Source organism: Hydra viridissima, unplaced genomic scaffold (genome assembly GCF_058129835.1).
Source record: "Hydra viridissima isolate aposymbiotic clone 2 unplaced genomic scaffold, HvirCarnegie_v1 scaffold_2, whole genome shotgun sequence".
NCBI classification, from domain to species: Eukaryota; Metazoa; Cnidaria; class Hydrozoa; order Anthoathecata; family Hydridae; genus Hydra; species Hydra viridissima.
Window position 1 is genome coordinate 27,910,631 of NW_028324301.1, and position 70,805 is coordinate 27,981,435.

General features: G+C 35.0%; 4 protein-coding genes across 6 annotated transcripts; all 4 read right to left on the reverse strand.

Moving 5' to 3' along the window:
* Positions 1 to 2,097: 2,097 nt before the first annotated feature.
* LOC149892736 (uncharacterized) lies at positions 2,098 to 9,379 on the reverse strand. 2 transcript variants are annotated; one of them, XM_090080154.1, is made up of 5 exons: positions 9,307 to 9,379; positions 3,231 to 6,050; positions 2,939 to 3,004; positions 2,623 to 2,679; positions 2,098 to 2,465 (listed from the first exon to the last, which is right to left on the reverse strand). In XM_090080154.1, the coding sequence occupies exons 2-5, from the start codon at positions 6,019 to 6,021 to the stop codon at positions 2,146 to 2,148; spliced, it is 3,234 nt and encodes a 1,077-aa protein (XP_089936280.1). In that variant the 5' UTR covers positions 6,022 to 6,050; positions 9,307 to 9,379; the 3' UTR covers positions 2,098 to 2,145. The 2 variants fall into 2 exon arrangements, with proteins under 2 accessions (XP_089936280.1, XP_089936281.1); XM_090080155.1 differs by lacking the exon at positions 9,307 to 9,379 and having other exon boundaries at positions 3,231 to 7,043.
* A 10,469-nt stretch (positions 9,380 to 19,848) lies between these two features.
* Positions 19,849 to 24,755, reverse strand: LOC149892737 (uncharacterized). Its single transcript, XM_090080161.1, has 4 exons — positions 21,305 to 24,755; positions 21,006 to 21,071; positions 20,690 to 20,746; positions 19,849 to 20,532 (listed from the first exon to the last, which is right to left on the reverse strand). The coding sequence occupies exons 1-4, from the start codon at positions 24,093 to 24,095 to the stop codon at positions 20,213 to 20,215; spliced, it is 3,234 nt and encodes a 1,077-aa protein (XP_089936287.1). The 5' UTR covers positions 24,096 to 24,755; the 3' UTR covers positions 19,849 to 20,212.
* A 12,769-nt stretch (positions 24,756 to 37,524) lies between these two features.
* On the reverse strand, positions 37,525 to 44,806 carry LOC149892738 (uncharacterized). Of its 2 annotated transcripts, XM_090080156.1 has the most exons (5): positions 44,734 to 44,806; positions 38,658 to 41,477; positions 38,366 to 38,431; positions 38,050 to 38,106; positions 37,525 to 37,892 (listed from the first exon to the last, which is right to left on the reverse strand). In XM_090080156.1, exons 2-5 carry the CDS (start codon positions 41,446 to 41,448, stop codon positions 37,573 to 37,575), a joined length of 3,234 nt encoding a protein of 1,077 aa, XP_089936282.1. In that variant the 5' UTR covers positions 41,449 to 41,477; positions 44,734 to 44,806; the 3' UTR covers positions 37,525 to 37,572. The 2 variants fall into 2 exon arrangements, with proteins under 2 accessions (XP_089936282.1, XP_089936283.1); XM_090080157.1 differs by lacking the exon at positions 44,734 to 44,806 and having other exon boundaries at positions 38,658 to 42,465.
* A 10,787-nt stretch (positions 44,807 to 55,593) lies between these two features.
* LOC149892739 (uncharacterized) lies at positions 55,594 to 60,182 on the reverse strand. The gene is made up of 4 exons (XM_090080163.1): positions 56,732 to 60,182; positions 56,433 to 56,498; positions 56,117 to 56,173; positions 55,594 to 55,959 (listed from the first exon to the last, which is right to left on the reverse strand). Exons 1-4 carry the CDS (start codon positions 59,520 to 59,522, stop codon positions 55,640 to 55,642), a joined length of 3,234 nt encoding a protein of 1,077 aa, XP_089936289.1. The 5' UTR covers positions 59,523 to 60,182; the 3' UTR covers positions 55,594 to 55,639.
* Positions 60,183 to 70,805: the final 10,623 nt, after the last annotated feature.

Sequence of the window (70,805 nt, forward strand, 5' to 3'; positions counted from 1 at the left end):
TGTTAGAGAATAAAAGTGCATAAAAAGCCTCAGTACTTTGCTGTAGAAGAAGTGGATGAGTAGATACAATTTTTTAAATTTGTGTGCTATCTCTATCGAATAAGTTAGTTTTCGAGAGTTTTTTCAAAGCAAAATTAGCGTAGTGTTCCTCTTTTAAATCTAGATTATCTCAAAAATAGATTTCGAATAGTTTTTCAAAGAAAGGTTAGCGCAGCTTTCCTCTTTTAACATTAGCTTATGTAGCTTGACATCACAGAACACAAAAAGATAAAATAAAATATAAGACAAACGTAAAATGAAAAATAGATGTAGCTAAAGTTAGGCTGCATAAAAAACCAACAACATAATAATCTACTAGGCATGTTTAAATTGAATTAAATAAAATCCTTTGCGCAAAAATAGGTATGTTAGAGAGTAAAAGCGCATAAAAAGCCTCGCTACTTTGTTAAAGGTAGTTTTTGAATAGTTTTTCAAAGACAGGTTAGCGTAAATTTCCTCTTTAAAGTTTAGCTTATGTAGCTTGACATCACAAAATATAAAACTCAAAAAGACAAGATAAAATATAAGATAAACGCAAAATAAAATATAGATGAAACTAAAGTTAGGCTGCATACAAAACCAACAACATAATATTCTACTAGTTATGTTTAAATTGAATTAAATAAAATCCTTTACGCAAATATAGGTAAGTTAGAGAGTAAAAGTGCATAAAAAGCTTTACTTTGCTGAAGAAGAAGATGAATAGATGCAACTTTTTAAATTCGTGAGCTATCTCTATCGGTGTAAGGTAGTTTTTGAACAATTTTTCAAAGAAAAGTTAGCCTAGTTTTCTTCTTTTAAGTTTAAATTATGTAGCTTGACATCACAAAATACAAAACTCAAAAAGACAAGATAAAATATAAGATAAACGCAAAATAAAATATAGATGAAACTAAAGTTAGGCTGCATACAAAACCAACAACATAATATTCTACTAGAAAAGTTAGCCTAGTTTCCTTCTTTTAAGTTTAGATTATGTAGCTTGACATCACAAAACACAAAAAGGCAAGATAAAATACAAGGTAAACGTAAAATAAAATAGAAGTCAAACAAAAGTTAGGTTGCATAAATACAAAAACTGCATTGCCAAAAATAGAATTTGTTGTCTAGAAAGACCTTTTAAACTTTGTTTCTTTCGTTTTTTGACTTAGTGAATCGCGATCTGGTTTTTCTTAGGCGCGCTTGTTTCTTAGTTGTTTTTTTTGTAAAGAAACTTTATTCAGACGTTTTTTTTTACGCAACTCCTTTAACATTATTTTTAACAAAGTATTCTTTTATACGTGTTTACATTGAAATAAAACCCTTTGCGTAAATAGAGATAAATTAGAGAGCAAAAGTACATAAAAAGCCTCGCTACTTTGCAGAAGAAGAATTGGATGGCAAGATTCGTGTGCTTTCTCTTTCGTTTAAGGTACTTCTTGAATATTTTTTCAAAGAAAAGTTAGCGTAGTTTTCCCCTTTTAAGTTTAGCTTACGCAGCTTGACATCACAAAACGCAAAAACCAATAAGGCATGATAAAATACAAGATAAACGTAAAATAAAATAGAAGTGAAACAAAAGTTAGACTGCATAAAAACAAAAAAAAAAAAAAAAACATAATATACTTCTATGTATGTTTACATTGAACTAAATAAAATCCTTTGTGTAAAGATATGAAAAAATAGAGAGTAAGAGTTCATAAAAAAGCCTCGCTATTTTGCTGAAGAAGAAATGGATGTCTAGATCTTTTAAAATAAGGAACTTTTTGATTTCTTTTTCCGAAAAATGGTTGGAGCAGTTTTCCTTTTTTAAATTTCACTTATGCAGTTTAACATCACAGGAAATATTATTTTGCTTTTTAACAAACTCTTAAAAACATCAGAAGTAATTCTAAATGCAACTCTATTAAAAGTTTTCACAGAATAACAAAACGACTTCTTTTTTTTTTTTTTAAAGATAAAAAAAAGTTTGAACTATCTTTAAATAAGAAATGTGAGAACAGTTTAACAGAACTTCTTGTTTATTATGTCTTTAGCGAAACAGATAAAAATATTTGCAAAAGCATAGATAAAACAAACTACACAAAAGGCCCATCTTTATTGCCAAACTGAACAAACTTATCTAAACTACATAAATGGTTTCACGATATTGCCATATTGAACAAACTTTTCTAAACTACCCTCTTTTTGAATTTTTAGCTTCATGTTTTTAATTTTGTCTTTAATATGGCTTTGGTAGGAGTACTTTTGCAAGACATGAATGAGCTTGTCACTGCTATGATTTGCCAAGATGCCAAGGTAATCTTTGTACGAGCAACTTGAGCTTACATCTGTAAACACGTCTTGCAAGATGTATGCCAACACCAAAGCTGCACATCGTGGAAAACTTCTGGTGTTGAACCATTCGTTGTGGCCAGGGCAAGCATTCAGCTCTTCAACTATTTCATCTAAAATTTTACAAACTCAAGTCATAACACAAAGTGATTAAATCAAATATTCATTTGGTTCTGAAGTAAGACAAGATTTATTCTGTTTTTTTATTTATTTTTTTTTGTTGACCTTATTGTTTGCACTGATAGCAATAACTGGTTTTTGAAAGATTACCTAAATGGCATTGGCTAACTTCTGCTTTGTTTTCCTTTGTTCTTGGCTGAGTTGATCCTGAAATAAAATAAAACCATGTTCATTTTTCTAATTCATAAAAACCATCAACAGTTTCTAAGTGTTAGAGATGATAACAAGCTGTGCATGATTTCTAACGGTGATGTTTCTAACTTCATCATTAGAAATCGGGTAGACACAACTTTCTAAAAGTGCACTTAGCAATGATGGCTAGTTTTTGTTAACAGTTAACCATCTGAAATTGTGCAAGAAGAGGTTTGTGTTTATATATCTTTGTATAAATTAGGTTTTACATTACCGATGAGTTCTTGAGTGAAAGATGGCATTTCCAACTTGATTTTTTTTCTTCTTGGATCTTTTACTTCTAAAACATAATCAGTTTTAGTATCATTCACTTGTATAAACATTTAAGCAATCACAGAATTAGTCCTGCAACAAATACATACACACTTCTGTGTTGTTTTTTTGTTTTGTTTTGTTTTTTTTACAGCTCTAACAATAACAATAGAGCAAGGAGTTGATTTGGGCATTTTCATTTTTTGAAAGCGTGTTGAGATTTGCATAAAAATCAAAAATCAAAAAGAATTTACCTCTGGATGTAGAGGCAAGACTTTGGCTAAATAGGCTACCAACAGATTGAACAGCATAAGGTGAGAGCTGCTTTGCAAGAACAGTACCAGCCTGTTGGACAGGAACAGCTGAAACTGGATCAGATGAAAGAAACAAACTGGGTTTGGCCAATGTTTGCTGAAAAGCAACAAGGCTAGGAGTCAGAGGAACAGAAAAGACCTCTTTTGAAGGACAGAAAGCGACTTGCTGAGAAGGAGAAGCAGAAACAGGTTTGGCAACCACTTGCTCATTAAAGTAAACTGGAGAAAGTTTTGCATGGTGTTCAATAAAATCCGGTTCATCAGGAAATAATGTTAATGCAAGAGGAGAACAAGCTGTGCCAACAGGAACAGCTAGAGTCTGATCTACATCCATACAAACAGCTTGTTCGTTAGGAACTAGTTGTGCAAGAGCAGGGGATAGTTCAAGAACTGGACCAGCGATTGTTTGTTCAGATGGAACAGACGAAACAGGAGTTGAGGTAGGTTCACACAAGAAATCTACGGCATGGTCGTTGCTATCCTCTAAAGGAACATTGTTTTCTACAGCTGGAGAAAACGGAACCACTGTGGTACAGCTGAAAGTAGCAGCACATTCTTCAGAGTCAGAACCGGAGTCTAAATCTTCCTCAAAGATGTCCTCAACCTCATGAAAACCGTACTCCTCTGCATTAGTTTGGAGCCAGTCCATCACATCCTTCTCCTTCTTTGGTGGTCTCTCAGACTTTTCAACAGTCAAAGACTCTATGACTCCGAAGGACTGTCCGATGCCCAGGGCAAAGCGCAACTCCTCTGCAGCGTTCCACTGGGACACATAAAAGCTATCCATTGTGTTCCTGCTGTGCTTCATGTAGAGTGTAGCAAACCGCTCGCGATCTTCTTTGCTGTTGTTGGCAAAGTAAGTGGCTATCGAACCGCGAATGCAAGTGGGAGTAAGACGCTTCATGGGAATGTTTACTTGGCTTTTTCTGAAGCAGGACGTCAGGCAAGAGGAGATAGCAGAGGAACCCATCTGGTAAACAGGCACTCTAGTTGCACCGAGTGTCACACATTCGTCTTTGTTGGGTCTCATCGATGGAAAAAGGGGCCTGTAGCAGTCGCTCAACTCCAAAACAGTCTTGGTGTCTGCAGCCATGTAGTGAGAGTCGTTGACAAGAAGGTCTCTGTATCTCAGCAAATAAATATCGATCAACACTTTCAAGTCGTTCGGCACTAGAATGTTTTTGGCTCCGTACTTGTATGCTGTTTTGTAGCGCTCTTGCACAATGCAATATCCACACTCACTCTTCTCAGCAGCCATGTAGTCTCTAATGTTTAAAAGAGCAATGTTAGATTTTCTTAAACTGTTAATTACAGTGACAGAGAGCAGAAGATGGTTTCGTAGAGACACAGCATTGTCTCTAGTCGGTGTAAGAGACGGCTTTCTAATCGATTCCACTAACTGTCTTACGTATGCAGACTTGCCATATTCGTTCAGCAAACTGACATTGATGATGTTGATGCATTTTTTGCTTTTCACAAGGCTCCTCCTCAAAGAACGAAAGGGCCTCAGCACTTTTTGTAACTCCTCCACCTTGCAGCGCAAACGTCGGATGGCCTCATGAGAAAGTCCGAAATAGACATTCCTGGCTTCACTGAAACGAAACAGGAGACAAAGGTAGACAAGGCGGTTGTACAACGTGTGACAAGACATGGCTTTTGTTTGGTCAAGTTCACTCAGCTTGGAATTGAGCTGAATGTTTTTAAAGTGCATGGAAAAGTATCTATCCTCCAAAACGTTGGAATTGGTGAGAGCGTTCGGGTGCAGCGTCAGCGTGCTGTCACAACATGTCAATATTTCAACAACTGCATTTTTGTAGATCTTTGCTTGTGACAAAGTGTTGTTGTTGGCTACCACAAGCCACTTTTCAAAATCTCTGAAGAGCTCATCTGCTGACTGGTAATAAAAGTGAAAAGCATCTTTGTCCAGCTGAAACAAGAGTCTCTTATCTTCTGTCAAGACGGAGGAGTTGGAAACCAAGTGCTTTAAGGAATTAAAATCAGAGTCTAGGACGGATTCGGTGTTCAGCTCTTTGTTTTCTACAGAGGTGCAGTGGTTTGCAGAAGGAGCCTCGGACGAACCAGCAACTGATGAGGGCAAGCTTAAAAGAGGATCAGAGGAAAGAACCGGAGAAGAAAAAGAGGAGGAAGGCCCAGGAGCAGAGGATGCAGAGCCTGATGCAGACGCTTGTTCAGCTACTGGCTTAATACCAAAGAAGGCAGGTCGAATAAATTGAGGGACATAGAGCTTGTCGTTGTCGTATCGCTTTGCCTCTGCAATCTTTTGTTTGATCGTCTTGGAATCGTAGAAATGAGTCTCTTTCAAGTGTATGTCCAGTCGGTCGTAATACTTCCAACATTGCAAACAGGGGTAAGGTTTTGGACAGCCGGACTTGCGTTCGAGACGAGCATGCTGAAACTTCCTGACCATTGCAGAGTAAAAGATGGAAGCTTCATCCAAAGTCCAAGAATGATCTTTTTTAGTCAAGTGTCTTTTAATGCTTGTGGAGGAATGTTTGCACAAAGGCATCGGACAGCTAACAGCGTACCTCTTCTTGGTACCATAGAAAGGTACAACCCTGTTTACGGAGCCACACGCTGCAACTAATGCGGCCCTGACTTTGTTTTTGAGCTTTAAGTCTCTCTGTTCTTGTGACTGCCTTCTTTTCTTTTTTTTCGCTTTAGAGTTCGGAGAAGGGGCAACAACAGTGTTGTTTTCTTGTGAAGAAGACATGTTCAGGTGTTTGTTTGCAACGGTTTATGCTAAAAAAAAGAAGACAGTTAGTGAGAGTGTTTTTCTTCTGCCTGCATCCTGGAATCCTGGAATGTTTACAACTGCAGGGAAGAGCTGTGTTTTTTCGAATCCTCTGCAAAAGAGAAAAAAGAAAGAAAAGAGAGCAACAAGAAGAAACAAAGTTTCCACTAGCAAATGAAAAAGAATGAGAGCAACTAGCATTACATGCATGGTGGCAGCAGTGATTGCTATTATGAGAAGGAGAATGAGAAAAAAAAAAAAAAAAAAGAAACAAATAAATAAAGAGATGGAGTTTGAGAGGATCTCGCAACCATATGACTCAAAGAAAGAAACTGTGTTGAAAAAAGGCAAGAGAGGGCAAATAGAACTTGCTAACAAGGACAAATGACAGACATAACTACAACAGTAACAACTCTCATTGCAAGCATAATAACAACAGCATCAGCATCACTGACTCAGAGAGTGTTGACATAACAAAAAAGAAAACAAAAGTACAAGCCAAGTGGGGGAACATTAACAAACACTCATTGCAACTATAACAACAACAACAACAACAGCAACAGCATCACTGACTCAGAGGGTATTGATAAAAAAAAACAAGCAAAACAAAAACAAACAAAAAAACAAATAAAAAAACAAAACAAGCAAATTGGGTGAACAGTAACAACTCTCATTGCAAGCATAATAACAACAACAGCATCAGCATCAGCATCACTGACTCAGAGAGTGTTGACAAAATAAAATAGACAATAAGCAAGCAAAGTGGGTGAACAGTAACAACTCTCACTGCAAGCATAATAACAACAACAGCATCAGCATCAGCATCACTGACTCAGAGAGTGTTGATAAAATAAAACAGATTATAAACAAACAAAGTGGGTGAACAGTAACAGCTCTCATTGAAAGCATAATAACAACAACAGCATCACTAACTCAGAGGATATATAAAAAAACAAACAAACAAACAAACAAAACAAAAACAAAAAAAAAACAAGCAAAGTGGCTGAACAGTAACAGCTAACAGCTATCATTGCAAGTAAAATAACAACAACAGCATCAGCAACATCATCACTGACTCAGAGAGTGGTGATAAAATAAAACAGATTAAAAAACAAGCAAAGTGGCTAAACAGTAACAACTATAAATACAAGTAAAATGACAAAAGCAGCAACAGCATCACTAACTCGCAGGGTGTTGATAAAAAAAAAAGCAACAAACAAATAAAGCAAGCAAAGTGGGTGAACATTAACACTCATTGCAACTATAATAACACCAACAGCAACAGCATCAGTGACTCAAAGGGTGTTGATAAACAAAAACAAAGGCACAAACAAAACAAGCAGAGTGGGTGAACATTAACAACACTTATTGCAAGCATAATAACAACAACAGCATCAGCATCACTGACTCAGAGAGTGTTGATAAAATAAAATAGATTATAAACATGCCAAGTTTGTGAACATTAACAAACACTCATTGCAACTATAACAACGACTACAGCAACAGCATCACTTACTCAGAGAGTGTTGAGAAAAAAAACAACAAAAAAAACAAAAACAAAACAAAACAGAAAACAGAAGTACAAGCCAAGGGGGGGAACATTAACAAACACTCATTGCAACTATAACAACAACAACAGCAACAGCATCACTTACTCAGAGGATATTGATAAAAAAAACAAACAAACAAACAAACAAAACAAGCAAAGTGGCTGAACAGTAACAGCTATCATTGCAAGTAAAATAACAACAACAGCATCAGCAACATCATCACTGACTCAGAGAGTGGTGATAAAATAAAACAGATTAAAAAACAAGCAAAGTGGCTGAACAGTAACAACTATAAATACAAGTAAAATGACAAAAGCAGCAACAGCATCACTAACTCGCAGGGTGTTGATAAAAAAAAAAGCAACAAACAAATAAAGCAAGCAAAGTGGGTGAACATTAACACTCATTGCAACTATAATAACACCAACAGCAACAGCATCAGTGACTCAAAGGGTGTTGATAAACAAAAACAAAAGCACAAACAAAACAAGCAAAGTGGGTGAACATTAACAACACTTATTGCAAGCACAATAACAACAACAGCATCAGCATCACTGACTCAGAGAGTGTTGATAAAACAAAATAGATTATAAACAAGCCAAGTTGGTGAACATTAACAAACACTCATTGCAACTGTAATAAGAACAACAGCAACAGCATCACTGACACAAAGGGTGTTGATAAACAAAAACAAAAACACAAGCAAAGTGGGTGAACATTAACAACACTCATTGCAACTATAACAACAACAACAGCAACAGCATCACTGGCTCAAAGGGTGTTGATAAAATAAAGAAATAAAAACAAAACAAGCAAAGTGGGTGAACAGTAACAACTCCCATTGCAAGCATAATAACGACAACAGCAACAGCAACACCATCACTGACTCAGAGAGTGTTGATAAAATAAAATAGATTATAAACAAGCCAAGTTGGTGAACATTAACAAACACTCATTGCAACTATAACAACGACTACAGCAACAGCATCACTTACTCAGAGAGTGTTGAGAAAAAAAAAACAAAAACAAAAAAAAAACAAAACAAAACAGAAAACAAAAGTACAAGCCAAGTGGGGGAACATTAACAAACACTCATTGCAACTGTAACAACAACAACAGCAACAGCATCACTTACTCAGAGAGTGTTTATAAATAAAACAAAAAACAAAAACAAGAAACAAAAATACAAGCCAAGTGGGTGATTACTAACAGCGCTAACAGCAGCAACAACAGTGTCTTTAGAAACAACAAACAAGTACAACAGCAACAACTGCTTTTACAGAGTATAACAATAACAACAACATGGCACTAACAACAACAAAAGGGTTGGAATAAAAACCTGTAGGCAAAAGGAGAGCTGCATTCAGACAAGATCGATTACAAAGAGGCTCTTCTTTAGGACAGAGGAGAAACTGCTTTTGAGGGACAGAGGGACTTTTGTTGTTGTGGTTGTTGTTGTTGTTGTGCAGAAACCAACAAACTTTTATTGAACCGAATATAACCGAATATAACCGAAAGTCTTGTTTGCTTCTGTTTTGTGCCATCAAGAAGGGAAAACAAAACATCACAAAACAAACGAAGCAAACGAAACAAACAAACAAACAAACGAACGAAACAAACAAAAAAAAAAAAAAATTAAAAAAATTAACAAACAAACAAACAAACAAACAAGCAAACAAACAAAAACAAATAAGAAAAACAGAAAACGCAGTACCGAAACCTCGCCATTTTTTATCCTTCCTCAAGCTTTCTCTGGGCGCCAAAGACCGAGAAAGTTGAGCAAACGTGACGTTGAGGGGGGGGAGGGGGGTACTTAAGGACAGCAGACCGACCAATGGCACGCTTAGGAGAGACCCACGTGAATGCTACATTTTCTTTCTATGTACGCTGAATCCGCTCAAAGTCTGGAATTTCCAGCATTCACGTGTCATCACTCCAGCCACCAGATTGGCCCACACTTTGCACACTTTCAAGACTAGAAACTCACTTGTGCTCAATTTGAGCAAAAAAAAAAAAAAACTAAGTCTCGCATGGCGACAACTTTTCCAAAAGCAAACAAAGGCAAACGAAGGCAAACGAAGAAAAAACAAAAACAAATAAACAAAAACAAAACCGAATAGGGAGAGAGAGAGTGAGTCGACTCATTTCTTTCGACTGCCTTAAACGAGAAGTCTAAAACGTTTAAAAGTTGAAAACTAAGTTTTTTAAATGAACTGCACCGAAAAAACTTTACGACAGTTTAGCTGGTTAAAAACGCAGAGGAAAATATTTTATAAAATTTAAGCGTTCTAAAGATGTCCATTTTTGTTTTTGTTTTTTTTTATTTTGGTTTGTTTCTGGCTTGTTTCTTTCTTTAAATTCTAGCGATCGAGCATATTTGAACGGTTTCATCAACCTGTCGGCGCACGTGCTCGAGAGCTAGAACTTTGATTGCTTTTGTTGTTGAGAATTGAGAATGTCCGAGCAGGTTTTTTTATCGATTTCATCGCTTGTGGCGAGGCAAAAATCAAAACGCTTTTTGGACGAAAGAAAAGAGATTAAAAGGAAAAAAGAGAAGAAAAAAAAAACAAAAAAATAGGTTATGTGTTATGAACATTTATTTTCTCACGCGATGACGTCTAGTTTTGTTAGAGTAATTAAAATATGGTATCAAGTTTGTAATTTCTATCTTATTTTTAGTTACGGATAATTGCCAATTATGTCACGTTTAGTATACACAACGCTGTTTTCTTAATAGCAATATGATACAAACAAGTTATAAAAAAAAAAGCGTTCGCTCGATCTTCCTTAGTCAGTTGAACAAAAAGAAATTTTCACAACATATGATTGATTTGGTTGTCCTAGCAAGCTGTTTTAGCAAACGGCTAGAGGTTGCAACTGTTGTTCATTGAAAACGAAAAATCTAGCGTCAGCAACAAATTTTTGAATACATAATGTACGCAAAAGTGGCACTAACAAATGAAAATGTAAAAAAACTGTTTACCTTGATGCCAGACTCGCAGAGATGTTGTCGCTCGTTGCTATCGACTGCGAACAGCTTTGTTGTTTTTCGAAGTGCCTCTTCATTCTACTTATAGCCGAAGTTTTGGCTTCGAAAAAAAATACGAACGTCGTTAAGCTCAACGAGCTGCTTTAATTGTTGTTCGTGCGAAAACGAAATGCTTAAAACGGATAAAAGTGTTGGCGTAATTACACTTTTCGACCGCGATGCAGTTTGTCAACTCTAGCGTACTTTTTTGGCTCGTGGAGCAAAAGCCTCATGATAATAGCAAAGGCTTAAAATGTCTTAACATGTCAGCAAAGGCTTAATATGCTTAATAAACTGTGGTTAAGTTTTTGCGGTGCAGTTCATTTACAACTTAATTTGCAACTTGCTGGCACAAGCAAACGTTTATGACTTCTCGTTTAAGACAGTTGAGCGAAATCAGTCGACTCACTCATTCTCCCTTTTCTGTTTTGTTTTTGTTTTGTTTTTTTGTTTTTGTTTTTGTTTTTGTTTGTTTTTTTTTTTTCTTTGTTTGTCTTTTGTTTAAAATGTAAAAAACTCGAAAGGAAAGTTGTTGCTTTGTTTGCTTATTGAAAGTTTTCGCCAGTTGCAAGACTTAGTTTTGTTTTTGTTTACTTATTAAAATATCGAGGAAAATATTTGAGGACATCGCATTCTAATGGTGCCTTTATAACAACATCTAACGATTTAACGTTTAATGTTGTGCTCAAAAAAAAAATTCCTTTTATATCTCTCAATGGTCTCCAACGATAAAACTGCCGACCAATCGCAACGATTAAACAGCCAACCAATGGCAGCTCAATGGTCTCCAAACAAGAGACTGCCGACCAATGGCAGCTCAGTGGTTTGAGAAGTGAGATCATTCGATTTCCTTTTATTATCTCCAGTTTGAACTAGTGCTTGGCTTGTGGTGCAGAAACTAAAACTTCCCGTTTTTGTATTTTGTTTTGAATTTCTTTGCTTTGAGCTTTTTAATCGATCGATAGCTTTAGGAGAAAAGAAGAAACCCCTCTGACGAAGTCTTGGCTTTTTTAAAAACGCTCAAATTTTGGCAAACAAATCTCATACGAAACGCTACTTTGATGTCAAGCTTTCGTTACTCCCTACTCCCTTCTAGCGGAGGGCGGCAAAAAGGTGTTGCATCCTAGAGCTAAAAGTGAGGAGGGAAGCAAGTTTTTTTTTCGTTTTGTTTGCTTTTTTATGTTTTTTGTTTTTTTGAGGGGGGAGAGTTAGAGGGTAAGGGGGTTAGGATTAGAGGGGGTTGGGGTTACGGTTTGGAAACCTGGGGACGAGGATATCAAGCAGGAGTTTAGTGTTAAGGTTAAAGGGCCCACGAGGGGCGTCCTTCAATTGTAAAATGCCTTTAGACGCACGTGTCTAGTCGTCTCGTTGCATCGACCTAGAGGAGTTTTCTGATAGATCTTGCGCTTTGGGCTCAGTTAATCGGTCTGTATCCATTGTAAACACGGTGTCTGCCGTTAGAAAATCGTTAACCAGGCGTTTGTGAGCTTTAACAACCATCCCTTTGAGTTTAAAACGAACGTTTCTTCAAAAGCCACTCGAGATGGAGGTACTCACGGAGGTTTGTTACGGTAACAACCCTGTGGTTTGCCATCTTCTTTCTTTCCGCAGCGTCGCAAACGCATCGGCCGGTCTCTTAGGTGACGAAAAAACGTCTGATCTCTCGACTGGAATGCTTAACGTACTAAGATTAGTAAAGTTAGTACTAAGAGTTGCATCTGGCCGCCGTAATTTTCTTCGATGATGTCTTGAAAATTTCGTGACGTCGTTTTCAAACCTCTAGGGTCGATTTTAACCTTCGACCTTAAAGTCGATTTTAGCCTTCGGTGTGGCTCTGTACAACTTTTGCGGTGAAAAAGCTTGCGCGGAGTCTACAGTTGTATTTAGCCGACAGACGCTGGCAACGCAGAAACAGAATGACTCTTGGGCGGCGCAAACCGAGCGTTCAGCAAATTTCTAGCATTTTACGTCAAAGCGGACAATCTGCACGACAAATAAAGCTAACTTTCTCGTTGCAACAGTTAGTCACTGGATCGTTGGACGAGTGTGTACAGCTGTTTTGCGTCGAAAGCCGACCGGTGGTCGGATGCGACTCTTCTTTTCATTCGAAAATCAGAACCTGGCCATCAGTCGTGTATCACCATCGAATGCTTAATGTAGTGATTTCTCGAAACGACAAAAGCTTGTAAAACAAACAGCTTCGCTGTACTGTTGCCTAATATGTTAACGGATGGCCAGGAACAACCTTGGTCTGTAATGAATGAGTTCGTTTTTCCATTCGAGGCACTAATTACTGCAGTTTTAAAAGTCACCTAAAGTATAAGCTCATCTCTCCATTCAAGAAAAACAAGCATCAGAGTTTCGGAAAGTTTGCATGCACGACACCACCATCGATGATACTTAAACAAACAGAAAATGAATTGCAAAACAGAACCACTGAATTGCAAAACATAACAACGGACAGCTTGTAAAATGCATGGTGATGAGCTTCTTCAATCCAATCAAGGAACCAAGCATCACAGTTTCGGCAATGGTGCATGTGCAAATCAGCAAACTGTGATACTTAATCAAACAACTTCACTGTTTTGCTTAGTTTAAGAACGGATGGCTAAGAACAACCTCGTTAGTGAGTATGAAGTCATCTCTTCATTCCAGGAATTAATAATCAGAGTTTTAGAAGTCTCTTACGTGCGATACTACTATCAACGGTACTTAATCAAACAGCCTCTCAGAATGGCCTAGTTTGAGAACGGAAGGCTAGGAACAACCTTAGTAGTGAGTCATCAGTTCAACTTTTCATTCAAGGAATTAAGCATCTAAAATCTGAAAAATAAAAAGAAGAGCTCTTTGTTAGAAGTTCTTATTTTTATTTTTCCTCAACTTCTATTTCTTTTCTTTTTTTACTTTTTTTTTTTTAATGATAGTTTTTCTTTTTTTTTATCTATTTTGTTCGTTTAAATTAATACAACAGGCGTTTTAGGTCGTTTCTGTAACATTATTTAACACTTTAAATTGTAATAAATATTTGAACAGAAGAAAATCCCTTTCGTAACGTTAAAATGTCATAAGAACATTTCATCTTTACCAAATACGCTTGTAAAAATAGTTTCACTTTTAAAGTTTGTTGTATATGTCTTTTAATTTAGTGAATCGCAATTTGGATTTTCTTAGGCGCACATCTACTTTAGTTGCTTTTTCTTAAAGAAAGGTCACCAGAGTTTTCTTACACAGCCCCTGCAGCATAATCTTTAACAAAATACTCTTTTGAAAAGTTTTACATTGAAATAAACAAAAGCCATTTGCGTAAGTAGAGATAACTTAGAGAATAAAAAGTGCATAAACGCCTCGCTACTTTGATGAAGAAGAAACGGATGACTAAATGCAACTTTTTAATTTCGTGTGCTATCTCTTTCGATTAAGGTACTTTTTGAATATTTTTTCAAAGAAATGTTAGCGTAGTTTTCCTTTTTTAAATTTAAATCATGTTTAAAGGTAGTTTTTGAATGTTTTTTCAAAGAAATGTTAGCGTAGTTTTCATCTATTAAATTTAAATCATGTTTAAAGGTAGTTTTCGAATATTTTTTCAAAGAATTGTTAGCGTAGTTTTCCTCTTTTAGATCTAGCTTATGTTTAAGGTAGTTTTTGAGTATTTTTTCAAAGAAAAGTTAGCGTAGTTTTCCTCTTTTAGATCTAGCTTATGTTTAAGGTAGTTTTTAAATATTTTTTTAAAGAAAAGTTAGCATAGTTTTCCTCTTTTGGATATAGCTTATGTTTAAGGTAGTTTTTAAATATTTTTTTTAAAGAAAAGTTAGCGTAGTTTTCCTCCTTTAGATCTAGCTTATAATTCAGGTAGTTTTTGAATATTTTTTCAAATAAAAATTAGCAAAGTATAGTTTATTTAGCATGACATCACAAAATACTAAACTCAAAAAGGCAAGATAAAGTATAAGATAAACGTAAAATAAGATATAGATGAAACAAATGTTAGGCTGCATAAAATCAAAAACTGCATTGCCTATCATAAACACAAATGTCTAGTGAGAGCTTTTAAAGTTCGTTCTTTTCGTCTTTTAATTTGGTGAATCGCGATTTGAATTTTCTAAGGCGCACATGTCTTTCAGTTGCTTTTTTCTTAAGGAAAGGTCGCCAGAGTTTTTTTACGCAGCTCCTGCAGCATAATCTTTAACAAAATACTCTTTTGTATATCATTACATAGAAATAAACAAAAACCATATGCGTAAACAGAGATAAATTAGAACGCAAAAGTGCATAAAAAGCCTCGCTACTTTGCTATAGAAGAAGTGGATGACTGTAAATTCGTGCACTACCTCAATGGATTAAGGTATTTTTCGAAAGTTTTTTAAAAGCATAAATAGCGTAGTCTTCCTCTTTTAAATCTAGCTTATGTCTAAGGCAGTTTTTGAATAGATTTTCAAAGAAAGGTTAGCGTACTTTTCCACTTTTAAGTTTAGCTTATGTAGCTTGACAAAACAACACACAAAAAGACAAGATAAAGTATCAGATAAACGTAAAATAAAATATAAATGAAACTAAAGTTAGGCTGCATAAAAAACAAACAACTTAATAATCTACTAGACATGTTTAAGTTGAATTAAGTAAAGTCCTTTGCGCAAATTTGGGTAAATAAGAGAGTAAAAATCCATAAAAAGAAGAAGTGGATGAGTAGATACAATTTTTTAAATTTGTGTGCTATCTCTATTGAATAAGGTAGTTTTCGAGAGTTTTTTCAAAGCAAAATTAGCGTAGTGTTCCTCTTTTAAATCTAGATTATCTCAAAAATAGATTTCGAATAGTTTTTCAAAGAAAGGTTAGCGCAGCTTTCCTCTTTTAACATTAGCTTATGTAGCTTGACATCACAGAACACAAAAAGATAAAATAAAATATAAGACAAACGTAAAATGAAAAATAGATGTAGCTAAAGTTAGGCAGCATAAAAAACCAACAACATAATAATCTACTAGGCATGTTTAAATTGAATTAAATAAAATCCTTTGCGCAAAAATAGGTATGTTAGAGAGTAAAAGCGCATAGAAAGCCTCGCTACTTTGCTGTGAAAGAAGTGGATGACTAGATACAACTTTTTAAAATCCTGTGCTATCTCTATCGATTAAGGTAGTTTTCGAAAGATTTTTCAAAGCAAAAATAGCGTAGTCTTTCTCTTTTAAATCTAGATTATGTCTAAGGTAGTTTTTGAACAGCTTTTCAAAGAAAGGTTAGCGTAGCTTTCCTCTTTTAAGTTTAGCTTATGTAGCTTGACATCACAAAACACAAAATTCAAAAAGACAAAATAAAATATAAGATAAACGTAAAATAAAATATAGATGAAGCTAAAGTTAGACTGCATAAAAAAACAACAACGTAATAACCTACTAGAATCTAATAAAACCCTATGCACAAATGTAGGTATGTTAGAGAGTAAAAGTGCATAAAAAGCCTCGCTACTTTGTTTAAGGTAGTTTTTGAATAGTTTTTCAAAGAAAGCTTAGCGTAGTTTTCCTCTTTAAAGTTTGGCTTATGTAGCTTGACATCACAAAACACAAAACACTAAAAGGAAAGGTAATATAAAAGTTAATCGTAAAATAAAATGTAGGTGAAATAAATGTTAGGCTGCATAAAAGAAAAAAAAAATCGTAACATAATAATCTTCTATATATGTTTGGATTGAATTAAATGAATTCCTTTGCGTAAATATAAGCAAACTAGTGAGAAAAAGTGCATAAAGAGCCTCGCTACTTTGCTGCAGAAGTAGTGGATGACTATATGCAATTTTTTAAAATCGTGTGCTATCTCTATCGATTAAGGTAGTTTTCGAAAGTTTTTTCAAAGTAAAAATAGTGTAGTTTTCCTCTTTTAAATCTAGCTTTTGTCTAGGGTAGTTTATGAATAGATTTTCAAAGAAAGGTTAGCGTAGCATTCCACTTTTAAGTTTAGCTTAAGTTGCTTGGCATCACAAAACTCAAAACTCAAAAAGAAAAGATAAAATATATGATAAACCTAAAACATAATATAGATGAAACTAAAGTTAGGCTGCATAAAAAACCAACAACATAATAATCTACTAGGCATGTTTAAATTGAATTAAATAAAATCCTTTGCGCAAATGTAGGTATGTTAGAGAGTAAAAGTGCATGAAAAGCCTCGCTACTTTGTTTAAGGTAGTTTTTGAATAGTTTTTCAAAGAAAGCTTAGCGTAGTTTTCCTCTTTAAAGTTTGGCTTATGTAGCTTGACATCACAAAACACAAAACACTAAAAGGAAAGGTAATATAAAAGTTAATCGTAAAATAAAATGTAGGTGAAATAAATGTTAGGCTGCATAAAAGAAAAAAAAAATCGTAACATAATAATCTTCTATATATGTTTGGATTGAATTAAATGAATTCCTTTGCGTAAATATAAGCAAACTAGTGAGAAAAAGTGCATAAAGAGCCTCGCTACTTTGCTGCAGAAGTAGTGGATGACTATATGCAATTTTTTAAAATCGTGTGCTATCTCTATCGATTAAGGTAGTTTTCGAAAGTTTTTTCAAAGTAAAAATAGTGTAGTTTTCCTCTTTTAAATCTAGCTTTTGTCTAGGGTAGTTTATGAATAGATTTTCAAAGAAAGGTTAGCGTAGCATTCCACTTTTAAGTTTAGCTTAAGTTGCTTGGCATCACAAAACTCAAAACTCAAAAAGAAAAGATAAAATATATGATAAACCTAAAACATAATATAGATGAAACTAAAGTTAGGCTGCATAAAAAACCAACAACATAATAATCTACTAGGCATGTTTAAATTGAATTAAATAAAATCCTTTGCGCAAATGTAGGTATGTTAGAGAGTAAAAGTGCATGAAAAGCCTCGCTACTTTGTTAAAGGTAGTTTTTGAATAGTTTTTCAAAGCAAGTTTAGCGTAGTTTTCCTCTTTTATGTTTAGACTATGTAGCTTGACATCACAGAACACAAAGCTCAAAAAGGCAAGATAAAATATAAGTTAATCGTAAAATATAGATGTAACAAAGTTTAGACTGCATAAAAAACCAACAACATAATAATCTACTAGGCATGTTTAAGTTGAATTAAATAATGTCCTTTGCGCAAATATAGGAAAGTTAGAGTAAAAATCCATAAAAAGCCTCGATACTTTGCTGAAGAAGAAGATGACTATATGCAACTTTTTAAAATTGTGAGCTATCTATATCGATTTAGGTCCTTTTTGAGTACTTTTTCAAAGAAAAGTTAGCGCAGTTTTCCCCTTTTAAGATTAGATTATGAAGCTTGACATAACAAAACACAAAACTAACAAAGGCAAGATAAAATATAAGGTAAACGCAATATAATGTATAGATGAAACTAAAGTTAGGCTGCATAAAACAAACGGGTAACAATACTCTTCTATGTATGTTTACATTGAGTTAAATAAAATCCTTTGCGCAAATATAGGTATGTTAGAGAATAAAAGTGCATAAAAAGCCTCAGTACTTTGCTGTAGAAGAAGTGGATGAGTAGATACAATTTTTTAAATTTGTGTGCTATCTCTATCGAATAAGTTAGTTTTCGAGAGTTTTTTCAAAGCAAAATTAGCGTAGTGTTCCTCTTTTAAATCTAGATTATCTCAAAAATAGATTTCGAATAGTTTTTCAAAGAAAGGTTAGCGCAGCTTTCCTCTTTTAACATTAGCTTATGTAGCTTGACATCACAGAACACAAAAAGATAAAATAAAATATAAGACAAACGTAAAATGAAAAATAGATGTAGCTAAAGTTAGGCAGCATAAAAAACCAACAACATAATAATCTACTAGGCATGTTTAAATTGAATTAAATAAAATCCTTTGCGCAAAAATAGGTATGTTAGAGAGTAAAAGCGCATAAAAAGCCTCGCTACTTTGTTAAAGGTAGTTTTTGAATAGTTTTTCAAAGACAGGTTAGCGTAAATTTCCTCTTTAAAGTTTAGCTTATGTAGCTTGACATCACAAAATATAAAACTCAAAAAGACAAGATAAAATATAAGATAAACGCAAAATAAAATATAGATGAAACTAAAGTTAGGCTGCATACAAAACCAACAACATAATATTCTACTAGTTATGTTTAAATTGAATTAAATAAAATCCTTTACGCAAATATAGGTAAGTTAGAGAGTAAAAGTGCATAAAAAGCTTTACTTTGCTGAAGAAGAAGATGAATAGATGCAACTTTTTAAATTCGTGAGCTATCTCTATCGGTGTAAGGTAGTTTTTGAACAATTTTTCAAAGAAAAGTTAGCCTAGTTTTCTTCTTTTAAGTTTAAATTATGTAGCTTGACATCACAAAATACAAAACTCAAAAAGACAAGATAAAATATAAGATAAACGCAAAATAAAATATAGATGAAACTAAAGTTAGGCTGCATACAAAACCAACAACATAATATTCTACTAGAAAAGTTAGCCTAGTTTCCTTCTTTTAAGTTTAGATTATGTAGCTTGACATCACAAAACACAAAAAGGCAAGATAAAATACAAGGTAAACGTAAAATAAAATAGAAGTCAAACAAAAGTTAGGTTGCATAAATACAAAAACTGCATTGCCAAAAATAGAATTTGTTGTCTAGAAAGACCTTTTAAACTTTGTTTCTTTCGTTTTTTGACTTAGTGAATCGCGATCTGGTTTTTCTTAGGCGCGCTTGTTTCTTAGTTGTTTTTTTTGTAAAGAAACTTTATTCAGACGTTTTTTTTTACGCAACTCCTTTAACATTATTTTTAACAAAGTATTCTTTTATACGTGTTTACATTGAAATAAAACCCTTTGCGTAAATAGAGATAAATTAGAGAGCAAAAGTACATAAAAAGCCTCGCTACTTTGCAGAAGAAGAATTGGATGGCAAGATTCGTGTGCTTTCTCTTTCGTTTAAGGTACTTCTTGAATATTTTTTCAAAGAAAAGTTAGCGTAGTTTTCCCCTTTTAAGTTTAGCTTACGCAGCTTGACATCACAAAACGCAAAAACCAATAAGGCATGATAAAATACAAGATAAACGTAAAATAAAATAGAAGTGAAACAAAAGTTAGACTGCATAAAAACAAAAAAAAAAAAAAAAACATAATATACTTCTATGTATGTTTACATTGAACTAAATAAAATCCTTTGTGTAAAGATATGAAAAAATAGAGAGTAAGAGTTCATAAAAAAGCCTCGCTATTTTGCTGAAGAAGAAATGGATGTCTAGATCTTTTAAAATAAGGAACTTTTTGATTTCTTTTTCCGAAAAATGGTTGGAGCAGTTTTCCTTTTTTAAATTTCACTTATGCAGTTTAACATCACAGGAAATATTATTTTGCTTTTTAACAAACTCTTAAAAACATCAGAAGTAATTCTAAATGCAACTCTATTAAAAGTTTTCACAGAATAACAAAACGACTTCTTTTTTTTTTTTTTAAAGATAAAAAAAAGTTTGAACTATCTTTAAATAAGAAATGTGAGAACAGTTTAACAGAACTTCTTGTTTATTATGTCTTTAGCGAAACAGATAAAAATATTTGCAAAAGCATAGATAAAACAAACTACACAAAAGGCCCATCTTTATTGCCAAACTGAACAAACTTATCTAAACTACATAAATGGTTTCACGATATTGCCATATTGAACAAACTTTTCTAAACTACCCTCTTTTTGAATTTTTAGCTTCATGTTTTTAATTTTGTCTTTAATATGGCTTTGGTAGGAGTACTTTTGCAAGACATGAATGAGCTTGTCACTGCTATGATTTGCCAAGATGCCAAGGTAATCTTTGTACGAGCAACTTGAGCTTACATCTGTAAACACGTCTTGCAAGATGTATGCCAACACCAAAGCTGCACATCGTGGAAAACTTCTGGTGTTGAACCATTCGTTGTGGCCAGGGCAAGCATTCAGCTCTTCAACTATTTCATCTAAAATTTTACAAACTCAAGTCATAACACAAAGTGATTAAATCAAATATTCATTTGGTTCTGAAGTAAGACAAGATTTATTCTGTTTTTTTATTTATTTTTTTTTGTTGACCTTATTGTTTGCACTGATAGCAATAACTGGTTTTTGAAAGATTACCTAAATGGCATTGGCTAACTTCTGCTTTGTTTTCCTTTGTTCTTGGCTGAGTTGATCCTGAAATAAAATAAAACCATGTTCATTTTTCTAATTCATAAAAACCATCAACAGTTTCTAAGTGTTAGAGATGATAACAAGCTGTGCATGATTTCTAACGGTGATGTTTCTAACTTCATCATTAGAAATCGGGTAGACACAACTTTCTAAAAGTGCACTTAGCAATGATGGCTAGTTTTTGTTAACAGTTAACCATCTGAAATTGTGCAAGAAGAGGTTTGTGTTTATATATCTTTGTATAAATTAGGTTTTACATTACCGATGAGTTCTTGAGTGAAAGATGGCATTTCCAACTTGATTTTTTTTCTTCTTGGATCTTTTACTTCTAAAACATAATCAGTTTTAGTATCATTCACTTGTATAAACATTTAAGCAATCACAGAATTAGTCCTGCAACAAATACATACACACTTCTGTGTTGTTTTTTTGTTTTGTTTTGTTTTTTTTACAGCTCTAACAATAACAATAGAGCAAGGAGTTGATTTGGGCATTTTCATTTTTTGAAAGCGTGTTGAGATTTGCATAAAAATCAAAAATCAAAAATCAAAAAGAATTTACCTCTGGATGTAGAGGCAAGACTTTGGCTAAATAGGCTACCAACAGATTGAACAGCATAAGGTGAGAGCTGCTTTGCAAGAACAGTACCAGCCTGTTGGACAGGAACAGCTGAAACTGGATCAGATGAAAGAAACAAACTGGGTTTGGCCAATGTTTGCTGAAAAGCAACAAGGCTAGGAGTCAGAGGAACAGAAAAGACCTCTTTTGAAGGACAGAAAGCGACTTGCTGAGAAGGAGAAGCAGAAACAGGTTTGGCAACCACTTGCTCATTAAAGTAAACTGGAGAAAGTTTTGCATGGTGTTCAATAAAATCCGGTTCATCAGGAAATAATGTTAATGCAAGAGGAGAACAAGCTGTGCCAACAGGAACAGCTAGAGTCTGATCTACATCCATACAAACAGCTTGTTCGTTAGGAACTAGTTGTGCAAGAGCAGGGGATAGTTCAAGAACTGGACCAGCGATTGTTTGTTCAGATGGAACAGACGAAACAGGAGTTGAGGTAGGTTCACACAAGAAATCTACGGCATGGTCGTTGCTATCCTCTAAAGGAACATTGTTTTCTACAGCTGGAGAAAACGGAACCACTGTGGTACAGCTGAAAGTAGCAGCACATTCTTCAGAGTCAGAACCGGAGTCTAAATCTTCCTCAAAGATGTCCTCAACCTCATGAAAACCGTACTCCTCTGCATTAGTTTGGAGCCAGTCCATCACATCCTTCTCCTTCTTTGGTGGTCTCTCAGACTTTTCAACAGTCAAAGACTCTATGACTCCGAAGGACTGTCCGATGCCCAGGGCAAAGCGCAACTCCTCTGCAGCGTTCCACTGGGACACATAAAAGCTATCCATTGTGTTCCTGCTGTGCTTCATGTAGAGTGTAGCAAACCGCTCGCGATCTTCTTTGCTGTTGTTGGCAAAGTAAGTGGCTATCGAACCGCGAATGCAAGTGGGAGTAAGACGCTTCATGGGAATGTTTACTTGGCTTTTTCTGAAGCAGGACGTCAGGCAAGAGGAGATAGCAGAGGAACCCATCTGGTAAACAGGCACTCTAGTTGCACCGAGTGTCACACATTCGTCTTTGTTGGGTCTCATCGATGGAAAAAGGGGCCTGTAGCAGTCGCTCAACTCCAAAACAGTCTTGGTGTCTGCAGCCATGTAGTGAGAGTCGTTGACAAGAAGGTCTCTGTATCTCAGCAAATAAATATCGATCAACACTTTCAAGTCGTTCGGCACTAGAATGTTTTTGGCTCCGTACTTGTATGCTGTTTTGTAGCGCTCTTGCACAATGCAATATCCACACTCACTCTTCTCAGCAGCCATGTAGTCTCTAATGTTTAAAAGAGCAATGTTAGATTTTCTTAAACTGTTAATTACAGTGACAGAGAGCAGAAGATGGTTTCGTAGAGACACAGCATTGTCTCTAGTCGGTGTAAGAGACGGCTTTCTAATCGATTCCACTAACTGTCTTACGTATGCAGACTTGCCATATTCGTTCAGCAAACTGACATTGATGATGTTGATGCATTTTTTGCTTTTCACAAGGCTCCTCCTCAAAGAACGAAAGGGCCTCAGCACTTTTTGTAACTCCTCCACCTTGCAGCGCAAACGTCGGATGGCCTCATGAGAAAGTCCGAAATAGACATTCCTGGCTTCACTGAAACGAAACAGGAGACAAAGGTAGACGAGGCGGTTGTACAACGTGTGACAAGACATGGCTTTTGTTTGGTCAAGTTCACTCAGCTTGGAATTGAGCTGAATGTTTTTAAAGTGCATGGAAAAGTATCTATCCTCCAAAACGTTGGAATTGGTGAGAGCGTTCGGGTGCAGCGTCAGCGTGCTGTCACAACATGTCAATATTTCAACAACTGCATTTTTGTAGATCTTTGCTTGTGACAAAGTGTTGTTGTTGGCTACCACAAGCCACTTTTCAAAATCTCTGAAGAGCTCATCTGCTGACTGGTAATAAAAGTGAAAAGCATCTTTGTCCAGCTGAAACAAGAGTCTCTTATCTTCTGTCAAGACGGAGGAGTTGGAAACCAAGTGCTTTAAGGAATTAAAATCAGAGTCTAGGACGGATTCGGTGTTCAGCTCTTTGTTTTCTACAGAGGTGCAGTGGTTTGCAGAAGGAGCCTCGGACGAACCAGCAACTGATGAGGGCAAGCTTAAAAGAGGATCAGAGGAAAGAACCGGAGAAGAAAAAGAGGAGGAAGGCCCAGGAGCAGAGGATGCAGAGCCTGATGCAGACGCTTGTTCAGCTACTGGCTTAATACCAAAGAAGGCAGGTCGAATAAATTGAGGGACATAGAGCTTGTCGTTGTCGTATCGCTTTGCCTCTGCAATCTTTTGTTTGATCGTCTTGGAATCGTAGAAATGAGTCTCTTTCAAGTGTATGTCCAGTCGGTCGTAATACTTCCAACATTGCAAACAGGGGTAAGGTTTTGGACAGCCGGACTTGCGTTCGAGACGAGCATGCTGAAACTTCCTGACCATTGCAGAGTAAAAGATGGAAGCTTCATCCAAAGTCCAAGAATGATCTTTTTTAGTCAAGTGTCTTTTAATGCTTGTGGAGGAATGTTTGCACAAAGGCATCGGACAGCTAACAGCGTACCTCTTCTTGGTACCATAGAAAGGTACAACCCTGTTTACGGAGCCACACGCTGCAACTAATGCGGCCCTGACTTTGTTTTTGAGCTTTAAGTCTCTCTGTTCTTGTGACTGCCTTCTTTTCTTTTTTTTCGCTTTAGAGTTCGGAGAAGGGGCAACAACAGTGTTGTTTTCTTGTGAAGAAGACATGTTCAGGTGTTTGTTTGCAACGGTTTATGCTAAAAAAAAGAAGACAGTTAGTGAGAGTGTTTTTCTTCTGCCTGCATCCTGGAATCCTGGAATGTTTACAACTGCAGGGAAGAGCTGTGTTTTTTCGAATCCTCTGCAAAAGAGAAAAAAGAAAGAAAAGAGAGCAACAAGAAGAAACAAAGTTTCCACTAGCAAATGAAAAAGAATGAGAGCAACTAGCATTACATGCATGGTGGCAGCAGTGATTGCTATTATGAGAAGGAGAATGAGAAAAAAAAAAAAAAAAAAGAAACAAATAAATAAAGAGATGGAGTTTGAGAGGATCTCGCAACCATATGACTCAAAGAAAGAAACTGTGTTGAAAAAAGGCAAGAGAGGGCAAATAGAACTTGCTAACAAGGACAAATGACAGACATAACTACAACAGTAACAACTCTCATTGCAAGCATAATAACAACAGCATCAGCATCACTGACTCAGAGAGTGTTGACATAACAAAAAAGAAAACAAAAGTACAAGCCAAGTGGGGGAACATTAACAAACACTCATTGCAACTATAACAACAACAACAACAACAGCAACAGCATCACTGACTCAGAGGGTATTGATAAAAAAAAACAAGCAAAACAAAAACAAACAAAAAAACAAATAAAAAAACAAAACAAGCAAATTGGGTGAACAGTAACAACTCTCATTGCAAGCATAATAACAACAACAGCATCAGCATCAGCATCACTGACTCAGAGAGTGTTGACAAAATAAAATAGACAATAAGCAAGCAAAGTGGGTGAACAGTAACAACTCTCACTGCAAGCATAATAACAACAACAGCATCAGCATCAGCATCACTGACTCAGAGAGTGTTGATAAAATAAAACAGATTATAAACAAACAAAGTGGGTGAACAGTAACAGCTCTCATTGAAAGCATAATAACAACAACAGCATCACTAACTCAGAGGATATATAAAAAAACAAACAAACAAACAAAACAAAAACAAAAAAAAAACAAGCAAAGTGGCTGAACAGTAACAGCTATCATTGCAAGTAAAATAACAACAACAGCATCAGCAACATCATCACTGACTCAGAGAGTGGTGATAAAATAAAACAGATTAAAAAACAAGCAAAGTGGCTAAACAGTAACAACTATAAATACAAGTAAAATGACAAAAGCAGCAACAGCATCACTAACTCGCAGGGTGTTGATAAAAAAAAAAGCAACAAACAAATAAAGCAAGCAAAGTGGGTGAACATTAACACTCATTGCAACTATAATAACACCAACAGCAACAGCATCAGTGACTCAAAGGGTGTTGATAAACAAAAACAAAGGCACAAACAAAACAAGCAGAGTGGGTGAACATTAACAACACTTATTGCAAGCATAATAACAACAACAGCATCAGCATCACTGACTCAGAGAGTGTTGATAAAATAAAATAGATTATAAACATGCCAAGTTTGTGAACATTAACAAACACTCATTGCAACTATAACAACGACTACAGCAACAGCATCACTTACTCAGAGAGTGTTGAGAAAAAAAACAACAAAAAAAACAAAAACAAAACAAAACAGAAAACAGAAGTACAAGCCAAGGGGGGGAACATTAACAAACACTCATTGCAACTATAACAACAACAACAGCAACAGCATCACTTACTCAGAGGATATTGATAAAAAAAACAAACAAACAAACAAACAAAACAAGCAAAGTGGCTGAACAGTAACAGCTATCATTGCAAGTAAAATAACAACAACAGCATCAGCAACATCATCACTGACTCAGAGAGTGGTGATAAAATAAAACAGATTAAAAAACAAGCAAAGTGGCTGAACAGTAACAACTATAAATACAAGTAAAATGACAAAAGCAGCAACAGCATCACTAACTCGCAGGGTGTTGATAAAAAAAAAAGCAACAAACAAATAAAGCAAGCAAAGTGGGTGAACATTAACACTCATTGCAACTATAATAACACCAACAGCAACAGCATCAGTGACTCAAAGGGTGTTGATAAACAAAAACAAAAGCACAAACAAAACAAGCAAAGTGGGTGAACATTAACAACACTTATTGCAAGCACAATAACAACAACAGCATCAGCATCACTGACTCAGAGAGTGTTGATAAAACAAAATAGATTATAAACAAGCCAAGTTGGTGAACATTAACAAACACTCATTGCAACTGTAATAAGAACAACAGCAACAGCATCACTGACACAAAGGGTGTTGATAAACAAAAACAAAAACACAAGCAAAGTGGGTGAACATTAACAACACTCATTGCAACTATAACAACAACAACAGCAACAGCATCACTGGCTCAAAGGGTGTTGATAAAATAAAGAAATAAAAACAAAACAAGCAAAGTGGGTGAACAGTAACAACTCCCATTGCAAGCATAATAACGACAACAGCAACAGCAACACCATCACTGACTCAGAGAGTGTTGATAAAATAAAATAGATTATAAACAAGCCAAGTTGGTGAACATTAACAAACACTCATTGCAACTATAACAACGACTACAGCAACAGCATCACTTACTCAGAGAGTGTTGAGAAAAAAAAAACAAAAACAAAAAAAAAACAAAACAAAACAGAAAACAAAAGTACAAGCCAAGTGGGGGAACATTAACAAACACTCATTGCAACTGTAACAACAACAACAGCAACAGCATCACTTACTCAGAGAGTGTTTATAAATAAAACAAAAAACAAAAACAAGAAACAAAAATACAAGCCAAGTGGGTGATTACTAACAGCGCTAACAGCAGCAACAACAGTGTCTTTAGAAACAACAAACAAGTACAACAGCAACAACTGCTTTTACAGAGTATAACAATAACAACAACATGGCACTAACAACAACAAAAGGGTTGGAATAAAAACCTGTAGGCAAAAGGAGAGCTGCATTCAGACAAGATCGATTACAAAGAGGCTCTTCTTTAGGACAGAGGAGAAACTGCTTTTGAGGGACAGAGGGACTTTTGTTGTTGTGGTTGTTGTTGTTGTTGTGCAGAAACCAACAAACTTTTATTGAACCGAATATAACCGAATATAACCGAAAGTCTTGTTTGCTTCTGTTTTGTGCCATCAAGAAGGGAAAACAAAACATCACAAAACAAACGAAGCAAACGAAACAAACAAACAAACAAACGAACGAAACAAACAAAAAAAAAAAAAAATTAAAAAAATTAACAAACAAACAAACAAACAAACAAGCAAACAAACAAAAACAAATAAGAAAAACAGAAAACGCAGTACCGAAACCTCGCCATTTTTTATCCTTCCTCAAGCTTTCTCTGGGCGCCAAAGACCGAGAAAGTTGAGCAAACGTGACGTTGAGGGGGGGGAGGGGGGTACTTAAGGACAGCAGACCGACCAATGGCACGCTTAGGAGAGACCCACGTGAATGCTACATTTTCTTTCTATGTACGCTGAATCCGCTCAAAGTCTGGAATTTCCAGCATTCACGTGTCATCACTCCAGCCACCAGATTGGCCCACACTTTGCACACTTTCAAGACTAGAAACTCACTTGTGCTCAATTTGAGCAAAAAAAAAAAAAAACTAAGTCTCGCATGGCGACAACTTTTCCAAAAGCAAACAAAGGCAAACGAAGGCAAACGAAGAAAAAACAAAAACAAATAAACAAAAACAAAACCGAATAGGGAGAGAGAGAGTGAGTCGACTCATTTCTTTCGACTGCCTTAAACGAGAAGTCTAAAACGTTTAAAAGTTGAAAACTAAGTTTTTTAAATGAACTGCACCGAAAAAACTTTACGACAGTTTAGCTGGTTAAAAACGCAGAGGAAAATATTTTATAAAATTTAAGCGTTCTAAAGATGTCCATTTTTGTTTTTGTTTTTTTTTATTTTGGTTTGTTTCTGGCTTGTTTCTTTCTTTAAATTCTAGCGATCGAGCATATTTGAACGGTTTCATCAACCTGTCGGCGCACGTGCTCGAGAGCTAGAACTTTGATTGCTTTTGTTGTTGAGAATTGAGAATGTCCGAGCAGGTTTTTTTATCGATTTCATCGCTTGTGGCGAGGCAAAAATCAAAACGCTTTTTGGACGAAAGAAAAGAGATTAAAAGGAAAAAAGAGAAGAAAAAAAAAACAAAAAAATAGGTTATGTGTTATGAACATTTATTTTCTCACGCGATGACGTCTAGTTTTGTTAGAGTAATTAAAATATGGTATCAAGTTTGTAATTTCTATCTTATTTTTAGTTACGGATAATTGCCAATTATGTCACGTTTAGTATACACAACGCTGTTTTCTTAATAGCAATATGATACAAACAAGTTATAAAAAAAAAAGCGTTCGCTCGATCTTCCTTAGTCAGTTGAACAAAAAGAAATTTTCACAACATATGATTGATTTGGTTGTCCTAGCAAGCTGTTTTAGCAAACGGCTAGAGGTTGCAACTGTTGTTCATTGAAAACGAAAAATCTAGCGTCAGCAACAAATTTTTGAATACATAATGTACGCAAAAGTGGCACTAACAAATGAAAATGTAAAAAAACTGTTTACCTTGATGCCAGACTCGCAGAGATGTTGTCGCTCGTTGCTATCGACTGCGAACAGCTTTGTTGTTTTTCGAAGTGCCTCTTCATTCTACTTATAGCCGAAGTTTTGGCTTCGAAAAAAAATACGAACGTCGTTAAGCTCAACGAGCTGCTTTAATTGTTGTTCGTGCGAAAACGAAATGCTTAAAACGGATAAAAGTGTTGGCGTAATTACACTTTTCGACCGCGATGCAGTTTGTCAACTCTAGCGTACTTTTTTGGCTCGTGGAGCAAAAGCCTCATGATAATAGCAAAGGCTTAAAATGTCTTAACATGTCAGCAAAGGCTTAATATGCTTAATAAACTGTGGTTAAGTTTTTGCGGTGCAGTTCATTTACAACTTAATTTGCAACTTGCTGGCACAAGCAAACGTTTATGACTTCTCGTTTAAGACAGTTGAGCGAAATCAGTCGACTCACTCATTCTCCCTTTTCTGTTTTGTTTTTGTTTTGTTTTTTTGTTTTTGTTTTTGTTTTTGTTTGTTTTTTTTTTTTCTTTGTTTGTCTTTTGTTTAAAATGTAAAAAACTCGAAAGGAAAGTTGTTGCTTTGTTTGCTTATTGAAAGTTTTCGCCAGTTGCAAGACTTAGTTTTGTTTTTGTTTACTTATTAAAATATCGAGGAAAATATTTGAGGACATCGCATTCTAATGGTGCCTTTATAACAACATCTAACGATTTAACGTTTAATGTTGTGCTCAAAAAAAAAATTCCTTTTATATCTCTCAATGGTCTCCAACGATAAAACTGCCGACCAATCGCAACGATTAAACAGCCAACCAATGGCAGCTCAATGGTCTCCAAACAAGAGACTGCCGACCAATGGCAGCTCAGTGGTTTGAGAAGTGAGATCATTCGATTTCCTTTTATTATCTCCAGTTTGAACTAGTGCTTGGCTTGTGGTGCAGAAACTAAAACTTCCCGTTTTTGTATTTTGTTTTGAATTTCTTTGCTTTGAGCTTTTTAATCGATCGATAGCTTTAGGAGAAAAGAAGAAACCCCTCTGACGAAGTCTTGGCTTTTTTAAAAACGCTCAAATTTTGGCAAACAAATCTCATACGAAACGCTACTTTGATGTCAAGCTTTCGTTACTCCCTACTCCCTTCTAGCGGAGGGCGGCAAAAAGGTGTTGCATCCTAGAGCTAAAAGTGAGGAGGGAAGCAAGTTTTTTTTTCGTTTTGTTTGCTTTTTTATGTTTTTTGTTTTTTTGAGGGGGGAGAGTTAGAGGGTAAGGGGGTTAGGATTAGAGGGGGTTGGGGTTACGGTTTGGAAACCTGGGGACGAGGATATCAAGCAGGAGTTTAGTGTTAAGGTTAAAGGGCCCACGAGGGGCGTCCTTCAATTGTAAAATGCCTTTAGACGCACGTGTCTAGTCGTCTCGTTGCATCGACCTAGAGGAGTTTTCTGATAGATCTTGCGCTTTGGGCTCAGTTAATCGGTCTGTATCCATTGTAAACACGGTGTCTGCCGTTAGAAAATCGTTAACCAGGCGTTAGTGAGCTTTAACAACCATCCCTTTGAGTTTAAAACGAACGTTTCTTCAAAAGCCACTCGAGATGGAGGTACTCACGGAGGTTTGTTACGGTAACAACCCTGTGGTTTGCCATCTTCTTTCTTTCCGCAGCGTCGCAAACGCATCGGCCGGTCTCTTAGGTGACGAAAAAACGTCTGATCTCTCGACTGGAATGCTTAACGTACTAAGATTAGTAGAGTTAGTACTAAGAGTTGCATCTGGCCGCCGTAATTTTCTTCGATGATGTCTTGAAAATTTCGTGACGTCGTTTTCAAACCTCTAGGGTCGATTTTAACCTTCGACCTTAAAGTCGATTTTAGCCTTCGGTGTGGCTCTGTACAACTTTTGCGGTGAAAAAGCTTGCGCGGAGTCTACAGTTGTATTTAGCCGACAGACGCTGGCAACGCAGAAACAGAATGACTCTTGGGCGGCGCAAACCGAGCGTTCAGCAAATTTCTAGCATTTTACGTCAAAGCGGACAATCTGCACGACAAATAAAGCTAACTTTCTCGTTGCAACAGTTAGTCACTGGATCGTTGGACGAGTGTGTACAGCTGTTTTGCGTCGAAAGCCGACCGGTGGTCGGATGCGACTCTTCTTTTCATTCGAAAATCAGAACCTGGCCATCAGTCGTGTATCACCATCGAATGCTTAATGTAGTGATTTCTCGAAACGACAAAAGCTTGTAAAACAAACAGCTTCGCTGTACTGTTGCCTAATATGTTAACGGATGGCCAGGAACAACCTTGGTCTGTAATGAATGAGTTCGTTTTTCCATTCGAGGCACTAATTACTGCAGTTTTAAAAGTCACCTAAAGTATAAGCTCATCTCTCCATTCAAGAAAAACAAGCATCAGAGTTTCGGAAAGTTTGCATGCACGACACCACCATCGATGATACTTAAACAAACAGAAAATGAATTGCAAAACAGAACCACTGAATTGCAAAACATAACAACGGACAGCTTGTAAAATGCATGGTGATGAGCTTCTTCAATCCAATCAAGGAACCAAGCATCACAGTTTCGGCAATGGTGCATGTGCAAATCAGCAAACTGTGATACTTAATCAAACAACTTCACTGTTTTGCTTAGTTTAAGAACGGATGGCTAAGAACAACCTCGTTAGTGAGTATGAAGTCATCTCTTCATTCCAGGAATTAATAATCAGAGTTTTAGAAGTCTCTTACGTGCGATACTACTATCAACGGTACTTAATCAAACAGCCTCTCAGAATGGCCTAGTTTGAGAACGGAAGGCTAGGAACAACCTTAGTAGTGAGTCATCAGTTCAACTTTTCATTCAAGGAATTAAGCATCTAAAATCTGAAAAATAAAAAGAAGAGCTCTTTGTTAGAAGTTCTTATTTTTATTTTTCCTCAACTTCTATTTCTTTTCTTTTTTTACTTTTTTTTTTTTAATGATAGTTTTTCTTTTTTTTTATCTATTTTGTTCGTTTAAATTAATACAACAGGCGTTTTAGGTCGTTTCTGTAACATTATTTAACACTTTAAATTGTAATAAATATTTGAACAGAAGAAAATCCCTTTCGTAACGTTAAAATGTCATAAGAACATTTCATCTTTACCAAATACGCTTGTAAAAATAGTTTCACTTTTAAAGTTTGTTGTATATGTCTTTTAATTTAGTGAATCGCAATTTGGATTTTCTTAGGCGCACATCTACTTTAGTTGCTTTTTCTTAAAGAAAGGTCACCAGAGTTTTCTTACACAGCCCCTGCAGCATAATCTTTAACAAAATACTCTTTTGAAAAGTTTTACATTGAAATAAACAAAAGCCATTTGCGTAAGTAGAGATAACTTAGAGAATAAAAAGTGCATAAACGCCTCGCTACTTTGATGAAGAAGAAACGGATGACTAAATGCAACTTTTTAATTTCGTGTGCTATCTCTTTCGATTAAGGTACTTTTTGAATATTTTTTCAAAGAAATGTTAGCGTAGTTTTCCTTTTTTAAATTTAAATCATGTTTAAAGGTAGTTTTTGAATGTTTTTTCAAAGAAATGTTAGCGTAGTTTTCATCTATTAAATTTAAATCATGTTTAAAGGTAGTTTTCGAATATTTTTTCAAAGAATTGTTAGCGTAGTTTTCCTCTTTTAGATCTAGCTTATGTTTAAGGTAGTTTTTGAGTATTTTTTCAAAGAAAAGTTAGCGTAGTTTTCCTCTTTTAGATCTAGCTTATGTTTAAGGTAGTTTTTAAATATTTTTTTAAAGAAAAGTTAGCATAGTTTTCCTCTTTTGGATATAGCTTATGTTTAAGGTAGTTTTTAAATATTTTTTTTAAAGAAAAGTTAGCGTAGTTTTCCTCCTTTAGATCTAGCTTATAATTCAGGTAGTTTTTGAATATTTTTTCAAATAAAAATTAGCAAAGTATAGTTTATTTAGCATGACATCACAAAATACTAAACTCAAAAAGGCAAGATAAAGTATAAGATAAACGTAAAATAAGATATAGATGAAACAAATGTTAGGCTGCATAAAATCAAAAACTGCATTGCCTATCATAAACACAAATGTCTAGTGAGAGCTTTTAAAGTTCGTTCTTTTCGTCTTTTAATTTGGTGAATCGCGATTTGAATTTTCTAAGGCGCACATGTCTTTCAGTTGCTTTTTTCTTAAGGAAAGGTCGCCAGAGTTTTTTTACGCAGCTCCTGCAGCATAATCTTTAACAAAATACTCTTTTGTATATCATTACATAGAAATAAACAAAAACCATATGCGTAAACAGAGATAAATTAGAACGCAAAAGTGCATAAAAAGCCTCGCTACTTTGCTATAGAAGAAGTGGATGACTGTAAATTCGTGCACTACCTCAATGGATTAAGGTATTTTTCGAAAGTTTTTTAAAAGCATAAATAGCGTAGTCTTCCTCTTTTAAATCTAGCTTATGTCTAAGGCAGTTTTTGAATAGATTTTCAAAGAAAGGTTAGCGTACTTTTCCACTTTTAAGTTTAGCTTATGTAGCTTGACAAAACAACACACAAAAAGACAAGATAAAGTATCAGATAAACGTAAAATAAAATATAAATGAAACTAAAGTTAGGCTGCATAAAAAACAAACAACTTAATAATCTACTAGACATGTTTAAGTTGAATTAAGTAAAGTCCTTTGCGCAAATTTGGGTAAATAAGAGAGTAAAAATCCATAAAAAGAAGAAGTGGATGAGTAGATACAATTTTTTAAATTTGTGTGCTATCTCTATTGAATAAGGTAGTTTTCGAGAGTTTTTTCAAAGCAAAATTAGCGTAGTGTTCCTCTTTTAAATCTAGATTATCTCAAAAATAGATTTCGAATAGTTTTTCAAAGAAAGGTTAGCGCAGCTTTCCTCTTTTAACATTAGCTTATGTAGCTTGACATCACAGAACACAAAAAGATAAAATAAAATATAAGACAAACGTAAAATGAAAAATAGATGTAGCTAAAGTTAGGCAGCATAAAAAACCAACAACATAATAATCTACTAGGCATGTTTAAATTGAATTAAATAAAATCCTTTGCGCAAAAATAGGTATGTTAGAGAGTAAAAGCGCATAGAAAGCCTCGCTACTTTGCTGTGAAAGAAGTGGATGACTAGATACAACTTTTTAAAATCCTGTGCTATCTCTATCGATTAAGGTAGTTTTCGAAAGATTTTTCAAAGCAAAAATAGCGTAGTCTTTCTCTTTTAAATCTAGATTATGTCTAAGGTAGTTTTTGAACAGCTTTTCAAAGAAAGGTTAGCGTAGCTTTCCTCTTTTAAGTTTAGCTTATGTAGCTTGACATCACAAAACACAAAATTCAAAAAGACAAAATAAAATATAAGATAAACGTAAAATAAAATATAGATGAAGCTAAAGTTAGACTGCATAAAAAAACAACAACGTAATAACCTACTAGAATCTAATAAAACCCTATGCACAAATGTAGGTATGTTAGAGAGTAAAAGTGCATAAAAAGCCTCGCTACTTTGTTTAAGGTAGTTTTTGAATAGTTTTTCAAAGAAAGCTTAGCGTAGTTTTCCTCTTTAAAGTTTGGCTTATGTAGCTTGACATCACAAAACACAAAACACTAAAAGGAAAGGTAATATAAAAGTTAATCGTAAAATAAAATGTAGGTGAAATAAATGTTAGGCTGCATAAAAGAAAAAAAAAATCGTAACATAATAATCTTCTATATATGTTTGGATTGAATTAAATGAATTCCTTTGCGTAAATATAAGCAAACTAGTGAGAAAAAGTGCATAAAGAGCCTCGCTACTTTGCTGCAGAAGTAGTGGATGACTATATGCAATTTTTTAAAATCGTGTGCTATCTCTATCGATTAAGGTAGTTTTCGAAAGTTTTTTCAAAGTAAAAATAGTGTAGTTTTCCTCTTTTAAATCTAGCTTTTGTCTAGGGTAGTTTATGAATAGATTTTCAAAGAAAGGTTAGCGTAGCATTCCACTTTTAAGTTTAGCTTAAGTTGCTTGGCATCACAAAACTCAAAACTCAAAAAGAAAAGATAAAATATATGATAAACCTAAAACATAATATAGATGAAACTAAAGTTAGGCTGCATAAAAAACCAACAACATAATAATCTACTAGGCATGTTTAAATTGAATTAAATAAAATCCTTTGCGCAAATGTAGGTATGTTAGAGAGTAAAAGTGCATGAAAAGCCTCGCTACTTTGTTAAAGGTAGTTTTTGAATAGTTTTTCAAAGCAAGTTTAGCGTAGTTTTCCTCTTTTATGTTTAGACTATGTAGCTTGACATCACAGAACACAAAGCTCAAAAAGGCAAGATAAAATATAAGTTAATCGTAAAATATAGATGTAACAAAGTTTAGACTGCATAAAAAACCAACAACATAATAATCTACTAGGCATGTTTAAGTTGAATTAAATAATGTCCTTTGCGCAAATATAGGAAAGTTAGAGTAAAAATCCATAAAAAGCCTCGATACTTTGCTGAAGAAGAAGATGACTATATGCAACTTTTTAAAATTGTGAGCTATCTATATCGATTTAGGTCCTTTTTGAGTACTTTTTCAAAGAAAAGTTAGCGCAGTTTTCCCCTTTTAAGATTAGATTATGAAGCTTGACATAACAAAACACAAAACTAACAAAGGCAAGATAAAATATAAGGTAAACGCAATATAATGTATAGATGAAACTAAAGTTAGGCTGCATAAAACAAACGGGTAACAATACTCTTCTATGTATGTTTACATTGAGTTAAATAAAATCCTTTGCGCAAATATAGGTATGTTAGAGAATAAAAGTGCATAAAAAGCCTCAGTACTTTGCTGTAGAAGAAGTGGATGAGTAGATACAATTTTTTAAATTTGTGTGCTATCTCTATCGAATAAGTTAGTTTTCGAGAGTTTTTTCAAAGCAAAATTAGCGTAGTGTTCCTCTTTTAAATCTAGATTATCTCAAAAATAGATTTCGAATAGTTTTTCAAAGAAAGGTTAGCGCAGCTTTCCTCTTTTAACATTAGCTTATGTAGCTTGACATCACAGAACACAAAAAGATAAAATAAAATATAAGACAAACGTAAAATGAAAAATAGATGTAGCTAAAGTTAGGCTGCATAAAAAACCAACAACATAATAATCTACTAGGCATGTTTAAATTGAATTAAATAAAATCCTTTGCGCAAAAATAGGTATGTTAGAGAGTAAAAGCGCATAAAAAGCCTCGCTACTTTGTTAAAGGTAGTTTTTGAATAGTTTTTCAAAGACAGGTTAGCGTAAATTTCCTCTTTAAAGTTTAGCTTATGTAGCTTGACATCACAAAATATAAAACTCAAAAAGACAAGATAAAATATAAGATAAACGCAAAATAAAATATAGATGAAACTAAAGTTAGGCTGCATACAAAACCAACAACATAATATTCTACTAGTTATGTTTAAATTGAATTAAATAAAATCCTTTACGCAAATATAGGTAAGTTAGAGAGTAAAAGTGCATAAAAAGCTTTACTTTGCTGAAGAAGAAGATGAATAGATGCAACTTTTTAAATTCGTGAGCTATCTCTATCGGTGTAAGGTAGTTTTTGAACAATTTTTCAAAGAAAAGTTAGCCTAGTTTTCTTCTTTTAAGTTTAAATTATGTAGCTTGACATCACAAAATACAAAACTCAAAAAGACAAGATAAAATATAAGATAAACGCAAAATAAAATATAGATGAAACTAAAGTTAGGCTGCATACAAAACCAACAACATAATATTCTACTAGAAAAGTTAGCCTAGTTTCCTTCTTTTAAGTTTAGATTATGTAGCTTGACATCACAAAACACAAAAAGGCAAGATAAAATACAAGGTAAACGTAAAATAAAATAGAAGTCAAACAAAAGTTAGGTTGCATAAATACAAAAACTGCATTGCCAAAAATAGAATTTGTTGTCTAGAAAGACCTTTTAAACTTTGTTTCTTTCGTTTTTTGACTTAGTGAATCGCGATCTGGTTTTTCTTAGGCGCGCTTGTTTCTTAGTTGTTTTTTTTGTAAAGAAACTTTATTCAGACGTTTTTTTTTACGCAACTCCTTTAACATTATTTTTAACAAAGTATTCTTTTATACGTGTTTACATTGAAATAAAACCCTTTGCGTAAATAGAGATAAATTAGAGAGCAAAAGTACATAAAAAGCCTCGCTACTTTGCAGAAGAAGAATTGGATGGCAAGATTCGTGTGCTTTCTCTTTCGTTTAAGGTACTTCTTGAATATTTTTTCAAAGAAAAGTTAGCGTAGTTTTCCCCTTTTAAGTTTAGCTTACGCAGCTTGACATCACAAAACGCAAAAACCAATAAGGCATGATAAAATACAAGATAAACGTAAAATAAAATAGAAGTGAAACAAAAGTTAGACTGCATAAAAACAAAAAAAAAAAAAAAAACATAATATACTTCTATGTATGTTTACATTGAACTAAATAAAATCCTTTGTGTAAAGATATGAAAAAATAGAGAGTAAGAGTTCATAAAAAAGCCTCGCTATTTTGCTGAAGAAGAAATGGATGTCTAGATCTTTTAAAATAAGGAACTTTTTGATTTCTTTTTCCGAAAAATGGTTGGAGCAGTTTTCCTTTTTTAAATTTCACTTATGCAGTTTAACATCACAGGAAATATTATTTTGCTTTTTAACAAACTCTTAAAAACATCAGAAGTAATTCTAAATGCAACTCTATTAAAAGTTTTCACAGAATAACAAAACGACTTCTTTTTTTTTTTTTTAAAGATAAAAAAAAGTTTGAACTATCTTTAAATAAGAAATGTGAGAACAGTTTAACAGAACTTCTTGTTTATTATGTCTTTAGCGAAACAGATAAAAATATTTGCAAAAGCATAGATAAAACAAACTACACAAAAGGCCCATCTTTATTGCCAAACTGAACAAACTTATCTAAACTACATAAATGGTTTCACGATATTGCCATATTGAACAAACTTTTCTAAACTACCCTCTTTTTGAATTTTTAGCTTCATGTTTTTAATTTTGTCTTTAATATGGCTTTGGTAGGAGTACTTTTGCAAGACATGAATGAGCTTGTCACTGCTATGATTTGCCAAGATGCCAAGGTAATCTTTGTACGAGCAACTTGAGCTTACATCTGTAAACACGTCTTGCAAGATGTATGCCAACACCAAAGCTGCACATCGTGGAAAACTTCTGGTGTTGAACCATTCGTTGTGGCCAGGGCAAGCATTCAGCTCTTCAACTATTTCATCTAAAATTTTACAAACTCAAGTCATAACACAAAGTGATTAAATCAAATATTCATTTGGTTCTGAAGTAAGACAAGATTTATTCTGTTTTTTTATTTATTTTTTTTTGTTGACCTTATTGTTTGCACTGATAGCAATAACTGGTTTTTGAAAGATTACCTAAATGGCATTGGCTAACTTCTGCTTTGTTTTCCTTTGTTCTTGGCTGAGTTGATCCTGAAATAAAATAAAACCATGTTCATTTTTCTAATTCATAAAAACCATCAACAGTTTCTAAGTGTTAGAGATGATAACAAGCTGTGCATGATTTCTAACGGTGATGTTTCTAACTTCATCATTAGAAATCGGGTAGACACAACTTTCTAAAAGTGCACTTAGCAATGATGGCTAGTTTTTGTTAACAGTTAACCATCTGAAATTGTGCAAGAAGAGGTTTGTGTTTATATATCTTTGTATAAATTAGGTTTTACATTACCGATGAGTTCTTGAGTGAAAGATGGCATTTCCAACTTGATTTTTTTTCTTCTTGGATCTTTTACTTCTAAAACATAATCAGTTTTAGTATCATTCACTTGTATAAACATTTAAGCAATCACAGAATTAGTCCTGCAACAAATACATACACACTTCTGTGTTGTTTTTTTGTTTTGTTTTGTTTTTTTTACAGCTCTAACAATAACAATAGAGCAAGGAGTTGATTTGGGCATTTTCATTTTTTGAAAGCGTGTTGAGATTTGCATAAAAATCAAAAATCAAAAAGAATTTACCTCTGGATGTAGAGGCAAGACTTTGGCTAAATAGGCTACCAACAGATTGAACAGCATAAGGTGAGAGCTGCTTTGCAAGAACAGTACCAGCCTGTTGGACAGGAACAGCTGAAACTGGATCAGATGAAAGAAACAAACTGGGTTTGGCCAATGTTTGCTGAAAAGCAACAAGGCTAGGAGTCAGAGGAACAGAAAAGACCTCTTTTGAAGGACAGAAAGCGACTTGCTGAGAAGGAGAAGCAGAAACAGGTTTGGCAACCACTTGCTCATTAAAGTAAACTGGAGAAAGTTTTGCATGGTGTTCAATAAAATCCGGTTCATCAGGAAATAATGTTAATGCAAGAGGAGAACAAGCTGTGCCAACAGGAACAGCTAGAGTCTGATCTACATCCATACAAACAGCTTGTTCGTTAGGAACTAGTTGTGCAAGAGCAGGGGATAGTTCAAGAACTGGACCAGCGATTGTTTGTTCAGATGGAACAGACGAAACAGGAGTTGAGGTAGGTTCACACAAGAAATCTACGGCATGGTCGTTGCTATCCTCTAAAGGAACATTGTTTTCTACAGCTGGAGAAAACGGAACCACTGTGGTACAGCTGAAAGTAGCAGCACATTCTTCAGAGTCAGAACCGGAGTCTAAATCTTCCTCAAAGATGTCCTCAACCTCATGAAAACCGTACTCCTCTGCATTAGTTTGGAGCCAGTCCATCACATCCTTCTCCTTCTTTGGTGGTCTCTCAGACTTTTCAACAGTCAAAGACTCTATGACTCCGAAGGACTGTCCGATGCCCAGGGCAAAGCGCAACTCCTCTGCAGCGTTCCACTGGGACACATAAAAGCTATCCATTGTGTTCCTGCTGTGCTTCATGTAGAGTGTAGCAAACCGCTCGCGATCTTCTTTGCTGTTGTTGGCAAAGTAAGTGGCTATCGAACCGCGAATGCAAGTGGGAGTAAGACGCTTCATGGGAATGTTTACTTGGCTTTTTCTGAAGCAGGACGTCAGGCAAGAGGAGATAGCAGAGGAACCCATCTGGTAAACAGGCACTCTAGTTGCACCGAGTGTCACACATTCGTCTTTGTTGGGTCTCATCGATGGAAAAAGGGGCCTGTAGCAGTCGCTCAACTCCAAAACAGTCTTGGTGTCTGCAGCCATGTAGTGAGAGTCGTTGACAAGAAGGTCTCTGTATCTCAGCAAATAAATATCGATCAACACTTTCAAGTCGTTCGGCACTAGAATGTTTTTGGCTCCGTACTTGTATGCTGTTTTGTAGCGCTCTTGCACAATGCAATATCCACACTCACTCTTCTCAGCAGCCATGTAGTCTCTAATGTTTAAAAGAGCAATGTTAGATTTTCTTAAACTGTTAATTACAGTGACAGAGAGCAGAAGATGGTTTCGTAGAGACACAGCATTGTCTCTAGTCGGTGTAAGAGACGGCTTTCTAATCGATTCCACTAACTGTCTTACGTATGCAGACTTGCCATATTCGTTCAGCAAACTGACATTGATGATGTTGATGCATTTTTTGCTTTTCACAAGGCTCCTCCTCAAAGAACGAAAGGGCCTCAGCACTTTTTGTAACTCCTCCACCTTGCAGCGCAAACGTCGGATGGCCTCATGAGAAAGTCCGAAATAGACATTCCTGGCTTCACTGAAACGAAACAGGAGACAAAGGTAGACAAGGCGGTTGTACAACGTGTGACAAGACATGGCTTTTGTTTGGTCAAGTTCACTCAGCTTGGAATTGAGCTGAATGTTTTTAAAGTGCATGGAAAAGTATCTATCCTCCAAAACGTTGGAATTGGTGAGAGCGTTCGGGTGCAGCGTCAGCGTGCTGTCACAACATGTCAATATTTCAACAACTGCATTTTTGTAGATCTTTGCTTGTGACAAAGTGTTGTTGTTGGCTACCACAAGCCACTTTTCAAAATCTCTGAAGAGCTCATCTGCTGACTGGTAATAAAAGTGAAAAGCATCTTTGTCCAGCTGAAACAAGAGTCTCTTATCTTCTGTCAAGACGGAGGAGTTGGAAACCAAGTGCTTTAAGGAATTAAAATCAGAGTCTAGGACGGATTCGGTGTTCAGCTCTTTGTTTTCTACAGAGGTGCAGTGGTTTGCAGAAGGAGCCTCGGACGAACCAGCAACTGATGAGGGCAAGCTTAAAAGAGGATCAGAGGAAAGAACCGGAGAAGAAAAAGAGGAGGAAGGCCCAGGAGCAGAGGATGCAGAGCCTGATGCAGACGCTTGTTCAGCTACTGGCTTAATACCAAAGAAGGCAGGTCGAATAAATTGAGGGACATAGAGCTTGTCGTTGTCGTATCGCTTTGCCTCTGCAATCTTTTGTTTGATCGTCTTGGAATCGTAGAAATGAGTCTCTTTCAAGTGTATGTCCAGTCGGTCGTAATACTTCCAACATTGCAAACAGGGGTAAGGTTTTGGACAGCCGGACTTGCGTTCGAGACGAGCATGCTGAAACTTCCTGACCATTGCAGAGTAAAAGATGGAAGCTTCATCCAAAGTCCAAGAATGATCTTTTTTAGTCAAGTGTCTTTTAATGCTTGTGGAGGAATGTTTGCACAAAGGCATCGGACAGCTAACAGCGTACCTCTTCTTGGTACCATAGAAAGGTACAACCCTGTTTACGGAGCCACACGCTGCAACTAATGCGGCCCTGACTTTGTTTTTGAGCTTTAAGTCTCTCTGTTCTTGTGACTGCCTTCTTTTCTTTTTTTTCGCTTTAGAGTTCGGAGAAGGGGCAACAACAGTGTTGTTTTCTTGTGAAGAAGACATGTTCAGGTGTTTGTTTGCAACGGTTTATGCTAAAAAAAAGAAGACAGTTAGTGAGAGTGTTTTTCTTCTGCCTGCATCCTGGAATCCTGGAATGTTTACAACTGCAGGGAAGAGCTGTGTTTTTTCGAATCCTCTGCAAAAGAGAAAAAAGAAAGAAAAGAGAGCAACAAGAAGAAACAAAGTTTCCACTAGCAAATGAAAAAGAATGAGAGCAACTAGCATTACATGCATGGTGGCAGCAGTGATTGCTATTATGAGAAGGAGAATGAGAAAAAAAAAAAAAAAAAAGAAACAAATAAATAAAGAGATGGAGTTTGAGAGGATCTCGCAACCATATGACTCAAAGAAAGAAACTGTGTTGAAAAAAGGCAAGAGAGGGCAAATAGAACTTGCTAACAAGGACAAATGACAGACATAACTACAACAGTAACAACTCTCATTGCAAGCATAATAACAACAGCATCAGCATCACTGACTCAGAGAGTGTTGACATAACAAAAAAGAAAACAAAAGTACAAGCCAAGTGGGGGAACATTAACAAACACTCATTGCAACTATAACAACAACAACAACAACAGCAACAGCATCACTGACTCAGAGGGTATTGATAAAAAAAAACAAGCAAAACAAAAACAAACAAAAAAACAAATAAAAAAACAAAACAAGCAAATTGGGTGAACAGTAACAACTCTCATTGCAAGCATAATAACAACAACAGCATCAGCATCAGCATCACTGACTCAGAGAGTGTTGACAAAATAAAATAGACAATAAGCAAGCAAAGTGGGTGAACAGTAACAACTCTCACTGCAAGCATAATAACAACAACAGCATCAGCATCAGCATCACTGACTCAGAGAGTGTTGATAAAATAAAACAGATTATAAACAAACAAAGTGGGTGAACAGTAACAGCTCTCATTGAAAGCATAATAACAACAACAGCATCACTAACTCAGAGGATATATAAAAAAACAAACAAACAAACAAACAAAACAAAAACAAAAAAAAAACAAGCAAAGTGGCTGAACAGTAACAGCTAACAGCTATCATTGCAAGTAAAATAACAACAACAGCATCAGCAACATCATCACTGACTCAGAGAGTGGTGATAAAATAAAACAGATTAAAAAACAAGCAAAGTGGCTAAACAGTAACAACTATAAATACAAGTAAAATGACAAAAGCAGCAACAGCATCACTAACTCGCAGGGTGTTGATAAAAAAAAAAGCAACAAACAAATAAAGCAAGCAAAGTGGGTGAACATTAACACTCATTGCAACTATAATAACACCAACAGCAACAGCATCAGTGACTCAAAGGGTGTTGATAAACAAAAACAAAGGCACAAACAAAACAAGCAGAGTGGGTGAACATTAACAACACTTATTGCAAGCATAATAACAACAACAGCATCAGCATCACTGACTCAGAGAGTGTTGATAAAATAAAATAGATTATAAACATGCCAAGTTTGTGAACATTAACAAACACTCATTGCAACTATAACAACGACTACAGCAACAGCATCACTTACTCAGAGAGTGTTGAGAAAAAAAACAACAAAAAAAACAAAAACAAAACAAAACAGAAAACAGAAGTACAAGCCAAGGGGGGGAACATTAACAAACACTCATTGCAACTATAACAACAACAACAGCAACAGCATCACTTACTCAGAGGATATTGATAAAAAAAACAAACAAACAAACAAACAAAACAAGCAAAGTGGCTGAACAGTAACAGCTATCATTGCAAGTAAAATAACAACAACAGCATCAGCAACATCATCACTGACTCAGAGAGTGGTGATAAAATAAAACAGATTAAAAAACAAGCAAAGTGGCTGAACAGTAACAACTATAAATACAAGTAAAATGACAAAAGCAGCAACAGCATCACTAACTCGCAGGGTGTTGATAAAAAAAAAAGCAACAAACAAATAAAGCAAGCAAAGTGGGTGAACATTAACACTCATTGCAACTATAATAACACCAACAGCAACAGCATCAGTGACTCAAAGGGTGTTGATAAACAAAAACAAAAGCACAAACAAAACAAGCAAAGTGGGTGAACATTAACAACACTTATTGCAAGCACAATAACAACAACAGCATCAGCATCACTGACTCAGAGAGTGTTGATAAAACAAAATAGATTATAAACAAGCCAAGTTGGTGAACATTAACAAACACTCATTGCAACTGTAATAAGAACAACAGCAACAGCATCACTGACACAAAGGGTGTTGATAAACAAAAACAAAAACACAAGCAAAGTGGGTGAACATTAACAACACTCATTGCAACTATAACAACAACAACAGCAACAGCATCACTGGCTCAAAGGGTGTTGATAAAATAAAGAAATAAAAACAAAACAAGCAAAGTGGGTGAACAGTAACAACTCCCATTGCAAGCATAATAACGACAACAGCAACAGCAACACCATCACTGACTCAGAGAGTGTTGATAAAATAAAATAGATTATAAACAAGCCAAGTTGGTGAACATTAACAAACACTCATTGCAACTATAACAACGACTACAGCAACAGCATCACTTACTCAGAGAGTGTTGAGAAAAAAAAAACAAAAACAAAAAAAAAACAAAACAAAACAGAAAACAAAAGTACAAGCCAAGTGGGGGAACATTAACAAACACTCATTGCAACTGTAACAACAACAACAGCAACAGCATCACTTACTCAGAGAGTGTTTATAAATAAAACAAAAAACAAAAACAAGAAACAAAAATACAAGCCAAGTGGGTGATTACTAACAGCGCTAACAGCAGCAACAACAGTGTCTTTAGAAACAACAAACAAGTACAACAGCAACAACTGCTTTTACAGAGTATAACAATAACAACAACATGGCACTAACAACAACAAAAGGGTTGGAATAAAAACCTGTAGGCAAAAGGAGAGCTGCATTCAGACAAGATCGATTACAAAGAGGCTCTTCTTTAGGACAGAGGAGAAACTGCTTTTGAGGGACAGAGGGACTTTTGTTGTTGTGGTTGTTGTTGTTGTTGTGCAGAAACCAACAAACTTTTATTGAACCGAATATAACCGAATATAACCGAAAGTCTTGTTTGCTTCTGTTTTGTGCCATCAAGAAGGGAAAACAAAACATCACAAAACAAACGAAGCAAACGAAACAAACAAACAAACAAACGAACGAAACAAACAAAAAAAAAAAAAAATTAAAAAAATTAACAAACAAACAAACAAACAAACAAGCAAACAAACAAAAACAAATAAGAAAAACAGAAAACGCAGTACCGAAACCTCGCCATTTTTTATCCTTCCTCAAGCTTTCTCTGGGCGCCAAAGACCGAGAAAGTTGAGCAAACGTGACGTTGAGGGGGGGGAGGGGGGTACTTAAGGACAGCAGACCGACCAATGGCACGCTTAGGAGAGACCCACGTGAATGCTACATTTTCTTTCTATGTACGCTGAATCCGCTCAAAGTCTGGAATTTCCAGCATTCACGTGTCATCACTCCAGCCACCAGATTGGCCCACACTTTGCACACTTTCAAGACTAGAAACTCACTTGTGCTCAATTTGAGCAAAAAAAAAAAAAAACTAAGTCTCGCATGGCGACAACTTTTCCAAAAGCAAACAAAGGCAAACGAAGGCAAACGAAGAAAAAACAAAAACAAATAAACAAAAACAAAACCGAATAGGGAGAGAGAGAGTGAGTCGACTCATTTCTTTCGACTGCCTTAAACGAGAAGTCTAAAACGTTTAAAAGTTGAAAACTAAGTTTTTTAAATGAACTGCACCGAAAAAACTTTACGACAGTTTAGCTGGTTAAAAACGCAGAGGAAAATATTTTATAAAATTTAAGCGTTCTAAAGATGTCCATTTTTGTTTTTGTTTTTTTTTATTTTGGTTTGTTTCTGGCTTGTTTCTTTCTTTAAATTCTAGCGATCGAGCATATTTGAACGGTTTCATCAACCTGTCGGCGCACGTGCTCGAGAGCTAGAACTTTGATTGCTTTTGTTGTTGAGAATTGAGAATGTCCGAGCAGGTTTTTTTATCGATTTCATCGCTTGTGGCGAGGCAAAAATCAAAACGCTTTTTGGACGAAAGAAAAGAGATTAAAAGGAAAAAAGAGAAGAAAAAAAAAACAAAAAAATAGGTTATGTGTTATGAACATTTATTTTCTCACGCGATGACGTCTAGTTTTGTTAGAGTAATTAAAATATGGTATCAAGTTTGTAATTTCTATCTTATTTTTAGTTACGGATAATTGCCAATTATGTCACGTTTAGTATACACAACGCTGTTTTCTTAATAGCAATATGATACAAACAAGTTATAAAAAAAAAAGCGTTCGCTCGATCTTCCTTAGTCAGTTGAACAAAAAGAAATTTTCACAACATATGATTGATTTGGTTGTCCTAGCAAGCTGTTTTAGCAAACGGCTAGAGGTTGCAACTGTTGTTCATTGAAAACGAAAAATCTAGCGTCAGCAACAAATTTTTGAATACATAATGTACGCAAAAGTGGCACTAACAAATGAAAATGTAAAAAAACTGTTTACCTTGATGCCAGACTCGCAGAGATGTTGTCGCTCGTTGCTATCGACTGCGAACAGCTTTGTTGTTTTTCGAAGTGCCTCTTCATTCTACTTATAGCCGAAGTTTTGGCTTCGAAAAAAAATACGAACGTCGTTAAGCTCAACGAGCTGCTTTAATTGTTGTTCGTGCGAAAACGAAATGCTTAAAACGGATAAAAGTGTTGGCGTAATTACACTTTTCGACCGCGATGCAGTTTGTCAACTCTAGCGTACTTTTTTGGCTCGTGGAGCAAAAGCCTCATGATAATAGCAAAGGCTTAAAATGTCTTAACATGTCAGCAAAGGCTTAATATGCTTAATAAACTGTGGTTAAGTTTTTGCGGTGCAGTTCATTTACAACTTAATTTGCAACTTGCTGGCACAAGCAAACGTTTATGACTTCTCGTTTAAGACAGTTGAGCGAAATCAGTCGACTCACTCATTCTCCCTTTTCTGTTTTGTTTTTGTTTTGTTTTTTTGTTTTTGTTTTTGTTTTTGTTTGTTTTTTTTTTTTCTTTGTTTGTCTTTTGTTTAAAATGTAAAAAACTCGAAAGGAAAGTTGTTGCTTTGTTTGCTTATTGAAAGTTTTCGCCAGTTGCAAGACTTAGTTTTGTTTTTGTTTACTTATTAAAATATCGAGGAAAATATTTGAGGACATCGCATTCTAATGGTGCCTTTATAACAACATCTAACGATTTAACGTTTAATGTTGTGCTCAAAAAAAAAATTCCTTTTATATCTCTCAATGGTCTCCAACGATAAAACTGCCGACCAATCGCAACGATTAAACAGCCAACCAATGGCAGCTCAATGGTCTCCAAACAAGAGACTGCCGACCAATGGCAGCTCAGTGGTTTGAGAAGTGAGATCATTCGATTTCCTTTTATTATCTCCAGTTTGAACTAGTGCTTGGCTTGTGGTGCAGAAACTAAAACTTCCCGTTTTTGTATTTTGTTTTGAATTTCTTTGCTTTGAGCTTTTTAATCGATCGATAGCTTTAGGAGAAAAGAAGAAACCCCTCTGACGAAGTCTTGGCTTTTTTAAAAACGCTCAAATTTTGGCAAACAAATCTCATACGAAACGCTACTTTGATGTCAAGCTTTCGTTACTCCCTACTCCCTTCTAGCGGAGGGCGGCAAAAAGGTGTTGCATCCTAGAGCTAAAAGTGAGGAGGGAAGCAAGTTTTTTTTTCGTTTTGTTTGCTTTTTTATGTTTTTTGTTTTTTTGAGGGGGGAGAGTTAGAGGGTAAGGGGGTTAGGATTAGAGGGGGTTGGGGTTACGGTTTGGAAACCTGGGGACGAGGATATCAAGCAGGAGTTTAGTGTTAAGGTTAAAGGGCCCACGAGGGGCGTCCTTCAATTGTAAAATGCCTTTAGACGCACGTGTCTAGTCGTCTCGTTGCATCGACCTAGAGGAGTTTTCTGATAGATCTTGCGCTTTGGGCTCAGTTAATCGGTCTGTATCCATTGTAAACACGGTGTCTGCCGTTAGAAAATCGTTAACCAGGCGTTTGTGAGCTTTAACAACCATCCCTTTGAGTTTAAAACGAACGTTTCTTCAAAAGCCACTCGAGATGGAGGTACTCACGGAGGTTTGTTACGGTAACAACCCTGTGGTTTGCCATCTTCTTTCTTTCCGCAGCGTCGCAAACGCATCGGCCGGTCTCTTAGGTGACGAAAAAACGTCTGATCTCTCGACTGGAATGCTTAACGTACTAAGATTAGTAAAGTTAGTACTAAGAGTTGCATCTGGCCGCCGTAATTTTCTTCGATGATGTCTTGAAAATTTCGTGACGTCGTTTTCAAACCTCTAGGGTCGATTTTAACCTTCGACCTTAAAGTCGATTTTAGCCTTCGGTGTGGCTCTGTACAACTTTTGCGGTGAAAAAGCTTGCGCGGAGTCTACAGTTGTATTTAGCCGACAGACGCTGGCAACGCAGAAACAGAATGACTCTTGGGCGGCGCAAACCGAGCGTTCAGCAAATTTCTAGCATTTTACGTCAAAGCGGACAATCTGCACGACAAATAAAGCTAACTTTCTCGTTGCAACAGTTAGTCACTGGATCGTTGGACGAGTGTGTACAGCTGTTTTGCGTCGAAAGCCGACCGGTGGTCGGATGCGACTCTTCTTTTCATTCGAAAATCAGAACCTGGCCATCAGTCGTGTATCACCATCGAATGCTTAATGTAGTGATTTCTCGAAACGACAAAAGCTTGTAAAACAAACAGCTTCGCTGTACTGTTGCCTAATATGTTAACGGATGGCCAGGAACAACCTTGGTCTGTAATGAATGAGTTCGTTTTTCCATTCGAGGCACTAATTACTGCAGTTTTAAAAGTCACCTAAAGTATAAGCTCATCTCTCCATTCAAGAAAAACAAGCATCAGAGTTTCGGAAAGTTTGCATGCACGACACCACCATCGATGATACTTAAACAAACAGAAAATGAATTGCAAAACAGAACCACTGAATTGCAAAACATAACAACGGACAGCTTGTAAAATGCATGGTGATGAGCTTCTTCAATCCAATCAAGGAACCAAGCATCACAGTTTCGGCAATGGTGCATGTGCAAATCAGCAAACTGTGATACTTAATCAAACAACTTCACTGTTTTGCTTAGTTTAAGAACGGATGGCTAAGAACAACCTCGTTAGTGAGTATGAAGTCATCTCTTCATTCCAGGAATTAATAATCAGAGTTTTAGAAGTCTCTTACGTGCGATACTACTATCAACGGTACTTAATCAAACAGCCTCTCAGAATGGCCTAGTTTGAGAACGGAAGGCTAGGAACAACCTTAGTAGTGAGTCATCAGTTCAACTTTTCATTCAAGGAATTAAGCATCTAAAATCTGAAAAATAAAAAGAAGAGCTCTTTGTTAGAAGTTCTTATTTTTATTTTTCCTCAACTTCTATTTCTTTTCTTTTTTTACTTTTTTTTTTTTAATGATAGTTTTTCTTTTTTTTTATCTATTTTGTTCGTTTAAATTAATACAACAGGCGTTTTAGGTCGTTTCTGTAACATTATTTAACACTTTAAATTGTAATAAATATTTGAACAGAAGAAAATCCCTTTCGTAACGTTAAAATGTCATAAGAACATTTCATCTTTACCAAATACGCTTGTAAAAATAGTTTCACTTTTAAAGTTTGTTGTATATGTCTTTTAATTTAGTGAATCGCAATTTGGATTTTCTTAGGCGCACATCTACTTTAGTTGCTTTTTCTTAAAGAAAGGTCACCAGAGTTTTCTTACACAGCCCCTGCAGCATAATCTTTAACAAAATACTCTTTTGAAAAGTTTTACATTGAAATAAACAAAAGCCATTTGCGTAAGTAGAGATAACTTAGAGAATAAAAAGTGCATAAACGCCTCGCTACTTTGATGAAGAAGAAACGGATGACTAAATGCAACTTTTTAATTTCGTGTGCTATCTCTTTCGATTAAGGTACTTTTTGAATATTTTTTCAAAGAAATGTTAGCGTAGTTTTCCTTTTTTAAATTTAAATCATGTTTAAAGGTAGTTTTTGAATGTTTTTTCAAAGAAATGTTAGCGTAGTTTTCATCTATTAAATTTAAATCATGTTTAAAGGTAGTTTTCGAATATTTTTTCAAAGAATTGTTAGCGTAGTTTTCCTCTTTTAGATCTAGCTTATGTTTAAGGTAGTTTTTGAGTATTTTTTCAAAGAAAAGTTAGCGTAGTTTTCCTCTTTTAGATCTAGCTTATGTTTAAGGTAGTTTTTAAATATTTTTTTAAAGAAAAGTTAGCATAGTTTTCCTCTTTTGGATATAGCTTATGTTTAAGGTAGTTTTTAAATATTTTTTTTAAAGAAAAGTTAGCGTAGTTTTCCTCCTTTAGATCTAGCTTATAATTCAGGTAGTTTTTGAATATTTTTTCAAATAAAAATTAGCAAAGTATAGTTTATTTAGCATGACATCACAAAATACTAAACTCAAAAAGGCAAGATAAAGTATAAGATAAACGTAAAATAAGATATAGATGAAACAAATGTTAGGCTGCATAAAATCAAAAACTGCATTGCCTATCATAAACACAAATGTCTAGTGAGAGCTTTTAAAGTTCGTTCTTTTCGTCTTTTAATTTGGTGAATCGCGATTTGAATTTTCTAAGGCGCACATGTCTTTCAGTTGCTTTTTTCTTAAGGAAAGGTCGCCAGAGTTTTTTTACGCAGCTCCTGCAGCATAATCTTTAACAAAATACTCTTTTGTATATCATTACATAGAAATAAACAAAAACCATATGCGTAAACAGAGATAAATTAGAACGCAAAAGTGCATAAAAAGCCTCGCTACTTTGCTATAGAAGAAGTGGATGACTGTAAATTCGTGCACTACCTCAATGGATTAAGGTATTTTTCGAAAGTTTTTTAAAAGCATAAATAGCGTAGTCTTCCTCTTTTAAATCTAGCTTATGTCTAAGGCAGTTTTTGAATAGATTTTCAAAGAAAGGTTAGCGTACTTTTCCACTTTTAAGTTTAGCTTATGTAGCTTGACAAAACAACACACAAAAAGACAAGATAAAGTATCAGATAAACGTAAAATAAAATATAAATGAAACTAAAGTTAGGCTGCATAAAAAACAAACAACTTAATAATCTACTAGACATGTTTAAGTTGAATTAAGTAAAGTCCTTTGCGCAAATTTGGGTAAATAAGAGAGTAAAAATCCATAAAAAGAAGAAGTGGATGAGTAGATACAATTTTTTAAATTTGTGTGCTATCTCTATTGAATAAGGTAGTTTTCGAGAGTTTTTTCAAAGCAAAATTAGCGTAGTGTTCCTCTTTTAAATCTAGATTATCTCAAAAATAGATTTCGAATAGTTTTTCAAAGAAAGGTTAGCGCAGCTTTCCTCTTTTAACATTAGCTTATGTAGCTTGACATCACAGAACACAAAAAGATAAAATAAAATATAAGACAAACGTAAAATGAAAAATAGATGTAGCTAAAGTTAGGCAGCATAAAAAACCAACAACATAATAATCTACTAGGCATGTTTAAATTGAATTAAATAAAATCCTTTGCGCAAAAATAGGTATGTTAGAGAGTAAAAGCGCATAGAAAGCCTCGCTACTTTGCTGTGAAAGAAGTGGATGACTAGATACAACTTTTTAAAATCCTGTGCTATCTCTATCGATTAAGGTAGTTTTCGAAAGATTTTTCAAAGCAAAAATAGCGTAGTCTTTCTCTTTTAAATCTAGATTATGTCTAAGGTAGTTTTTGAACAGCTTTTCAAAGAAAGGTTAGCGTAGCTTTCCTCTTTTAAGTTTAGCTTATGTAGCTTGACATCACAAAACACAAAATTCAAAAAGACAAAATAAAATATAAGATAAACGTAAAATAAAATATAGATGAAGCTAAAGTTAGACTGCATAAAAAAACAACAACGTAATAACCTACTAGAATCTAATAAAACCCTATGCACAAATGTAGGTATGTTAGAGAGTAAAAGTGCATAAAAAGCCTCGCTACTTTGTTTAAGGTAGTTTTTGAATAGTTTTTCAAAGAAAGCTTAGCGTAGTTTTCCTCTTTAAAGTTTGGCTTATGTAGCTTGACATCACAAAACACAAAACACTAAAAGGAAAGGTAATATAAAAGTTAATCGTAAAATAAAATGTAGGTGAAATAAATGTTAGGCTGCATAAAAGAAAAAAAAAATCGTAACATAATAATCTTCTATATATGTTTGGATTGAATTAAATGAATTCCTTTGCGTAAATATAAGCAAACTAGTGAGAAAAAGTGCATAAAGAGCCTCGCTACTTTGCTGCAGAAGTAGTGGATGACTATATGCAATTTTTTAAAATCGTGTGCTATCTCTATCGATTAAGGTAGTTTTCGAAAGTTTTTTCAAAGTAAAAATAGTGTAGTTTTCCTCTTTTAAATCTAGCTTTTGTCTAGGGTAGTTTATGAATAGATTTTCAAAGAAAGGTTAGCGTAGCATTCCACTTTTAAGTTTAGCTTAAGTTGCTTGGCATCACAAAACTCAAAACTCAAAAAGAAAAGATAAAATATATGATAAACCTAAAACATAATATAGATGAAACTAAAGTTAGGCTGCATAAAAAACCAACAACATAATAATCTACTAGGCATGTTTAAATTGAATTAAATAAAATCCTTTGCGCAAATGTAGGTATGTTAGAGAGTAAAAGTGCATGAAAAGCCTCGCTACTTTGTTTAAGGTAGTTTTTGAATAGTTTTTCAAAGAAAGCTTAGCGTAGTTTTCCTCTTTAAAGTTTGGCTTATGTAGCTTGACATCACAAAACACAAAACACTAAAAGGAAAGGTAATATAAAAGTTAATCGTAAAATAAAATGTAGGTGAAATAAATGTTAGGCTGCATAAAAGAAAAAAAAAATCGTAACATAATAATCTTCTATATATGTTTGGATTGAATTAAATGAATTCCTTTGCGTAAATATAAGCAAACTAGTGAGAAAAAGTGCATAAAGAGCCTCGCTACTTTGCTGCAGAAGTAGTGGATGACTATATGCAATTTTTTAAAATCGTGTGCTATCTCTATCGATTAAGGTAGTTTTCGAAAGTTTTTTCAAAGTAAAAATAGTGTAGTTTTCCTCTTTTAAATCTAGCTTTTGTCTAGGGTAGTTTATGAATAGATTTTCAAAGAAAGGTTAGCGTAGCATTCCACTTTTAAGTTTAGCTTAAGTTGCTTGGCATCACAAAACTCAAAACTCAAAAAGAAAAGATAAAATATATGATAAACCTAAAACATAATATAGATGAAACTAAAGTTAGGCTGCATAAAAAACCAACAACATAATAATCTACTAGGCATGTTTAAATTGAATTAAATAAAATCCTTTGCGCAAATGTAGGTATGTTAGAGAGTAAAAGTGCATGAAAAGCCTCGCTACTTTGTTAAAGGTAGTTTTTGAATAGTTTTTCAAAGCAAGTTTAGCGTAGTTTTCCTCTTTTATGTTTAGACTATGTAGCTTGACATCACAGAACACAAAGCTCAAAAAGGCAAGATAAAATATAAGTTAATCGTAAAATATAGATGTAACAAAGTTTAGACTGCATAAAAAACCAACAACATAATAATCTACTAGGCATGTTTAAGTTGAATTAAATAATGTCCTTTGCGCAAATATAGGAAAGTTAGAGTAAAAATCCATAAAAAGCCTCGATACTTTGCTGAAGAAGAAGATGACTATATGCAACTTTTTAAAATTGTGAGCTATCTATATCGATTTAGGTCCTTTTTGAGTACTTTTTCAAAGAAAAGTTAGCGCAGTTTTCCCCTTTTAAGATTAGATTATGAAGCTTGACATAACAAAACACAAAACTAACAAAGGCAAGATAAAATATAAGGTAAACGCAATATAATGTATAGATGAAACTAAAGTTAGGCTGCATAAAACAAACGGGTAACAATACTCTTCTATGTATGTTTACATTGAGTTAAATAAAATCCTTTGCGCAAATATAGGTATGTTAGAGAATAAAAGTGCATAAAAAGCCTCAGTACTTTGCTGTAGAAGAAGTGGATGAGTAGATACAATTTTTTAAATTTGTGTGCTATCTCTATCGAATAAGTTAGTTTTCGAGAGTTTTTTCAAAGCAAAATTAGCGTAGTGTTCCTCTTTTAAATCTAGATTATCTCAAAAATAGATTTCGAATAGTTTTTCAAAGAAAGGTTAGCGCAGCTTTCCTCTTTTAACATTAGCTTATGTAGCTTGACATCACAGAACACAAAAAGATAAAATAAAATATAAGACAAACGTAAAATGAAAAATAGATGTAGCTAAAGTTAGGCAGCATAAAAAACCAACAACATAATAATCTACTAGGCATGTTTAAATTGAATTAAATAAAATCCTTTGCGCAAAAATAGGTATGTTAGAGAGTAAAAGCGCATAAAAAGCCTCGCTACTTTGTTAAAGGTAGTTTTTGAATAGTTTTTCAAAGACAGGTTAGCGTAAATTTCCTCTTTAAAGTTTAGCTTATGTAGCTTGACATCACAAAATATAAAACTCAAAAAGACAAGATAAAATATAAGATAAACGCAAAATAAAATATAGATGAAACTAAAGTTAGGCTGCATACAAAACCAACAACATAATATTCTACTAGTTATGTTTAAATTGAATTAAATAAAATCCTTTACGCAAATATAGGTAAGTTAGAGAGTAAAAGTGCATAAAAAGCTTTACTTTGCTGAAGAAGAAGATGAATAGATGCAACTTTTTAAATTCGTGAGCTATCTCTATCGGTGTAAGGTAGTTTTTGAACAATTTTTCAAAGAAAAGTTAGCCTAGTTTTCTTCTTTTAAGTTTAAATTATGTAGCTTGACATCACAAAATACAAAACTCAAAAAGACAAGATAAAATATAAGATAAACGCAAAATAAAATATAGATGAAACTAAAGTTAGGCTGCATACAAAACCAACAACATAATATTCTACTAGAAAAGTTAGCCTAGTTTCCTTCTTTTAAGTTTAGATTATGTAGCTTGACATCACAAAACACAAAAAGGCAAGATAAAATACAAGGTAAACGTAAAATAAAATAGAAGTCAAACAAAAGTTAGGTTGCATAAATACAAAAACTGCATTGCCAAAAATAGAATTTGTTGTCTAGAAAGACCTTTTAAACTTTGTTTCTTTCGTTTTTTGACTTAGTGAATCGCGATCTGGTTTTTCTTAGGCGCGCTTGTTTCTTAGTTGTTTTTTTTGTAAAGAAACTTTATTCAGACGTTTTTTTTTACGCAACTCCTTTAACATTATTTTTAACAAAGTATTCTTTTATACGTGTTTACATTGAAATAAAACCCTTTGCGTAAATAGAGATAAATTAGAGAGCAAAAGTACATAAAAAGCCTCGCTACTTTGCAGAAGAAGAATTGGATGGCAAGATTCGTGTGCTTTCTCTTTCGTTTAAGGTACTTCTTGAATATTTTTTCAAAGAAAAGTTAGCGTAGTTTTCCCCTTTTAAGTTTAGCTTACGCAGCTTGACATCACAAAACGCAAAAACCAATAAGGCATGATAAAATACAAGATAAACGTAAAATAAAATAGAAGTGAAACAAAAGTTAGACTGCATAAAAACAAAAAAAAAAAAAAAAACATAATATACTTCTATGTATGTTTACATTGAACTAAATAAAATCCTTTGTGTAAAGATATGAAAAAATAGAGAGTAAGAGTTCATAAAAAAGCCTCGCTATTTTGCTGAAGAAGAAATGGATGTCTAGATCTTTTAAAATAAGGAACTTTTTGATTTCTTTTTCCGAAAAATGGTTGGAGCAGTTTTCCTTTTTTAAATTTCACTTATGCAGTTTAACATCACAGGAAATATTATTTTGCTTTTTAACAAACTCTTAAAAACATCAGAAGTAATTCTAAATGCAACTCTATTAAAAGTTTTCACAGAATAACAAAACGACTTCTTTTTTTTTTTTTTAAAGATAAAAAAAAGTTTGAACTATCTTTAAATAAGAAATGTGAGAACAGTTTAACAGAACTTCTTGTTTATTATGTCTTTAGCGAAACAGATAAAAATATTTGCAAAAGCATAGATAAAACAAACTACACAAAAGGCCCATCTTTATTGCCAAACTGAACAAACTTATCTAAACTACATAAATGGTTTCACGATATTGCCATATTGAACAAACTTTTCTAAACTACCCTCTTTTTGAATTTTTAGCTTCATGTTTTTAATTTTGTCTTTAATATGGCTTTGGTAGGAGTACTTTTGCAAGACATGAATGAGCTTGTCACTGCTATGATTTGCCAAGATGCCAAGGTAATCTTTGTACGAGCAACTTGAGCTTACATCTGTAAACACGTCTTGCAAGATGTATGCCAACACCAAAGCTGCACATCGTGGAAAACTTCTGGTGTTGAACCATTCGTTGTGGCCAGGGCAAGCATTCAGCTCTTCAACTATTTCATCTAAAATTTTACAAACTCAAGTCATAACACAAAGTGATTAAATCAAATATTCATTTGGTTCTGAAGTAAGACAAGATTTATTCTGTTTTTTTATTTATTTTTTTTTGTTGACCTTATTGTTTGCACTGATAGCAATAACTGGTTTTTGAAAGATTACCTAAATGGCATTGGCTAACTTCTGCTTTGTTTTCCTTTGTTCTTGGCTGAGTTGATCCTGAAATAAAATAAAACCATGTTCATTTTTCTAATTCATAAAAACCATCAACAGTTTCTAAGTGTTAGAGATGATAACAAGCTGTGCATGATTTCTAACGGTGATGTTTCTAACTTCATCATTAGAAATCGGGTAGACACAACTTTCTAAAAGTGCACTTAGCAATGATGGCTAGTTTTTGTTAACAGTTAACCATCTGAAATTGTGCAAGAAGAGGTTTGTGTTTATATATCTTTGTATAAATTAGGTTTTACATTACCGATGAGTTCTTGAGTGAAAGATGGCATTTCCAACTTGATTTTTTTTCTTCTTGGATCTTTTACTTCTAAAACATAATCAGTTTTAGTATCATTCACTTGTATAAACATTTAAGCAATCACAGAATTAGTCCTGCAACAAATACATACACACTTCTGTGTTGTTTTTTTGTTTTGTTTTGTTTTTTTTACAGCTCTAACAATAACAATAGAGCAAGGAGTTGATTTGGGCATTTTCATTTTTTGAAAGCGTGTTGAGATTTGCATAAAAATCAAAAATCAAAAATCAAAAAGAATTTACCTCTGGATGTAGAGGCAAGACTTTGGCTAAATAGGCTACCAACAGATTGAACAGCATAAGGTGAGAGCTGCTTTGCAAGAACAGTACCAGCCTGTTGGACAGGAACAGCTGAAACTGGATCAGATGAAAGAAACAAACTGGGTTTGGCCAATGTTTGCTGAAAAGCAACAAGGCTAGGAGTCAGAGGAACAGAAAAGACCTCTTTTGAAGGACAGAAAGCGACTTGCTGAGAAGGAGAAGCAGAAACAGGTTTGGCAACCACTTGCTCATTAAAGTAAACTGGAGAAAGTTTTGCATGGTGTTCAATAAAATCCGGTTCATCAGGAAATAATGTTAATGCAAGAGGAGAACAAGCTGTGCCAACAGGAACAGCTAGAGTCTGATCTACATCCATACAAACAGCTTGTTCGTTAGGAACTAGTTGTGCAAGAGCAGGGGATAGTTCAAGAACTGGACCAGCGATTGTTTGTTCAGATGGAACAGACGAAACAGGAGTTGAGGTAGGTTCACACAAGAAATCTACGGCATGGTCGTTGCTATCCTCTAAAGGAACATTGTTTTCTACAGCTGGAGAAAACGGAACCACTGTGGTACAGCTGAAAGTAGCAGCACATTCTTCAGAGTCAGAACCGGAGTCTAAATCTTCCTCAAAGATGTCCTCAACCTCATGAAAACCGTACTCCTCTGCATTAGTTTGGAGCCAGTCCATCACATCCTTCTCCTTCTTTGGTGGTCTCTCAGACTTTTCAACAGTCAAAGACTCTATGACTCCGAAGGACTGTCCGATGCCCAGGGCAAAGCGCAACTCCTCTGCAGCGTTCCACTGGGACACATAAAAGCTATCCATTGTGTTCCTGCTGTGCTTCATGTAGAGTGTAGCAAACCGCTCGCGATCTTCTTTGCTGTTGTTGGCAAAGTAAGTGGCTATCGAACCGCGAATGCAAGTGGGAGTAAGACGCTTCATGGGAATGTTTACTTGGCTTTTTCTGAAGCAGGACGTCAGGCAAGAGGAGATAGCAGAGGAACCCATCTGGTAAACAGGCACTCTAGTTGCACCGAGTGTCACACATTCGTCTTTGTTGGGTCTCATCGATGGAAAAAGGGGCCTGTAGCAGTCGCTCAACTCCAAAACAGTCTTGGTGTCTGCAGCCATGTAGTGAGAGTCGTTGACAAGAAGGTCTCTGTATCTCAGCAAATAAATATCGATCAACACTTTCAAGTCGTTCGGCACTAGAATGTTTTTGGCTCCGTACTTGTATGCTGTTTTGTAGCGCTCTTGCACAATGCAATATCCACACTCACTCTTCTCAGCAGCCATGTAGTCTCTAATGTTTAAAAGAGCAATGTTAGATTTTCTTAAACTGTTAATTACAGTGACAGAGAGCAGAAGATGGTTTCGTAGAGACACAGCATTGTCTCTAGTCGGTGTAAGAGACGGCTTTCTAATCGATTCCACTAACTGTCTTACGTATGCAGACTTGCCATATTCGTTCAGCAAACTGACATTGATGATGTTGATGCATTTTTTGCTTTTCACAAGGCTCCTCCTCAAAGAACGAAAGGGCCTCAGCACTTTTTGTAACTCCTCCACCTTGCAGCGCAAACGTCGGATGGCCTCATGAGAAAGTCCGAAATAGACATTCCTGGCTTCACTGAAACGAAACAGGAGACAAAGGTAGACGAGGCGGTTGTACAACGTGTGACAAGACATGGCTTTTGTTTGGTCAAGTTCACTCAGCTTGGAATTGAGCTGAATGTTTTTAAAGTGCATGGAAAAGTATCTATCCTCCAAAACGTTGGAATTGGTGAGAGCGTTCGGGTGCAGCGTCAGCGTGCTGTCACAACATGTCAATATTTCAACAACTGCATTTTTGTAGATCTTTGCTTGTGACAAAGTGTTGTTGTTGGCTACCACAAGCCACTTTTCAAAATCTCTGAAGAGCTCATCTGCTGACTGGTAATAAAAGTGAAAAGCATCTTTGTCCAGCTGAAACAAGAGTCTCTTATCTTCTGTCAAGACGGAGGAGTTGGAAACCAAGTGCTTTAAGGAATTAAAATCAGAGTCTAGGACGGATTCGGTGTTCAGCTCTTTGTTTTCTACAGAGGTGCAGTGGTTTGCAGAAGGAGCCTCGGACGAACCAGCAACTGATGAGGGCAAGCTTAAAAGAGGATCAGAGGAAAGAACCGGAGAAGAAAAAGAGGAGGAAGGCCCAGGAGCAGAGGATGCAGAGCCTGATGCAGACGCTTGTTCAGCTACTGGCTTAATACCAAAGAAGGCAGGTCGAATAAATTGAGGGACATAGAGCTTGTCGTTGTCGTATCGCTTTGCCTCTGCAATCTTTTGTTTGATCGTCTTGGAATCGTAGAAATGAGTCTCTTTCAAGTGTATGTCCAGTCGGTCGTAATACTTCCAACATTGCAAACAGGGGTAAGGTTTTGGACAGCCGGACTTGCGTTCGAGACGAGCATGCTGAAACTTCCTGACCATTGCAGAGTAAAAGATGGAAGCTTCATCCAAAGTCCAAGAATGATCTTTTTTAGTCAAGTGTCTTTTAATGCTTGTGGAGGAATGTTTGCACAAAGGCATCGGACAGCTAACAGCGTACCTCTTCTTGGTACCATAGAAAGGTACAACCCTGTTTACGGAGCCACACGCTGCAACTAATGCGGCCCTGACTTTGTTTTTGAGCTTTAAGTCTCTCTGTTCTTGTGACTGCCTTCTTTTCTTTTTTTTCGCTTTAGAGTTCGGAGAAGGGGCAACAACAGTGTTGTTTTCTTGTGAAGAAGACATGTTCAGGTGTTTGTTTGCAACGGTTTATGCTAAAAAAAAGAAGACAGTTAGTGAGAGTGTTTTTCTTCTGCCTGCATCCTGGAATCCTGGAATGTTTACAACTGCAGGGAAGAGCTGTGTTTTTTCGAATCCTCTGCAAAAGAGAAAAAAGAAAGAAAAGAGAGCAACAAGAAGAAACAAAGTTTCCACTAGCAAATGAAAAAGAATGAGAGCAACTAGCATTACATGCATGGTGGCAGCAGTGATTGCTATTATGAGAAGGAGAATGAGAAAAAAAAAAAAAAAAAAGAAACAAATAAATAAAGAGATGGAGTTTGAGAGGATCTCGCAACCATATGACTCAAAGAAAGAAACTGTGTTGAAAAAAGGCAAGAGAGGGCAAATAGAACTTGCTAACAAGGACAAATGACAGACATAACTACAACAGTAACAACTCTCATTGCAAGCATAATAACAACAGCATCAGCATCACTGACTCAGAGAGTGTTGACATAACAAAAAAGAAAACAAAAGTACAAGCCAAGTGGGGGAACATTAACAAACACTCATTGCAACTATAACAACAACAACAACAACAGCAACAGCATCACTGACTCAGAGGGTATTGATAAAAAAAAACAAGCAAAACAAAAACAAACAAAAAAACAAATAAAAAAACAAAACAAGCAAATTGGGTGAACAGTAACAACTCTCATTGCAAGCATAATAACAACAACAGCATCAGCATCAGCATCACTGACTCAGAGAGTGTTGACAAAATAAAATAGACAATAAGCAAGCAAAGTGGGTGAACAGTAACAACTCTCACTGCAAGCATAATAACAACAACAGCATCAGCATCAGCATCACTGACTCAGAGAGTGTTGATAAAATAAAACAGATTATAAACAAACAAAGTGGGTGAACAGTAACAGCTCTCATTGAAAGCATAATAACAACAACAGCATCACTAACTCAGAGGATATATAAAAAAACAAACAAACAAACAAAACAAAAACAAAAAAAAAACAAGCAAAGTGGCTGAACAGTAACAGCTATCATTGCAAGTAAAATAACAACAACAGCATCAGCAACATCATCACTGACTCAGAGAGTGGTGATAAAATAAAACAGATTAAAAAACAAGCAAAGTGGCTAAACAGTAACAACTATAAATACAAGTAAAATGACAAAAGCAGCAACAGCATCACTAACTCGCAGGGTGTTGATAAAAAAAAAAGCAACAAACAAATAAAGCAAGCAAAGTGGGTGAACATTAACACTCATTGCAACTATAATAACACCAACAGCAACAGCATCAGTGACTCAAAGGGTGTTGATAAACAAAAACAAAGGCACAAACAAAACAAGCAGAGTGGGTGAACATTAACAACACTTATTGCAAGCATAATAACAACAACAGCATCAGCATCACTGACTCAGAGAGTGTTGATAAAATAAAATAGATTATAAACATGCCAAGTTTGTGAACATTAACAAACACTCATTGCAACTATAACAACGACTACAGCAACAGCATCACTTACTCAGAGAGTGTTGAGAAAAAAAACAACAAAAAAAACAAAAACAAAACAAAACAGAAAACAGAAGTACAAGCCAAGGGGGGGAACATTAACAAACACTCATTGCAACTATAACAACAACAACAGCAACAGCATCACTTACTCAGAGGATATTGATAAAAAAAACAAACAAACAAACAAACAAAACAAGCAAAGTGGCTGAACAGTAACAGCTATCATTGCAAGTAAAATAACAACAACAGCATCAGCAACATCATCACTGACTCAGAGAGTGGTGATAAAATAAAACAGATTAAAAAACAAGCAAAGTGGCTGAACAGTAACAACTATAAATACAAGTAAAATGACAAAAGCAGCAACAGCATCACTAACTCGCAGGGTGTTGATAAAAAAAAAAGCAACAAACAAATAAAGCAAGCAAAGTGGGTGAACATTAACACTCATTGCAACTATAATAACACCAACAGCAACAGCATCAGTGACTCAAAGGGTGTTGATAAACAAAAACAAAAGCACAAACAAAACAAGCAAAGTGGGTGAACATTAACAACACTTATTGCAAGCACAATAACAACAACAGCATCAGCATCACTGACTCAGAGAGTGTTGATAAAACAAAATAGATTATAAACAAGCCAAGTTGGTGAACATTAACAAACACTCATTGCAACTGTAATAAGAACAACAGCAACAGCATCACTGACACAAAGGGTGTTGATAAACAAAAACAAAAACACAAGCAAAGTGGGTGAACATTAACAACACTCATTGCAACTATAACAACAACAACAGCAACAGCATCACTGGCTCAAAGGGTGTTGATAAAATAAAGAAATAAAAACAAAACAAGCAAAGTGGGTGAACAGTAACAACTCCCATTGCAAGCATAATAACGACAACAGCAACAGCAACACCATCACTGACTCAGAGAGTGTTGATAAAATAAAATAGATTATAAACAAGCCAAGTTGGTGAACATTAACAAACACTCATTGCAACTATAACAACGACTACAGCAACAGCATCACTTACTCAGAGAGTGTTGAGAAAAAAAAAACAAAAACAAAAAAAAAACAAAACAAAACAGAAAACAAAAGTACAAGCCAAGTGGGGGAACATTAACAAACACTCATTGCAACTGTAACAACAACAACAGCAACAGCATCACTTACTCAGAGAGTGTTTATAAATAAAACAAAAAACAAAAACAAGAAACAAAAATACAAGCCAAGTGGGTGATTACTAACAGCGCTAACAGCAGCAACAACAGTGTCTTTAGAAACAACAAACAAGTACAACAGCAACAACTGCTTTTACAGAGTATAACAATAACAACAACATGGCACTAACAACAACAAAAGGGTTGGAATAAAAACCTGTAGGCAAAAGGAGAGCTGCATTCAGACAAGATCGATTACAAAGAGGCTCTTCTTTAGGACAGAGGAGAAACTGCTTTTGAGGGACAGAGGGACTTTTGTTGTTGTGGTTGTTGTTGTTGTTGTGCAGAAACCAACAAACTTTTATTGAACCGAATATAACCGAATATAACCGAAAGTCTTGTTTGCTTCTGTTTTGTGCCATCAAGAAGGGAAAACAAAACATCACAAAACAAACGAAGCAAACGAAACAAACAAACAAACAAACGAACGAAACAAACAAAAAAAAAAAAAAATTAAAAAAATTAACAAACAAACAAACAAACAAACAAGCAAACAAACAAAAACAAATAAGAAAAACAGAAAACGCAGTACCGAAACCTCGCCATTTTTTATCCTTCCTCAAGCTTTCTCTGGGCGCCAAAGACCGAGAAAGTTGAGCAAACGTGACGTTGAGGGGGGGGAGGGGGGTACTTAAGGACAGCAGACCGACCAATGGCACGCTTAGGAGAGACCCACGTGAATGCTACATTTTCTTTCTATGTACGCTGAATCCGCTCAAAGTCTGGAATTTCCAGCATTCACGTGTCATCACTCCAGCCACCAGATTGGCCCACACTTTGCACACTTTCAAGACTAGAAACTCACTTGTGCTCAATTTGAGCAAAAAAAAAAAAAAACTAAGTCTCGCATGGCGACAACTTTTCCAAAAGCAAACAAAGGCAAACGAAGGCAAACGAAGAAAAAACAAAAACAAATAAACAAAAACAAAACCGAATAGGGAGAGAGAGAGTGAGTCGACTCATTTCTTTCGACTGCCTTAAACGAGAAGTCTAAAACGTTTAAAAGTTGAAAACTAAGTTTTTTAAATGAACTGCACCGAAAAAACTTTACGACAGTTTAGCTGGTTAAAAACGCAGAGGAAAATATTTTATAAAATTTAAGCGTTCTAAAGATGTCCATTTTTGTTTTTGTTTTTTTTTATTTTGGTTTGTTTCTGGCTTGTTTCTTTCTTTAAATTCTAGCGATCGAGCATATTTGAACGGTTTCATCAACCTGTCGGCGCACGTGCTCGAGAGCTAGAACTTTGATTGCTTTTGTTGTTGAGAATTGAGAATGTCCGAGCAGGTTTTTTTATCGATTTCATCGCTTGTGGCGAGGCAAAAATCAAAACGCTTTTTGGACGAAAGAAAAGAGATTAAAAGGAAAAAAGAGAAGAAAAAAAAAACAAAAAAATAGGTTATGTGTTATGAACATTTATTTTCTCACGCGATGACGTCTAGTTTTGTTAGAGTAATTAAAATATGGTATCAAGTTTGTAATTTCTATCTTATTTTTAGTTACGGATAATTGCCAATTATGTCACGTTTAGTATACACAACGCTGTTTTCTTAATAGCAATATGATACAAACAAGTTATAAAAAAAAAAGCGTTCGCTCGATCTTCCTTAGTCAGTTGAACAAAAAGAAATTTTCACAACATATGATTGATTTGGTTGTCCTAGCAAGCTGTTTTAGCAAACGGCTAGAGGTTGCAACTGTTGTTCATTGAAAACGAAAAATCTAGCGTCAGCAACAAATTTTTGAATACATAATGTACGCAAAAGTGGCACTAACAAATGAAAATGTAAAAAAACTGTTTACCTTGATGCCAGACTCGCAGAGATGTTGTCGCTCGTTGCTATCGACTGCGAACAGCTTTGTTGTTTTTCGAAGTGCCTCTTCATTCTACTTATAGCCGAAGTTTTGGCTTCGAAAAAAAATACGAACGTCGTTAAGCTCAACGAGCTGCTTTAATTGTTGTTCGTGCGAAAACGAAATGCTTAAAACGGATAAAAGTGTTGGCGTAATTACACTTTTCGACCGCGATGCAGTTTGTCAACTCTAGCGTACTTTTTTGGCTCGTGGAGCAAAAGCCTCATGATAATAGCAAAGGCTTAAAATGTCTTAACATGTCAGCAAAGGCTTAATATGCTTAATAAACTGTGGTTAAGTTTTTGCGGTGCAGTTCATTTACAACTTAATTTGCAACTTGCTGGCACAAGCAAACGTTTATGACTTCTCGTTTAAGACAGTTGAGCGAAATCAGTCGACTCACTCATTCTCCCTTTTCTGTTTTGTTTTTGTTTTGTTTTTTTGTTTTTGTTTTTGTTTTTGTTTGTTTTTTTTTTTTCTTTGTTTGTCTTTTGTTTAAAATGTAAAAAACTCGAAAGGAAAGTTGTTGCTTTGTTTGCTTATTGAAAGTTTTCGCCAGTTGCAAGACTTAGTTTTGTTTTTGTTTACTTATTAAAATATCGAGGAAAATATTTGAGGACATCGCATTCTAATGGTGCCTTTATAACAACATCTAACGATTTAACGTTTAATGTTGTGCTCAAAAAAAAAATTCCTTTTATATCTCTCAATGGTCTCCAACGATAAAACTGCCGACCAATCGCAACGATTAAACAGCCAACCAATGGCAGCTCAATGGTCTCCAAACAAGAGACTGCCGACCAATGGCAGCTCAGTGGTTTGAGAAGTGAGATCATTCGATTTCCTTTTATTATCTCCAGTTTGAACTAGTGCTTGGCTTGTGGTGCAGAAACTAAAACTTCCCGTTTTTGTATTTTGTTTTGAATTTCTTTGCTTTGAGCTTTTTAATCGATCGATAGCTTTAGGAGAAAAGAAGAAACCCCTCTGACGAAGTCTTGGCTTTTTTAAAAACGCTCAAATTTTGGCAAACAAATCTCATACGAAACGCTACTTTGATGTCAAGCTTTCGTTACTCCCTACTCCCTTCTAGCGGAGGGCGGCAAAAAGGTGTTGCATCCTAGAGCTAAAAGTGAGGAGGGAAGCAAGTTTTTTTTTCGTTTTGTTTGCTTTTTTATGTTTTTTGTTTTTTTGAGGGGGGAGAGTTAGAGGGTAAGGGGGTTAGGATTAGAGGGGGTTGGGGTTACGGTTTGGAAACCTGGGGACGAGGATATCAAGCAGGAGTTTAGTGTTAAGGTTAAAGGGCCCACGAGGGGCGTCCTTCAATTGTAAAATGCCTTTAGACGCACGTGTCTAGTCGTCTCGTTGCATCGACCTAGAGGAGTTTTCTGATAGATCTTGCGCTTTGGGCTCAGTTAATCGGTCTGTATCCATTGTAAACACGGTGTCTGCCGTTAGAAAATCGTTAACCAGGCGTTAGTGAGCTTTAACAACCATCCCTTTGAGTTTAAAACGAACGTTTCTTCAAAAGCCACTCGAGATGGAGGTACTCACGGAGGTTTGTTACGGTAACAACCCTGTGGTTTGCCATCTTCTTTCTTTCCGCAGCGTCGCAAACGCATCGGCCGGTCTCTTAGGTGACGAAAAAACGTCTGATCTCTCGACTGGAATGCTTAACGTACTAAGATTAGTAGAGTTAGTACTAAGAGTTGCATCTGGCCGCCGTAATTTTCTTCGATGATGTCTTGAAAATTTCGTGACGTCGTTTTCAAACCTCTAGGGTCGATTTTAACCTTCGACCTTAAAGTCGATTTTAGCCTTCGGTGTGGCTCTGTACAACTTTTGCGGTGAAAAAGCTTGCGCGGAGTCTACAGTTGTATTTAGCCGACAGACGCTGGCAACGCAGAAACAGAATGACTCTTGGGCGGCGCAAACCGAGCGTTCAGCAAATTTCTAGCATTTTACGTCAAAGCGGACAATCTGCACGACAAATAAAGCTAACTTTCTCGTTGCAACAGTTAGTCACTGGATCGTTGGACGAGTGTGTACAGCTGTTTTGCGTCGAAAGCCGACCGGTGGTCGGATGCGACTCTTCTTTTCATTCGAAAATCAGAACCTGGCCATCAGTCGTGTATCACCATCGAATGCTTAATGTAGTGATTTCTCGAAACGACAAAAGCTTGTAAAACAAACAGCTTCGCTGTACTGTTGCCTAATATGTTAACGGATGGCCAGGAACAACCTTGGTCTGTAATGAATGAGTTCGTTTTTCCATTCGAGGCACTAATTACTGCAGTTTTAAAAGTCACCTAAAGTATAAGCTCATCTCTCCATTCAAGAAAAACAAGCATCAGAGTTTCGGAAAGTTTGCATGCACGACACCACCATCGATGATACTTAAACAAACAGAAAATGAATTGCAAAACAGAACCACTGAATTGCAAAACATAACAACGGACAGCTTGTAAAATGCATGGTGATGAGCTTCTTCAATCCAATCAAGGAACCAAGCATCACAGTTTCGGCAATGGTGCATGTGCAAATCAGCAAACTGTGATACTTAATCAAACAACTTCACTGTTTTGCTTAGTTTAAGAACGGATGGCTAAGAACAACCTCGTTAGTGAGTATGAAGTCATCTCTTCATTCCAGGAATTAATAATCAGAGTTTTAGAAGTCTCTTACGTGCGATACTACTATCAACGGTACTTAATCAAACAGCCTCTCAGAATGGCCTAGTTTGAGAACGGAAGGCTAGGAACAACCTTAGTAGTGAGTCATCAGTTCAACTTTTCATTCAAGGAATTAAGCATCTAAAATCTGAAAAATAAAAAGAAGAGCTCTTTGTTAGAAGTTCTTATTTTTATTTTTCCTCAACTTCTATTTCTTTTCTTTTTTTACTTTTTTTTTTTTAATGATAGTTTTTCTTTTTTTTTATCTATTTTGTTCGTTTAAATTAATACAACAGGCGTTTTAGGTCGTTTCTGTAACATTATTTAACACTTTAAATTGTAATAAATATTTGAACAGAAGAAAATCCCTTTCGTAACGTTAAAATGTCATAAGAACATTTCATCTTTACCAAATACGCTTGTAAAAATAGTTTCACTTTTAAAGTTTGTTGTATATGTCTTTTAATTTAGTGAATCGCAATTTGGATTTTCTTAGGCGCACATCTACTTTAGTTGCTTTTTCTTAAAGAAAGGTCACCAGAGTTTTCTTACACAGCCCCTGCAGCATAATCTTTAACAAAATACTCTTTTGAAAAGTTTTACATTGAAATAAACAAAAGCCATTTGCGTAAGTAGAGATAACTTAGAGAATAAAAAGTGCATAAACGCCTCGCTACTTTGATGAAGAAGAAACGGATGACTAAATGCAACTTTTTAATTTCGTGTGCTATCTCTTTCGATTAAGGTACTTTTTGAATATTTTTTCAAAGAAATGTTAGCGTAGTTTTCCTTTTTTAAATTTAAATCATGTTTAAAGGTAGTTTTTGAATGTTTTTTCAAAGAAATGTTAGCGTAGTTTTCATCTATTAAATTTAAATCATGTTTAAAGGTAGTTTTCGAATATTTTTTCAAAGAATTGTTAGCGTAGTTTTCCTCTTTTAGATCTAGCTTATGTTTAAGGTAGTTTTTGAGTATTTTTTCAAAGAAAAGTTAGCGTAGTTTTCCTCTTTTAGATCTAGCTTATGTTTAAGGTAGTTTTTAAATATTTTTTTAAAGAAAAGTTAGCATAGTTTTCCTCTTTTGGATATAGCTTATGTTTAAGGTAGTTTTTAAATATTTTTTTTAAAGAAAAGTTAGCGTAGTTTTCCTCCTTTAGATCTAGCTTATAATTCAGGTAGTTTTTGAATATTTTTTCAAATAAAAATTAGCAAAGTATAGTTTATTTAGCATGACATCACAAAATACTAAACTCAAAAAGGCAAGATAAAGTATAAGATAAACGTAAAATAAGATATAGATGAAACAAATGTTAGGCTGCATAAAATCAAAAACTGCATTGCCTATCATAAACACAAATGTCTAGTGAGAGCTTTTAAAGTTCGTTCTTTTCGTCTTTTAATTTGGTGAATCGCGATTTGAATTTTCTAAGGCGCACATGTCTTTCAGTTGCTTTTTTCTTAAGGAAAGGTCGCCAGAGTTTTTTTACGCAGCTCCTGCAGCATAATCTTTAACAAAATACTCTTTTGTATATCATTACATAGAAATAAACAAAAACCATATGCGTAAACAGAGATAAATTAGAACGCAAAAGTGCATAAAAAGCCTCGCTACTTTGCTATAGAAGAAGTGGATGACTGTAAATTCGTGCACTACCTCAATGGATTAAGGTATTTTTCGAAAGTTTTTTAAAAGCATAAATAGCGTAGTCTTCCTCTTTTAAATCTAGCTTATGTCTAAGGCAGTTTTTGAATAGATTTTCAAAGAAAGGTTAGCGTACTTTTCCACTTTTAAGTTTAGCTTATGTAGCTTGACAAAACAACACACAAAAAGACAAGATAAAGTATCAGATAAACGTAAAATAAAATATAAATGAAACTAAAGTTAGGCTGCATAAAAAACAAACAACTTAATAATCTACTAGACATGTTTAAGTTGAATTAAGTAAAGTCCTTTGCGCAAATTTGGGTAAATAAGAGAGTAAAAATCCATAAAAAGAAGAAGTGGATGAGTAGATACAATTTTTTAAATTTGTGTGCTATCTCTATTGAATAAGGTAGTTTTCGAGAGTTTTTTCAAAGCAAAATTAGCGTAGTGTTCCTCTTTTAAATCTAGATTATCTCAAAAATAGATTTCGAATAGTTTTTCAAAGAAAGGTTAGCGCAGCTTTCCTCTTTTAACATTAGCTTATGTAGCTTGACATCACAGAACACAAAAAGATAAAATAAAATATAAGACAAACGTAAAATGAAAAATAGATGTAGCTAAAGTTAGGCAGCATAAAAAACCAACAACATAATAATCTACTAGGCATGTTTAAATTGAATTAAATAAAATCCTTTGCGCAAAAATAGGTATGTTAGAGAGTAAAAGCGCATAGAAAGCCTCGCTACTTTGCTGTGAAAGAAGTGGATGACTAGATACAACTTTTTAAAATCCTGTGCTATCTCTATCGATTAAGGTAGTTTTCGAAAGATTTTTCAAAGCAAAAATAGCGTAGTCTTTCTCTTTTAAATCTAGATTATGTCTAAGGTAGTTTTTGAACAGCTTTTCAAAGAAAGGTTAGCGTAGCTTTCCTCTTTTAAGTTTAGCTTATGTAGCTTGACATCACAAAACACAAAATTCAAAAAGACAAAATAAAATATAAGATAAACGTAAAATAAAATATAGATGAAGCTAAAGTTAGACTGCATAAAAAAACAACAACGTAATAACCTACTAGAATCTAATAAAACCCTATGCACAAATGTAGGTATGTTAGAGAGTAAAAGTGCATAAAAAGCCTCGCTACTTTGTTTAAGGTAGTTTTTGAATAGTTTTTCAAAGAAAGCTTAGCGTAGTTTTCCTCTTTAAAGTTTGGCTTATGTAGCTTGACATCACAAAACACAAAACACTAAAAGGAAAGGTAATATAAAAGTTAATCGTAAAATAAAATGTAGGTGAAATAAATGTTAGGCTGCATAAAAGAAAAAAAAAATCGTAACATAATAATCTTCTATATATGTTTGGATTGAATTAAATGAATTCCTTTGCGTAAATATAAGCAAACTAGTGAGAAAAAGTGCATAAAGAGCCTCGCTACTTTGCTGCAGAAGTAGTGGATGACTATATGCAATTTTTTAAAATCGTGTGCTATCTCTATCGATTAAGGTAGTTTTCGAAAGTTTTTTCAAAGTAAAAATAGTGTAGTTTTCCTCTTTTAAATCTAGCTTTTGTCTAGGGTAGTTTATGAATAGATTTTCAAAGAAAGGTTAGCGTAGCATTCCACTTTTAAGTTTAGCTTAAGTTGCTTGGCATCACAAAACTCAAAACTCAAAAAGAAAAGATAAAATATATGATAAACCTAAAACATAATATAGATGAAACTAAAGTTAGGCTGCATAAAAAACCAACAACATAATAATCTACTAGGCATGTTTAAATTGAATTAAATAAAATCCTTTGCGCAAATGTAGGTATGTTAGAGAGTAAAAGTGCATGAAAAGCCTCGCTACTTTGTTAAAGGTAGTTTTTGAATAGTTTTTCAAAGCAAGTTTAGCGTAGTTTTCCTCTTTTATGTTTAGACTATGTAGCTTGACATCACAGAACACAAAGCTCAAAAAGGCAAGATAAAATATAAGTTAATCGTAAAATATAGATGTAACAAAGTTTAGACTGCATAAAAAACCAACAACATAATAATCTACTAGGCATGTTTAAGTTGAATTAAATAATGTCCTTTGCGCAAATATAGGAAAGTTAGAGTAAAAATCCATAAAAAGCCTCGATACTTTGCTGAAGAAGAAGATGACTATATGCAACTTTTTAAAATTGTGAGCTATCTATATCGATTTAGGTCCTTTTTGAGTACTTTTTCAAAGAAAAGTTAGCGCAGTTTTCCCCTTTTAAGATTAGATTATGAAGCTTGACATAACAAAACACAAAACTAACAAAGGCAAGATAAAATATAAGGTAAACGCAATATAATGTATAGATGAAACTAAAGTTAGGCTGCATAAAACAAACGGGTAACAATACTCTTCT

Bases quoted from the DNA above. Each gene is read 5' to 3' on its own strand.
- LOC149892736 (XM_090080154.1), bottom strand. From the start codon at position 6,021: ATGTCTTCTTCACAAGAAAACAACACTGTTGTTGCCCCTTCTCCGAAC. The intron at 3,005-3,230 runs GTAAATTCTTTT...ATTATGTTTTAG, and splicing joins TCTTGCCTCTACATCCAGAG to AAGTAAAAGATCCAAGAAGA. The intron at 2,680-2,938 runs GTAATGTAAAAC...ATTTTATTTCAG, and splicing joins TTTCACTCAAGAACTCATCG to GATCAACTCAGCCAAGAACA.
- LOC149892737 (XM_090080161.1), bottom strand. From the start codon at position 24,095: ATGTCTTCTTCACAAGAAAACAACACTGTTGTTGCCCCTTCTCCGAAC. The intron at 20,747-21,005 runs GTAATGTAAAAC...ATTTTATTTCAG, and splicing joins TTTCACTCAAGAACTCATCG to GATCAACTCAGCCAAGAACA. The intron at 20,533-20,689 runs GTAATCTTTCAA...GTAAAATTTTAG, and splicing joins AGTTAGCCAATGCCATTTAG to ATGAAATAGTTGAAGAGCTG.
- LOC149892738 (XM_090080156.1), bottom strand. From the start codon at position 41,448: ATGTCTTCTTCACAAGAAAACAACACTGTTGTTGCCCCTTCTCCGAAC. The intron at 38,107-38,365 runs GTAATGTAAAAC...ATTTTATTTCAG, and splicing joins TTTCACTCAAGAACTCATCG to GATCAACTCAGCCAAGAACA. The intron at 37,893-38,049 runs GTAATCTTTCAA...GTAAAATTTTAG, and splicing joins AGTTAGCCAATGCCATTTAG to ATGAAATAGTTGAAGAGCTG.
- LOC149892739 (XM_090080163.1), bottom strand. From the start codon at position 59,522: ATGTCTTCTTCACAAGAAAACAACACTGTTGTTGCCCCTTCTCCGAAC. The intron at 56,174-56,432 runs GTAATGTAAAAC...ATTTTATTTCAG, and splicing joins TTTCACTCAAGAACTCATCG to GATCAACTCAGCCAAGAACA. The intron at 55,960-56,116 runs GTAATCTTTCAA...GTAAAATTTTAG, and splicing joins AGTTAGCCAATGCCATTTAG to ATGAAATAGTTGAAGAGCTG.